The sequence below is a fragment of the Sapajus apella genome, unplaced genomic scaffold, assembly GCF_009761245.1.
Source record: "Sapajus apella isolate SASKATOON/1434 unplaced genomic scaffold, GSC_monkey_1.0 scaffold119, whole genome shotgun sequence".
Lineage (NCBI taxonomy): Eukaryota > Metazoa > Chordata > Mammalia > Primates > Cebidae > Sapajus > Sapajus apella.
The window spans coordinates 2,201,262-2,267,135 of record NW_022437059.1 but is presented as its reverse complement, the minus strand read 5'-3'; the positions used below and the strand labels follow the sequence as shown (position 1 = coordinate 2,267,135).

The following is a 65,874-nucleotide window of genomic DNA, read 5'->3' as shown; positions in this document are numbered from 1 at the left end:
AGACCATCCTGGTCAACATGGTGAAACCCCGTCTCTACTAAAAATACAAAAAAATTAGCTGGGCGTGGTGGCGCGTGCCTGTAATCCCAGCTACTCAGGAGGCTGAGGCAGGAGAATTGCCTGAACCCAGGAGGCGGAGGTTGCGGTGAGCTGAGATCGCGCCATTGCACTCCAGCCTGGGTAACAAGAGCGAAACTCTGTCCCAAAAAAAAAAAAAAACTTAGGTGCTATTATCAAAATTTGATTTTGCCTTAGCAAAAATTAAGTAATCCACATAGGTCATCACAATAAGAAAAATAAAAAGCTTCAAAAAAAAAAAAACAACATTTCATAGACCAATGCTGGTGATGATGAATTGATACTCAGCTGATACCCTGAATTAGATAAAATTAAGTTTGGCTGTGAGCAACAGAAAATTCCAACTGACAATATCTTTTAAAAGATGTAACCAAGTACCATAGGTCACCTGGTAATCCTAGCATTTTGGGAGGCCAAGGTGAGCAGAAGTGATCCTGAGTTCAGGATCAGCTAGATCAGCCTGGAGGCCAACATGCTGAAACTCCACCTCTACTAAAAATACAAAAATTAGGCCGGGCGCGGTGGCTCAAGCCTGTAATCCCAGCACTTTGGGAGGCCGAGGCGGGTGGATCACGAGGTCAAGAGATCGAGATCATCCTGGTCAACATGGTGAAACCCCGTCTCTACTAAAAACTACAAAAAATTAGCTGGGCATGGTGGCGCGTGCCTGTAGTCCCAGCTACTAGGAGGCTGAGGCAGGAGAATTGCTTGAACCCAGGAGGCGGAGGTTGCGGTGAGCCGAGATCGCGCCATTGCACTCCAGCCTGGGTAACAAGAGCGAAACTCCGTCTCCAAAAAAAAAAAAAAAAAAAAAATACAAAAATTAGCCAGGCGTGATGGTGGGTGCCTGTAATTTCGGCCATTCAGGAGGCTGAAGGAGAAGATTTGCTTGAACCTAGGAAGCAGAGGTTGCAGTGAGCCAAGATCGCGCCACTGCACTCCAGCTTGGGCGACAGTGAGACTCCGTCTCAAAAAAAAATGCAACCACATTTATCTCTCTCTCTCATAAAAAGACAGGAGTAGGCAATGCAGGGTTAATGTGGCATTCCATGGTTCTCAGCTTCCTTTTTTGTTTTGGAGCAGTTTTATTTTTTGGTTTTGTTTTGGTCTTTACCACAGTTAGTCCTCATTCCAGTGGTCATCCCACACTCTGAGTTGACTGCCAGAGTTCTTTCCGTCAACTCCACCTTCCAGCCAGCAATAAGAGGAGGGGAACAAGGGAGCACATCCACATCCCAGGATTTCAGAGCTGCTTTCTGCAGGAGTTATACATCACATTTGTCGAATTGTAATCACATAACCACAACCAACTCAAAGGGTGGCCAAGAAACATAGCTTTTATTCTGCCCTACTAATAATGAGCAGGCTTCAGCTATTCTAGAGGAAGTGACAAACATATCCTAGGAGACAACCAGCATTCCCTGCCATGTAACCCATTTGGCAAGCCATTTACCCAGTTAGCTGTGTAGGTCTGTAGTTAGTAAACAGTTTTACTAGAATGGGCAATCTGGAAATAGCTCAAGGACTCGTGGCTGCATTTCTCACTTTATACCCGTATTAAGATTCATATCTGTTTCAAATAGTTTCCTTTCTAAAGCCATATCTGGCATTCTCTAGGAAGTAGAGTTAGCTGTGCATTTGGATGAAGGGGGGTGCAGTTATGTCAACTAGTATCTTTGTATTAGGGAAAAAAAAAACAGAATTATACCTCAAGAAGAATCTTGGTGCTCTCTATGAGTGCTATAAGCCTCCTGAAAGCCAGCCTAAGATTCAAGCAGAAGTCTTTGAGTAGATTTGCAAAAGCCACAAGAAATTTCCAACTGCCAATTCCACTTGTAGGTCAACCTATTGTTAAAATTACTTTTCTGTATTTAACAGATGATAGAAAATAGTTTAACATCAGGTATATGTTAGAATACCTAATCTAAAAGTTGCTGCTGCTTTAAAAATAATTCAAATAAATGCAACATAAATAGTATCTTTGAGAGATGTGAAGCCTATTCATTCTGACAGATAACAAAATCTGCCCTTGGCTTTGCTAGAACATCAGAAAGCTGTATGTCTGAACTAGATCCTGTTATGTTGTATAGAATTACTTTTCCCAGTCTTTGTCATAGACTGACATTATCATCTTACTTTAAGAGGCTTAATCATAAAATGACCTATGCACCTCATAAAGTTTACTGAAAGAACTTTTCTGAAAACATCGTTTACTGCGTTAAACAGTTTCTCCTCTATAGGAGCTGATGGAAGAAATGTCCTTGTGGCCTCAGGACCAGGAATAGCTGTAATTCTCCTAAACAACCTATTGTCTACCTTTTAGACACTGTGAGTATGTAACTGATACTGTCTTAATCATCATGGTCCTCTAACAACGTGTGACCCACATCTAACCAGAGCATAGGGTATCATGGCACTTCTTTAAAACTTACTCCATTCTTGTCTTCATCTTATTTTGTTGGCCATATATTTCCCTGGATCCTATTCCTGTATTGTTATTAATATATTCTTAGAGCCAAAAAGTTATTGTGAATTTAAGCATAGATTTCTGAGCTTCTGCATGATTTGGGGGGAGCCTTAAGACAGAATTTTTAATAACAAGTATGCAGAAACGGCATTTTCATCTCTACTGCCATCTAGTGATAGAATACAAAAATTTATCTCAATCTGTTGGGGTTTTGTTTGTTTTGGGGTTTGTATTTTTCCAACAGTTTTTGGGATACAGGTGGTTTTTAGTTACATGATAAGTTATTTAGTAGTGATATCTGAGATTTTAGTGCACCCATCACCCAGCAGTGTACACTGTATAGAATATGTAGTATTTTATCCCTCACCCCCTCTCAACTTACCCTGCCAAGTACCCGAAGTCCATTACGTGGCTCTTATGCCTTTGTGACCGCATAGCTTAGCTCCCACTTATAAGTGAGACATAAAATATTTGGTTTTTCATTCCTGAGTCACTTCATTTAGAGAAATGGTCTCCAGCTCCATCCAAGTTGCTGCAAAATACATTATTTTGTTCCATTTTATAGCTGAGTAGTATCCCATAGTAAATACATAACACATTTTCTTTATCCACTCATTGGTCAGTGAGCACTTAGGTTCCATATCTTTGCATTTGCGAATTGTGCTGCTATAAACATGCATGTACATGTCTTTTTCATATAATGACTTTTTTTCCTTTGAGTAGGTACCCAATAGCGGGATTGCTGGATCGAATGATAGTTCTTCTTTGAGCTCTTTAAGGAGTCTCTATACCGTTTTCCAGATTGGTTGTACTAATTTATATCCCCACCAGCAGTGTATCAGTATTCCCTTTTCACCACATTGCACCAACATCTGTTGTTTTTTTACTTTTTAATTATGACTACCATTGCAGGAGTAAGGTGGTATCTCGTTGTGGTTTTAATTTTCAATTCTCTGATGATTAGAGACATTCAGCATTTTTCCCACTTTTGTTGACTGTTTGTATATCTTCTTTTGAGAATTGCCTATTCATGTAATTTGCCCACTTTTTGGTGTAATTATTGGTCATTTGCTTGCTGACTTATTTGAGTTACATGAAGATTTTGGATATTAGTCCTTTGTCAGATGCATAGTCTATGAATATTTTCTCCCACTCCTGCCTCTACTAGAAATACAAAAATTAGCTGGGTGTGGTCGCAGGAACCTGTAATTCCAGCTACTCAGGAGGCTGAGGCAGGAGAATAGCTTAAAACCAGGAGATGGAGGCTGGAGTGAGCTGAGACTGTGCCACCGCACTCCAGGTTGGATGACAGAAGTGAGACTCTGTCTCAAAAAAAAAAAAAAAAGTTCAGTTTTACTTTGTAAAATTAAGAATTTCTCTTCAACAAGGTATGCACTGAGAAAGTTAATATGTAGACAATTGAGGAAACTATTTGAAATTTTAACAATAAAATGGGTATATATAACATATATGAGATATACACCCATATATAAATTTGGAGATGTTTGTTGATTATGTATACATACATAGAGAGAACAGACTAGACTGTTGGGAAGGTCTTCAAGAAAGTGCTGAATGCCATGCATCAATACACGAAGCATACAGTACGATATTTATGTTGCAATTAGAATTGTACACATCAAATAATACCACCTTTTTTATATATATAATTGAGATTTTATTAGTTGTGTTGAAGGTTGGTACACAGATATTTCAATTCTTAACATATGTACTAAAAATGTTAAAAAGCCATGTATTGTAATTATTTTTTAAAGTTATTCCAGTGACTTTCCAGCTTAAAATTTGGAGGCAAATTTTCCTTAAGAGGCTGTCAAATACCAGTGTCTTAACATGTTGATAAACTGTTGCAGACATCCCACGAATTCAAAATTGAATAGCATATACACTACATACTCAAATTTTTAATATTTCACAGCACATTAACAAAGTTATTAGAAAAACAAGAGTACCATGACCGAAGATGTTACAGAGTACACACAACTCTGACAGGGAGAGCCATGAGCAAGGAGTGGTTTTCTTTAGGAAACAATTCTATTAAAAAACAACATGGGACTGGAAGTAATTTAAAATGTTCAAGACATTAGAGGCATGACTGTGATTCCATATTGCCATTTAGTAAGTTTTGTATTGTAGAATATTAAAAACTAATCCCCCATCCATGGAATATGAAGCTGACACCCAAGACAGTCAAAGTCTTCCATCATTCGATATCCCATATTATTTTCTGGTTGTACCAAAAAATAAGCAATCAGAAAATTATTTCACCTTTAAAAAAAAAAAAAAAAAAGCACTTGTATTTAAAAAATGGGATGTGATTCACTCCTTCTTAAAAATGTTTCTAGAGCTATCGAAAACCTTACATTTACAGAATATTCCTCTGGGTTGTACAAGAAAGGAGACAGGGACGGCCGATAAGATATGGAATATAATACTAATCAGACTTGGCTTCTTTCTCTGCAGCTTCAGAGGCTGGACTCTCAGTTTTAGTTTCTTTGTTTTAGAAAGTAAATCTTCTTTAGTTTCTTGATTATCTATGCTGGCCCATTTTCCCTTTCCTCCCTTTTTCTTTCTCCCTTTTGTTTGTACCTTTTTGTCTGAAGATTTGTCCTTTTCTGTTGCATTTTTTTTTTTTTTTTGAGATGTTGCTCATCACCAAGGATGGAGCGTAGTGGCAAGATCTTGGCTCACTGCACCTCCACCTCCCAGGTTCAAGTGATTCTCCTGTCTCAGCCTTCCAAGTAATTGGGATTATAGGCACCCACCACCGTGACGGGCTAATTTTTGTATTTTTAGTAGGGACAGGGTTTCACCATGTTGGCCAGGCTGGTCTCGAACTCCTGACCTCAGGTGATCTGCCCACCTCAGCCTCCCAAAGTGCTGGGATTACAGGCCTGAGCCACCACACTGGGACTCCTGCTGCCTTTTCCAGCTTCATTTCTACTTTTGCAGGAGCAAATATATGGCTTTTTAGATTTTCAGTACTTATGTTAAGAATTGAAATATGTGTACTGACCCTCAACACAACCAATAAAATCTCAATTATAAAAGAAAAAAGGTGTTATTAGAGTTGGTGTGTACAACTCTAATTGCAACACAGGTATTTTACTGTATGCTTCATGTATTGATGCATTGCATTCAGCACTTTCTTGAAGACCTTCCCAACAGCTGCTTAGGAGGGCCTTTGAGACTCCCCTAGCCCACAACAGCCAAATCACTATCAACACATTCCTGGCCAAGGAGCCAAAACCTTGTCAAAAAAACCTGAAACCTAAATTATTGCATCTGGACAATGAGATGCCAGAACCTCACCCTGTCACCCACTTGAGCAAGTGCTTGAACAACCGCTTGCTTGCTGTTGACCAACTCCTCTTCCTTCCCTCTGTCTAATTCCTCTTTTGCCACGCAGGGTTCCATTACTTCCCTGCCATATAAATCCCTAATTTTAGTCAATCAAGGAAGTGGATTTGAGATTGATTTCCTATCTCCTCGGCTGTAGCACTCAATTAAAACACTCTGCCCTGGCAATACTTACTGCCTCAGTAACTGATTTTCTATGTGGCAAGCAGCAGGGCATAGACCAAACTCCTAGCGTTTTAATAACACTAGATTGCTTTTGCATTCCTATGAAAATCCTAAGAGTGTATATTTTTGCCTCCATTTAACCAAAGAAGAGAATGAAGATCAAGGAGGTTTTCCAAAGTCATTCACTTAACAGCAGAACCAGCACTTTTATTCTCAGACAGAAGTATAAGAAAAGTTCAGGAGAGGAATTAATCCAGAAGGCATAGTTAAAAACAGGACAATGTAAGAGTTTGAAAAGATAATGACACATATAAAACGACAGGTATTCCTAATGTGAAAATCCGAAATACAAAATCCTCCAGAATTTAAAACATTTTGAGCACTGACATGATGCTGAAAGAAAATACTCATTGGAGCATTTCAAATTTCAGATGTCGCAATTAGAGATGCTCAGCTGGTGGGTATACACAAATATTCCAAAAGTTTTAGAAAATCTGAAATCTGAAACACTTCTGATTCCAAGCACTTCAGATAAAGGATGCTCAAACTATGAAAGAAAAAAAAATCAATTTTCAATTATAGCCAATCCCAAGAAGGCAGGAGGAGTAACAGGAAAATAAAGAGGAATACTTCAACCAAAAGTAAAATCAGCTAAGTGTCCCCAGGGTCCATGTACATCAGAGAGGGTGCTTTCAATCACAAACAAGAGAAAACCCAAATTGATGGGGTGAAACAGTAAAGAAAATGTATCATCTAGCATCACTGAGAAGTCCAGGGTTCATGCAGGCTTTGGATACAGTTTAATCTGGACTCTTCTGAGAGACTGTTGCCTCTACCTTCTGGCCTGTGGGATTTCTCTGGTGCTGAAAAAATATGACTTAAGCAGTTTCAGGCTTCATATCTCACACCACAAAATCTAGGACAAGAGAGAGCATCTCTTTTCCCTATTGTCAAAGACAAGAATAAGCACCATGTCAACAATGTCATTTAAAAACAGATCCGGCCGGGCACGGTGGCTCAAGCCTGTAATCCCAGCACTTTGGGAGGCCGAGGCGGGTGGATCACGAGGTCAAGAGATCGAGACCATCCTGGTCAACATGGTGAAACCCCGTCTCTACTAAAAATACAAAAAAATCAGCTGGGCATGGTGGCGTGTGCCTGTAATCCCAGCTGCTCAGGAGGCTGAGGCAGGAGAATTGCCTGAACCCAGGAGGCGGAGGTTGCGGTGAGCCGAGATCGTGCCATTGCACTCCAGCCTGGGTAACAAGAGCGAAACTCCGTCTCAAAAAAAAAAAAAAAAAAAACAGATCCATAGCCCTGAACCACCACTATGAGCAAGGGTAAGTGGAGCCTATACAATGATTGGCTTAAATCTCAAGTTACCTTCCATCCTTTAGCCTATCACATTGTAAAGGATGAGTTCTCCTGGTTGCCTTAGGCTGATCACTAGAGCTGAAGGCGGTATCGACCAACCAAAAGACAGATGAGTACTATGCAATGTGGCAAGGTGGATTGAAACCCAAATGGATTGGAACCAATCGTGTATAACCCAGATAGAAGACTGCAGCAGTCCCTTCTTTACCCTCCTCTATCCCATATTTTTCTTTTCCTCTTCTCCCATCACAGCTTCATTTTCCAAAAATTTCTGTATATGCAGCTACTTCCCACTGCACCTGGTCTGCGTGGATGTTTCCCTTGCCTTGGGCCCCTCTCCTCAGCTTCCTAAAAAAATTAGAGCTAAGTCCCTTTCTGCAAGTTCATCTCAAATAAATTACTATACTAGGAAACTAAGAAAGAAACAAAAAAATGAAAATGGCAAACAGCAGAATCATAGGAAATATTTGTTCAATTAATTCACGAATCCTAAAGTAATTGAAGTCTAGCGATGGCTATCTTGACAAATACTATCATTTGGGGGTCAATAGACAATCCTCATGATTCAAAAATGTGATATTTGCTAGTTTGCCTGCTTGTTAAAATTTATTTGTAACCGCTAGATTTATATTCGTAGCACTTTCACAATCACTCATGAATATGTGCAGAGAGGTACAACATTTGAGTCCCCCAAAGAACATGTTCTCAACTAAGGGCAAAAAAGGTGGTGCTCTGCCTTCAGGTTCCAGCTCTCACACGGTTAAAAAAGGGCCCTTTCTGTGACCTAGGTAATGCCAACTTTTCCAGTTTTGTGTTTTTTGGTGGTGACTTCACAATCTTAAATAGTTGCCAAGTGTAGTAAGTGCTGCCTCATTTTCCTAAGCATAAGCATGCCGTGACTTGCCTTACAGAGAAAAATGTGTGTGTTAGAAAAGCTCTGTTACAGGGCCGGGTGCGGTGGCTCAAGCCTGTAATCCCAGCACTTTGTGAGGCCGAGGCGGGTGGATCACGAGGTCAAGAGATCGAGACCATACTGGTCAACACGGTGAAACCCCGTCTCTACTAAAATACAAAAAGTTAGCTGGGCATGGTGGCGCGTGCCTGTAATCCCAGCGACTCAGGAGGCTGAGGCAGGAGAATTGCCTGAACCCAGGAGGCGGAGGTTGCGGTGAGCCGGGATCGCGCCATTGCACTCCAGCCTGGGTAACATGAGTGAAACTCCGTCTCAAAAAAAAAAAAAAAAACCAAAAGAAAAGCTCTGTTACAGCTACAGGATTGCTGACTATGAGTTCAATGTTAATAAATCAACAGTCCAGTAAATGCAGGAAATGAGAGGAGGAAATTCACCCACCTGTGGGTGAGGCTGCTTGTGAAAGTAACATCTGTATGCTATGCGGAAGCTATGGGAAAATAGCTACATTTGTAGATTCATGAGATGAAAACCGTTTTTATAAGTGTAGTGGACAGCATTGCTGTGAGGCTGAAAACCAAATAAATTTGTGATCATGTTAACCAAGGTCAGATAGTGTTTTATTATACAGAATTACCGCATATAAGGAATTCATTGTAAATATATACATATATAAAATAAGATGATTTTAAAAAGGAACACACATAAAACAAGCTTATGTATTAATCAATTAACAAAAATGTTGGGAAAAATCTCACAAGAACCGAACTCCTATATTTCCCCTGGGAACAACGGCTCAGTGCTCACGAATTCAGTGTTTGCCTCAACTACACAGAACATAACTGCCATGAATAATGAGAATGTGCAATAAGTACATTACTTCCTTGGATCTCACTTCAATCTTGAGGAGCAACACCCTTGTTCCCTTCTTCACTCATTTTCCTTCAGTGACACACTTGTACAACATCTCAGGCATCTTCCACATCAGTACCTTTCAAATTTTAATGGACTTTTTGAGTATCCTGCTGATTTTCCAAAACGCAAATGATAATTCAGTAAATCTCAGTTGAGGTCCAAATTCGACCTTTCTATCAAGCTCCAATGTGAGAACTCTGCTGCTTGTCCTTGAACCAATGAATAGTAAAGACATGCACCCTGCCTTGCACACTTGGAACAGTAAATGAACTCTAATAGCTCTCTATAGTTGAATGATAGGAGTGATAAGAGGAAAAATTATTTCTCCTCTGGAGCTCAGGAAGAAACTATAGAACTAGGAATGCACAAAATCTCCTCCAAGTGAGAAAACTTTTCATCAGAAGCCTTTCAAATGTCTCAACTACTTCAAAAGCACTAGGAAATAAAAGAATTTTTTTAAAAAAAAGACTACAAATTTGGCATAAATTCAACAGAGTTTTATTGAGAACATGTTTCATGCAGGCAAGATCCTTCACCAGGGATGCATATAATAACACACATATTTTGCATTGAAGGAGCTGAAAAATTAGAAGGAAAAGGAGAACCTAAATAACTGCAACAAAGGAAAAGAAGTAAGGAGTGCAGTTAGCAAATATGGCTGAAATGTGGCGGGAGCTCAGACCAGGGGGAGACCGCTTCCCACGTGTGAGTCAGGGAAGGCCCTCTGGAGGAAGGGAATCTAAAGGGGGCTGTTGATACATTAATGGCTGAGCGTGTGGAGGTGGCTAGGACTCCATTCCATTCAGAGATAAAATTTGAATTTTAAAGCCCGAAAACCCAGGTCAGAACAACAAATTCTGCAAAATTGCATTTTTCAATTATATTGATAAACGATTGTTAAGCAGAAACAAGCAAAAATAACAAAGTTTTACAAGGAGAGTGAAAAGGATGTCATCACCACGACATGTTCAGGTGTGTCCTGAGCCCTTAGGCTGCTGGTTCCTTATCTCAAAAGAATGGTGACGAGAAGGCTCATGGTGTGTCTCAATGGAAGCTGGATGAGAACAGAGATAGAAGTCGCTCTGAATAAGGTAGAGGTGAGAATTGAGAAGTAAGAGGGAAGGGGGCTGGGGAGAGAACTGAGAAGACAAACAAAAACCATGGAAATACAAGTGGCGTAGGGGGTAGGAGTAGGAAAGGCACACGAAAAGAACTCACCGGCGTTTCCTGAACCAAAATGCAAGACATATTATCACAAGAAGTAAAGGCACTATCACCGCCAAGATGATCAAGCCCACGGAATTGTGATGTCCTGTGAATTTGGGGAGACACCAAAGTGTTATTTTAAATCCACCCCATTTTACCTCATCCACTCCCTGTTTCACTGCATTACCCTGGGCTTCGCATTTTTATTTGAGTGTCATTTACTAATCTCTTTTCTTTCTATATTTTCTTCTCATCCCTGCTCAGAGATGGAGTCTTCATCTAACCCTCAGCATCCTCCTGCATCTACAGGGCCCTCATTTTCAACACTTCTATTTCTTAGATTACCTGTTTTTATTCATGATGGGGTTGTCATCCCAAAAATCCTAAAATTTTCAGCTTGCCCTCCCTCTATGCTGAGGACCACCTCCTGGCATTTCCAGCCTGGGCTCCAGCTCCTTCTCACCCCAGTAGAGGACGATGTCCTGGCCTTCTAAACTGCTGTGCTTCACCCGACAGGCCAGGCCGGCCGCCTCCCCAGTGGCCACCTCCAGGGTTGCTCGGAGATACCATGTCTCATCAGCATTGGGCAGGACGTCCCCTCGCTGAGTGCCCGCCTGCTCCTGCTCACCCCGCATCCACATCACCCACACGGACTTTGGGTAGAATCCTGAGACATGGCACACCAGCAGCAAACGGCCAGGGCCAAGACTGGAGCCACTGGACAGCCAGGCCTCAGGCTTCACTGCAAAGGTCAGAAAAGATATTCACATAGAGACTTGGAGTTTCATATCTCCACATGAGTTTAGAAGTTTAGATAGAAACACCTTTCCCATTTCTCTTTTTTTTTTTTTTTTTTTTGAAACAGCTTCTCACTGTGTCACTATGCTGGAGTACAGTGGCATAATTATAAATTGTAGCTCACTGTAGCCTCAAATTCTTGGGCTCAAGTGATCCTCCTGCCTCAGCCTCTTGAGTAGCTAGGACTACAGGTGTGTGCTACCATGACCGGCTAATTTATTTTTATTTTTTAGAGATGGGGGTCTCACTCTGTTGCTCAGGCTGGGCTGGGACTCCTGCCCTTAAGTGGTCCTCCAGCCTCAGCTTCCCAAAGCACTGGGATTACAGTTGTGAGCCCCTGTACCCAGCCATTCCCACTTCTGGGTGGCTTCTCCTTATTCTGAATTTGAAGGGGGTGGTAGCCGGGTATGATTTTCAAATCACTAGTTCTTGGAGTGAGGGTGCAAGACTGACCTTGCTGCTGGAGATGTGCCTTTCCTGAATCAAGAAGACCCAAGAGTAAACGTGGGAGGGTTTCATTGAGACGGTGTACTAGGACCTTGTTGACCTGATCCTGATTGACTGCTCTGCAGAAACGCTCGGCCGCATTTCCAGCCCCTGGAGATGGCAAACATGAATCCTCCTGGAAGCTCATGAAATCTGATCCTTGATAAGCTACCCGAATGAAGCCTCTTGGTACTTTTCCAGAGTGCAGCTCACAGCCTCCTATCACCTGTAACTCAAAAGGATCTGGGGTCATGGATTAGAGGAAAAGGGAGAGAAAACGTAAAATGAAATGAGCAGTAGCAGAAGGGGGAAGTCTTCAGGGTTTGACGGGATGGACTAAAATTTGGTTTGGTCAGGGATTCAGAGAAAGGGGAATTAGTGGAAGCTGTAGGTGGAGGAAAAGACTAGTAACATGAGGAAGAGGGCAAATTGGTCAAAGAAGGTGGTGTGAATGCTGTGCATGAGGAAGGACTTGGTGTAAGAGAACTGGGATTATAACAACTTGGGTTGAATGGCATGCAACGGGTTACAATGAGAATGCATATGGAGACTGCTGAAGAGAATGAATGAGAAAGTGAGAAAGCTGAAGGTATCTGGTTGTAGGGCAGGAAAAAGTGTGGCCATGGGATACCTGTAAGAAAAGTTAATAAAGCACAACCCTGCAATCAATCAGAGAGGAGTTCGTAAGTAGCAGATGTGTTTGAAGAATTAGGGCCTGGATGATAGACCTTGCCCAACTGTATGCAATTGCAGTTTTATGGTGGAAAGAATAGAATAAGATACAGAAGAAAGTCAGGCTGTTTCCTACAGGAGTAAGGAACATGTGACATCCCCTTCTCCCACCTCCCTACTTCCCATGGAGGAAACTGAACTCACATTTAAACTGCAATACACTGGCGTAGCTATGAATTCCCTCGTTAAACCGAATGAAGTGTATATGGATTAGCGTTTCCAGTTCCATCCACTCCTCATTGCTGAAGTTTCCCCTGGACCAGGGCCACAGGAAAATGATGGTGCCGGAATTGCTGTCCCAGGTGTGAGTCTGCAAATCATCCAGCCAACCTGAGCCCAGATTTCGTACCCAGGAATGGTTATAAAAGGATGAGATCTGGATGGCATGAAAGGAGACCGGCTCCTTGAGCCCTGTGGCAAAAGAACAGATAGAATGGGGAGAAAGACATTAGAAAGAGAATGGAGAGAGAACGTTGCCAGAGTAGGGAAACTCAGAATCTGGAGAAAAGGGGATCTATCATGATGTTAGCAGACCTTTGCTTACCACAGAGTCCCATGCCTTAGCAACCACCTTCTTAAGAGCTCGGGAACCTGGAGTCATGGACAGTCAGAATGGAACCAGCCTGGCACTCTCACTCTCCAGATACATGCTAGGGAAAACACACACACACACACACACACACACACACACAGAGAGAGAGAGAGAGAGAGAGAGAGAGAGAGAGAGAAAGAGAGAGAAAGAGAACTTCATGCAGCCAACTGGGCAGTTCTCAGAGTTCTTACCATCTGCACTTTCACCACCCGGGAGAACAGCTATCAATGGAAGTAGCAGAAACAGCATGTCATTTGCAGATGTGATTTCCTTCTCTCACAAAAACTGATCTTTGATTTCTGTTCCAAACACAGCTACCCCACGATATCTCTAGTCTGACTTCTTTCTGCAACCAACAGACACACCTCCCCTGACTGCAACAAAGAAAATCTATGCTCTCACAAACCCTGAAACGCCTACTCAGTCTCTCATTTCCCTCTGGTTCTGACTCTCCTCTCTAGTTTCCAGCTTCTCTCCTTGTCGCCAACTTCCAACGTGTTCACCTTCCCCTAATTCATCTTCTCTGGAACAAGTCTTAAGTGGCTTTGAGAAGCCACTTAACCACTAAGGACATTTTTTTCCCCATTCATACAATAAGAGCACAAAACTAAATGGCTCCCAGTGCACTGCCCAATGCTCCCATGTCCCTGCACTTTTGATCACTCTGTCCTTTTCAATACTTTCCCATGTATTTGCTTCCCTTGTCTCATCCCCAACCCCACTACATTCATTTCTGGTTTAACATTGGTTCTTTTGCTTTTTCAGAATCCCCTGTGACTGCCCTGTGTGACAGTATAAACTAACATTTTCTCCATTATTCTTAGAGAAGAGCCAGTAACCATCACAAAAAACCACAGGAACACTAAAACATATAAAGACAATGTCCTCTGTTTGATTTTCATTGATATACATTCACTCACCCATCAGCCTCTCTCAGCGCCTGCCTGGAGCCAAGCATCTTGCTACACTGAAGAATATGCTATGGTTGACAACACAATCGCTTTATTCGAGGAGCTTACTGAGGGAGAAAAGCATGCCAAGAACTATAAAACTTGGTGTACTGAGTTTTATTACATTGTAAACACTCTCTGGATAAAAAACAAGCCTCTTGAAATATTATTTTCTAAAATGGGGACTCTTAACCAACGTTTGCCAGCCCAGAATTTTGACTTCAGTAGTTGACTTGGAGTGTTAGTTCCATGCTGTTAGCATACTGTATCCCCCCACCTAACAGAGTACCTGGCAAGTGATAGGTGTTAGTGAATATTTGTCAAATGAATGAATGAATTCAGTCTATGCATTCATTTTTTAATTATGGAGGAGATACCAACATAAAATTTTTTAGTATACTTTATGTTCTGGGTACATGTGCAGATCGTGCAGGATTGTTACGTAGGTATACATGTACCCTGGTGGTGGTTTGCTGCATCCATCGCCCCATTGTCTACATTAGCCATTGCTCCTAATGCTATCCCTCCCCAATTCCCCCACCCGCTGCTATTCCTCCCCTAACCCCCCAGACCCCGGTGTGTGGTGTTCCCTTCCCTGTGTCCATGTGTTCTCATTGGTCAACAACCACTTATGAGTGAGAACATGTGGTGTTTGGTTTTCTGTTCTTGTGTCAGTTTGCTGAGAATGATGGTTTCCAGTTTCATCCATGTCCCTGCAAAGAACATGAACTCATCCTTTTTATGGCTGCTTAGTATTCCGTGGTGTATAGGTGCCACATTTTCTTTATTCAGTCTATCATTGATGGGCATTTGGGTTGGTTCCAAGTCTTTGCTATTGTGAACAGTGCCACAATAAACATACATGTGCATGTGTCTTTATAATAGAATTATTTATAAAATATCATAAAGGCTACTTATAATCATATGTAGTAAGATGAGAGTCTTATGTAGTTTTATTTAGGATAAAAGTACAAGTTACTAACATGAAATTTACATACAGGATCCTGCTATAAATTTCCTATAACTTATAAGAAACTAGTCAGAACTTGGGAGCAGTAAAGTTAATGGAGTATTCCAAAGACTTTATCCCAGGATCCCTTCTTATTAGTCCTACTTGGATGTTTCAGGGTAGTTTTGTCATAAACAAGTGTCTGCTGGACAGATTTACATTCCTCTTTTATGCTGCTTATAACTGTTCAAGGGCTTCTAAATATGTGCTTGTGCTTTGTAGGTACCATCCATGTAAATGTGTTTGGGATATTTACTTTTTCGAATTTCAAAACAAAAATTATCTGAAGCTAATTTGGGGGAAACATTTTTTTTCTTGCGACAGGGCTTCACTCTGTTACTCAGGCTTGAGGGCAGTGAAATGATCATAGCTCACTGTAATCGCAGGCTCCTGGCCTCAAGCAGCTGTCCTGTGTGTCACCCTCCCAAAGTGCTAGATTTATTTGCATGAGCCACCATGCCTGGCCTGCAAATAACTTTTTTTTTTTTTAGTTAGAGTCTCGATCTGTCATCCAGGCTGGAGTGCAGTGGTGTGATCTCGGCTTACTGCAACCTCTGTCTCCCAGCTTCAAGAAATTATCCTCCCTCGGCCTCCCAGGTAGCTAGAATTATAGACATGCACCATCATGCCCAGCTAACTTTTGTATTATTAATAGATACTGGGTTTCATCACGTTGGTCTCGAACTCCTGACCTCAGGTGATCCACCCACCTCGGCCTCCCAAAGTACTGGAATTACAGATAATTTTTTTTGTGGGGGGAAGTGACATCACTTTTCTGAGCCCTAGGTTTCCAACTTTTTTATTTTTTATTTCGTATTTTTATTTTACTTTAGGTGCATACTATATCTGGCATTTTTCCCCATGTTATCCCTCCCCACCCTCCCCACCCCCTACTGTCTCTCCCCTGCCCGCCCCCAACTGCCCCCAGTGTGTGATGCTGCTCTCCCTGAATCCACATGTTCTCATTGTTCAACATCCACCTATGAGTGAGAATATGCGGTGTTTGATTTTCTGTTCTTGTGTCAGTTTGCTGAGAAGGATGGTTTCCAGATTCATCCAAGTCCCTACAAAGGACACAAACTCATCGTTTTTTATGGCTGCATAGTATTCCATGGTGTATATGTACCACATTTTCTTTGTCCAGTCTATCATAATTTTTTAAAATTAGGATTAGCATACAAAAAAGCTGGAAAGAGCTTCACTTTCATACTTATAATTTTTTGACAATGGACTATCAAAATCACAACTTGAATTTATATAGAAGACCTGGGAGTCACAGAAACAGGGAAATTCACATCAGTCTCTAAGCCCTTTTTCATAAACCTAACCAAGGTCTTCTGAAAGATTAGGGTCAGAGATGTAGATCAGATAAATTCCCTCTCATGATGTGGGCCTGAGGTACAAGAATAGCTACTGCAAGGTAGTAGGTCCCAACCGGACCCATATCCTCTATTGCCACGTAGAAAAAAAAGCCCTAACCTGCTGGGGAAAGGGCAGAAAGCCCTGCTGCCATCAGGGCATATGTGAAAACCCACTGCAGCTGAGAAGGAAAAAAAAATGGGAAAGAACAAGAAAACATCCTGATTCCAGATTATTAGAAGTCCCAAACTGGTGGAAGAAAGGCAGAAACATTTATATGACAAAACTTCAAAAAATTCAAAAACAAGTCACCCGCCTGAGAATGAGATTGCACCAGAACAAAAGACAGTGATCCTATTCCCTCTCCCAAGCGGTATCATAAATATCAATTGCAAGAGGAGACTGCAGCTAGAAGAGCAGAAATCATGATGTTGGGTCTTCTAGAGATATTTCACAAAGGAAACATCAAAACCTGAGAGTGGAGACATTAAAAAATCCTCTGGCAAACCAGCCCCACCCTAGGAACAGAGTAATGTAGAGGAACTTGAAGACTATTGCAGCAACAGCAAAACACTAACCCTGTCAGCCCCAGACTAGATTGACTCAAACCCTCACACTACAGTTCACCGTTGAATAACATGGGTTTCAACTGTGTGGATTTACTTATACGTGGGTTTTCTTCTGATTCTGCCACCGCTAAGACAACTCTTTCTCCTCCTTTTCTGCCTGCTTAAGGTGAATCAAGATGAACACGTGATGATCCACTTAATATATAGCAGACGTATTTTCTCTTCCTTCTGATTTTCTTAAAAATATTTTCTTTTGCTTACTTTAAGAATACCATATATAATACATATGACATACAAAATATGTGTTCATTAACTGTTTATGCTATCAGTAAGGTTTCCAGTCAATAGTAGGCTTTTAATAGTTAAGATGTGGAAAAGTCAAAAGTTATACACGGATTTTTGACTGCACGGGGCCACCATCGCTCCTAACCCCCACCAAGGGTCAATTACACAAGTTTAGCAAGCTAAGCCCAATTTCTCACATGGAATGATTCCTGGGAAAACTTTTAGAGATATAGGAACTGTAATCCTCAAAAAGCTCTTTAAAAACTTCATGAGGCTTTTCCCTTAATTGAATGAAACAGAACTGCAGGGGAGGCCTGTTTAGGGAGAGATCAGTATTCAGCAGGAGAGTGTGTGCTTGGGGTGGGAAACAGATAAATCTGCTGTAGTAAGTCAGAGGAAGGAAGAAGGAAGGGAGAGAAATAGGAAATTTGGGAGGGGAGTGTAGACTTCACGCCAAGGTAGCAAAACAAGGGCACTAAAGCTAGCATACACGTACAAATGTTTCCTAAGTTAATGCAAAGAGTAGGGAATGAAACAGTGAGGGAGGTGGGAAGAGAGGAACAACACTGGGCTGATCAGGCACGAGGCATCCGCATGACTCAGACTGAGGTGGAAGACGACAGAAATATTTGGGAAAGGCTGAGCTACCCAGGGTTGTAGAATGGAAAGAGGCAGAGTCAGGATTACCCCCAAATAGTGAGTGAGTCTGTACATTGTATATCCAGGGCTTGCTTCATGGCACATGCAACCAATGCAGCATCATAGCTGATGCCCTATGATCATTGTCTTTAAATTCTTTGTAATTTTATCTTAATACGTGTTTTGTTTTTTTTTTTGAGACGGAGTTTCACTCATGTTGCCCAGGCTGGAGTGCAATGGCGCGATCTCGGCTCACCGCAACCTCCACCTCCTGGGTTCAGGCAATTCTCCTGCCTCAGCCTCCTGAGTAGCTGGGATTACAGGCACACACCACCATGCCCAGCTAATTTTTTGTATTTTTAGTAGAGACGGGGTTTCACCATGTTGACCAGGATGGTCTCGATCTCTTGACCTCGTGATCCACCCACCTCGGCCTCCCAAAGTGCTGGGATTACAGGCTTGAGCCACCGCGCCCAGCCCTTAATACGTGTTTTATAAATGAAGTCCAATGAGCCAATAAAACTTGTGTGAGGTCTTCTCGGCTGACATGTGGACGTGGCTCCCATCACTTCACCTCCCCAGCACTGATTCTCTGCCATCTGCTCCTCCCCACTGTCTGGGGCCACAGGCAATTCCTGCCCTCCTGCTCACCTCCACCCTGCTGCCCTCTGCCCATATAGACACCTGATCTCATTAGCAGAGGAGTCCCCTTCTGCCATAACCTTTCACAATTACCTTGCTTCTGCCAGGGACACAGAGAGAATAAGATTTGGGGGCATGCACCCTACAGTGTCTGCACAGAGCTTGGAGTTAGTCATTCCCACCCAGGCTGCACCACAGAGTGCTTTGAGACAGATCAGGACGACCTGCTTCCCCACCTTGGTCCAAGAATCAAGTGCATCTCCATGCAGTGGTTGCAATTTCTTGGTGCTCACCTAACTGTGGAGGGGTAGAGTGGCCACAGTGGGAAGGGGAGACTGACTTCCTCTTCCCAGCAGAGGAACTCAGCAGCCAGTGGGCAGCTTGCATGTGCTCAGAGTCATACAGTGGAACCCACAGGTGAGCCTCTGTGCTCACCCTGTGAGTATCCCTGTACCCAAGGGGCACAGCACTAGCAATTTACACAGATAAACAAAAATAGCAAAACACCATAACAGGTTGAGACAGAAAGAAAGAGAAACTTCAGAAAGAATGAAAAAGTTTTATATTTTAATACCTTTAAAAGCACTCTTTTCCTGCCTATTTGAATGCAGACCTGCTATGTTCTGAATTGCTGTGTCTTCCCAAAATTCATATGTTGAAATTCTAACCCCCAATGTGATATTATTAGGAAATGGGGCCTTTGGAAGGTGATTAGATTATGAGTTTGGAGCCCTCATGAATGTGACTAGTCCCCTTATAAGAGACCCAAGAGAGATCCCTCACCCCTTCCACCAAGTGAGGACAGATCCAGAAAGTGTACTCTGTGTACCAGAAAACAAGCCTCCACAAGACATTGACTCTTTCTTGATCTTGGACTTCCCAGCCTCCAGAACTGTGAGAAATTTCTGTCATTTATAAGCCACCCAGTCTGTGGCATTCTGTTGTAGCAGCCCAAATGGAGAAAGACAGGGCCCCCCACATTTTTATTCTGCACAACGCCACAAATAATGTGGCCTACACCCTTGAGTAGGGGGTCAGAAAAGCAAAGAGGAGTCAGCTTGGGTTTGGTAAGGAAAAGAAAGAGAATTAACTAATTGAGAAATGGAGTTCTGGGACAAAAGTGTTGGGAGCTGCTCAGAGACACCAGGGGCATAAAAGATGCTAAAGAAGGAGGAAGCAGGGGAAGAGGAAGTTGGGTGCAGATTGGAAAGAGAAGTGAAGTCAAGCCACAAGTCTCTCCACCCCAACTTTTTGTGGGCAGAGCTGATCTTGATCAGAGATGCAGGGAGCAGCTGGTGAGAGTCATAGTCCTACTGTGGGTCTGCAACTTTCCCAGCCAACTCCACTCCTGAGTGTGTGCTCAGCTATGGTGGGTACAGGGCAGGACCTGAAGGAGGGAACAGAAAGGAACTGGGCTCCTGGGAGCTGGCTGGGGGATACTGAGAAGCTGGGGGTGGAGGCTGAGAAAGAGCAGAATGTTATGCAAAAATTAAGAAATAAAATATGTAGGGAAGGGACCAGGACAAGAGAAAATGAAAATAATTAAGAGAGAAAGAGATGGCTATTACTGATCACTGATAATTTTGTACTCCCTGGACACAGGAAACCCCAGAGAAGAAAACTAGGGTGAATCACATATACCCTGATTAGAACTCAATCAGGCGGGTGTCCCAGCTGTCCTAGGCAAGTCCAGTGTTCTTCCCTTTGCCACCAAACCTTTCCCGAGGATCCACTTTCTTGAATCATTGGTGTTCAGGCCAAAAGCATGTTCCTGTTCACTGTAACGGCTCTTGCCTGTTGTTCCTCCAAATGTTAACATGACTCCTGAATTCCTCCTTCCCCAGTGAAGCTTTCCTCAGAACCCAGGTAAGAGAGTTCCCCTCCCCACATAGTCTCATCTGACTTCCCCTCTTCACCAACAGAAACCTCAATTTCCTATCCAGAGAAACCCACTGCCTGGGCTTCTCATTTTTCCTTCCACTCTGCTTCAAGTTTTTTCCTTGCCATTGTGGCTTCCAGCAGGTCTCCCTTTATCTGCCTGTGTGTTGCTGGCCTCTTACAGCCCATCTCTTGCAGTCTAAAATAAGCTTTAGACTGAGTCAACATGAACCCCCACATGGGACACCTGTTGGATGTGTTGAATTGGAGAGATCATTAACACTTTGGCCTCAATTTCCTTATCTGTAAAATAACTAGATTAAAAGAACTGAATATTCTCTAATATCACAATGGCTTATTCTGTGTGTTTACCGTGCTCCTGTTCCTTCCCATACATGTGTTCTTCTTCCTCCATCTTTCTTACTCTGCTGTGTCTTCACTGTCATTCTCCCTTAGCCTTTATCTCAGCTCCCAGAGCCTCCGCTTCATTTTCTCCTACTTCCTAAGCATTCAATCTAACCTCAGTCCCTCCTCCTGGACTCACTTTTCTAACCTAAAGCATTGCCTTGTCACATGACCCTTGGATTTCTGCGTGTAATGCATAAAACAACCAGGGTTTCTGCTTCTGGAAAGATAGCACACTATATGACTTGAAGAGACATACTAATAGAAAACACCCAGGAATGCAAGGTTTTTTAAATTCTTTTTAAACACATAGCTGCATTTACAATGAAATAAAGGAAGCCCACTAGCAGGCAAAATGAAGAAATAGAAACCCGGAAAGGGAAACAGCATCCACACCTGGACCTACTAAGCATTTTCTTGTATAGATCCCTAGGAGTTTGGCTACTCCTAGGAAAAATCCCTAGGAGTTTTCCTGATCACTTGGATCAGGAAAAAAGGCCTTCGGTTAATTAAAAAAAAAAAAAAAAAAGGTAATAAGAGCTGCAGCTGAAGCTTCTATATCCTCACTTCAATGATAGAATGGACTAGAAAAAAATGCATCCAATTTTATGAATTGGATTTTTGTTTTTGTTTGTTTCCTGCTGAGAATTGCTAATTGCAGGTCTGAGTTTGAAGTTCAAAAGCATCTACTTGCATGAGCCCGAAATACGTAAACTAATAAATTAATTTTAAAAGTAATTTCAAGCTGAGCATGGTAGCTCACGCCTACCCAGCACTTTGGGAGGCCGAGGCAGGTGGATCACGTGAGTTCGGGAGTTTCAGACCAGCCTGGCAAACATGGCAACACTTTGTCACTACTAAAAAGACAAAAATTAGCCAGGCATGTTTGCGCACAGCTGTAATCCCAGCTACTCAGGAGGCTGAGGCACAAGAAACTCTTGAGCCCAGGAGGCGGAGGTTGCTGTGAGCCGAGATCCTGCCACTGCACTCCAGCCTGGGTGACAGAGCAAGGCTCTGCATTTAAAAAAAAAAAAAAAAAAAAAAAGTAACTCCAAGTTTATAATGCCTCTGTGCCACCTGGTGGAATTTAAAGTAAAGTTGGTCTCGAGAGAACTACTCTCAATACAAGCTGTTAAGGACATTTCACAAAAAGCCTTTCCTAAGATGAGGTCACCATCCAAAATTAGCACAAGGAGAAAGATTCCATCGTGAAGGAAAGTTGGCAGACAGAATAATTTCATTTCCCTAAGATGTCACATGTAGAGGAATTTATATTTTAAAACCGTAAAGTCAAAAGATTTGAAAAGAAACGAAAGACATTATCAAAAAATACCAAACGTATTTTAAAGCGAATTAAACTTCTAGAAATATAAACTCTAATTTTACTATAATTAAAAACTCAGTGAGTGGATTAAACAACAAAGACAGAAAGCAATTTAAAAATCCTTCTAAATTGGGAGAACTGAAGAATTTTTTCTAATGCAGTATAGAGATAAGTGTTGAATATGAAAGAAGTTAACAGATATGAAAACTAGTGTGAAATCAAATATGAGCCCAATATGAATTTCATTAAAAGACAAAACACTTAATTGGAAGAGGAAAAATTTAAAGAAAGCATGACTGAAAATTTTCCAGAAGTAATGAAAGACATGAATGTTTAGATTCAGAAAAGACAAAAGCACCAAAGCAGAATTAATAAGTTTTTAAAATAATCTTTATTTTTCTTAGTAAAGAAAAACTGAAAGATATAGGTGACTCAGAATATAAGACAATAGAAAGCAAAGTTCCTTTTCATGATATGTCAGTTATTTCTTAATCGTCCACAAATATCAAGTGTTATGCTAAATACTTAGAACGAATAGAAAGATGAAAGCTCAAACTCTAGAGAAAAAAACCTGTAAATCAATCGTAAATATAGAGTGTGATAATTCTCTCATGAGAGAAAGTACAGGGAAATGAACGAACCTCATTAAATCTATCTTCTCCATATTTTCACTGTTTGCATGGCTTTGCTCACTCCGAGCACCAGACTTTTGGCTGCAATGATCAGGCAGGACCTAGAGAGTGAGACCGTATATTTATGAGACTATGTCAAGTGATTTTTAATTCAAGAGTGTATGAAGATATCATCAAGGATTAAAACTGCACATACACAACGAGCACCACATATGACACCTCCTTCAGGTATGAACTTCTCCTAACGCCTCAATGAGAAGCTGATGAGAATTCTTGGGCAATCGGACAACATCTTTTTAGCCAGGCTTAATAGTTCTCACCAGTTCTAGCAATCAGTTAATACACCTGGGAGATGCCAGGGGTGCTCTTGTATCAGTTGTAATTAATATCCTTTTTTCCTTGTGTATTTTGTCAGGGCCCTGGTTATCAGATAGAAAGTAGGTGAAGACACTCTTTGCTACGTGATGGCTCACAGTTCTCCTTAAGAGGATTCTTTGCAAATACTAGCTGAGAAGACTTTGATTTTCCCCATATGTTCTGAAAATGCTTCATATATGTTGAATTATCCTACAATGTCTCCCATATGCTTGTTAAGGACTAAGCCTCTCCTAGAAGAAAAATTTGCCAACAGTGGATGCATTCCTTTCCAGGATCATCATAAAAAAGTATCAGAGTGGCTATGTTAACAGAAATTGGTTTCTTGTGAGGCCTCCCTCCTTTGCTTGCAGGTGGCCTCCTCCTTGCTCCACCCTCGCCTGGTCTTCCCTCTGTCTGTGAGACCATAGCTTGTCTTTATCTCTTTAAAGGTTCTGTCTCCAAATATAGTCACATTTGAAGGTACTGGGAGTTAGGGCTCCAACATTGGAATTGCGATGGGATACAATTCAGCCTATAACATGGGACATGCTTGTTTCCAAATTCTTCTCCATTTTTGGAAGCTACTCTTGCAAAACAAAATTTTTAAACAGAAGTGTCTTACAGACAACTAGACTTCAAAGACTCTTGCTAAGGCCCATGAAGGTAACATTTAACTTCCAAGATGTTTGTGATTCATTGTATAGTGATAAAGGGGTCAATTCACCTTAAGGACATAACAGTTGTAAATATATATGCACCCAACATTGGAGCAACTAAATATATAAAGCAAACATTAATACATCTAAAAGGAGACACACACTGCAACACAATAGTAGTGGAAGAGTTCCATAACCCACTTTCAACAATAGCCATATCTTCCAGACAAAAAATCAATAATAAGGAAACACTGGACTTGAACTACACTTTAGACCAAATAGATCTAGCAGAAATATACAGAACATTCCCCCCAACAGCAACAGAACACATACTATTTTCAAATACATGTAGAAAATTCTCCAGAATAGATTATATGACAGACCACAAGTCAAGTCTTAATAAATTTAAGAAGATTGAAATACAACAATGATCTTTTTGACTACAACAGAATGAAACTAGAAAGCAATAACAGGAGAAATTATGGAAAATTAACAAATATGTGGAAATTAAACAATATGCTCCTGAATAACTCTTGAGTCAAAGAAATTAAGAAGAAAATTTAAAAACATCTTGAAACAAATGAAAATAGCAACATAACATACCAAAATGTATAAGATGCAGCAAATCGGAGTTCTAAGAAGGAGGTATAAAGGAATAAATTCCTGCATCCAAAAAGAAGAAACATCTGAAATAAACAACCTGACGTTACACCTCAAAGAACTAGAAAAAGAAGAACAAACTAAGCCCAAAGTTAGAGAAGGAAAGAAATGACAAAAATCAGGGTAACACCTAGAAAAACAATAGATAAGTTCAATTAAACTGAGTTGGTTTTTGCAAACCTAAACAAAATTGACAAATCCTTAGTTACACTAAGAGAAAAAAAAGATGGTGGGGGGAGGGAGAGGCAGGAAGACTCAAATAAAATAAAAAATTAAACAGGAGGCCAGGTGTGGTAGCTCACACCTGCAATCTCAACACTTTGTGAGGTAGAGTCAGGTGGATCACTTGATGTCAAGAGTTTGAGACCAGCCTGGACAACATGGAAAAACCCTGTCTCTACTAATAACACAAAAATTAGCCGGGCATGGTGGCAGGTGTCTGTAATCCTAGCTAGAAGGCTGAGGCAGGAGAATCACTTGAACCTGGGAGGCAGAGGGAGGTTGCAGTGAGCTGAGACTGTGTCACTACACTCCAGCCTGGGCAGCACAGCAAGACTTCATCTAAAAAAAAAAGAAAAAGAAAAAAGGCAAGTGTAGAACCACTGGGATTTTGGTAGATTGAAGAGGAAAAACAACTAGTATTCAAGTTTAGGCAAATGGGATGATTAAGCATGTCTAATTCAGGTCTCTGGGGTCCATCAATAACACTGAAGCATTCTCAGGGCAGGGAAACACCTGCATGTCTTTTTAATCTGTAAAAAACTGGGGGTCTTGGGCCGGGCGAAGTGGCTCACATCTGTAATCCCAGCACTTTGAGAGGCCGAGGCAGGTGGATTACAAGATCAAGAGTGTAAGACCATCCTGGCCAACATGGTGAAACTCCATCTCTACTAAAAATACAAAAAATTAGCTGGGTGTAGTGGTGCAAACCTGTAATCCCAACTACTGGGGAGGCTGAGACAGGGGAATTGCTTGAACCCAGGAGGCGGAGTTTGCAGTGAGCCGAAACTGCTGTGCCACTGCACTCCAGCCTGGGCGACAGAGCGAGACTCCATCTCAAAAAGAAAAAGAAAAAAAGAAAAAACAGAGGAGGGATTACAAGACAGAAATACAAAAGATTATATGAGACTACTATGAACAACTATATGACAACAACTTAGATGACCTGGAAGAAATAAATTCCTAGAAACATATAACCCATGAAGACTTGAATTATGAAGAAACTGGAAATCTGAATAGACCAGTAACAAGTAACAAGTATTAAGTGTCTTTTCGAAACAAACAAACAAAAAAACCCAGGACCAGATGGCCTCACAGTAGAATTCTATACCAAACATTAAGGAAGATCTAATACCAATCCTCCATCCCATCATCTGGAGAATCTTAAGAAATGTAAATTCCTGGATTTATCCCTGACCCAAAGAATTAGAAACTCCGGGGGTAGGGCCCAATGACCTGTGCTTTAAAAAGCCTTCCAAGTGGTTCTGATGCCCACTCAAGTTTGAGAATCCCTGATAAAGGAAAATATTTCATAACTTTTGAGTAAGAGTAAATAATTTTCTCGTATTAATAACAATTACCATAAACAAAAGTGTCAATAAACTATATCCCATTAAGAAGAAACTCTTTTATCAAAATACAGCTTTAAGAGAGTAAAAGAAAGAGATTGGTAAAGAAAAAAATACCTACATCAATATACATTCACAATACATATATCCAACAAAGAACTAGTACCCACAAAATATAAAGAACTTCAAATAAATAAAGAAAACATGGACACCTCCCCACCCCAAAATAAAAGCCAAAATTTTAAACAGTCATTTCACAAAATAATAGATCTAAATGGCTAAACAGCATATGAAAAGATGTTAAGTACCATTCATCAACAGGGAAATAGGAACTAAAATAAAAATTAGATACACTACCTTCCCATCACAGTGGCTAAAAGAGTTAGTAACACCAAATATTGGTGAGGATGCAGAAAAGGGGGAAGGTGAAACTGGTATAATCATTATGAAAACTGTTTTCCAGTATCTATTAAATTTAAAAAAAAAATTCTATGAGATTTCATATCTATGTCTATTCACAAAAGAAATGAATGTTTATGTTCACAAAAAGACATGTGAACAAAAGTATTTAAAGTGATATTATTAAAAATGGCTAAAATTTGAAAACAATTCAAATGACTACCCGCAGTATAATGGATAAATTGTGGTATATTTTACACAATGGAACACTACATCACAATGGAAAACAGTGAACTACTGCTACATGCCACAACATGGGTAAATCTCACAGAAATGATGTTGAATGGAAGACAGCAAGCCAGGGCAACATGGTGAAATCCCATCTGTAGAGATGAGGTAGAAAAATACAAAAATTAGCCAGGTATGGTGGCACCCACCTGTTGTCCCAGCTACTTGGGAGGGTGAGGATGCAGTGAGCCAAAATCATGCCACTGCACACAACAGGACCTTGTCTCAAAAAAAAAAAAGAAAAGAAAAAAGAAATAACGAAAGCAAACACAAAATAGTACTGGCTAGGATTCCAGTAGGAAGATCAAAAATAGAACAAATAGATTAGTTCTCTTTTAAAGAATGTTGAATGAGAAGAAGAGCCATGAAGGAGAGCTCTGAGCACTGAAAATGTTCTTTATCAGGGTAGTAGGTTATGCTTGGGTTCCTTACAGGAAGCAGACCCTAAAACAGGAAAGGAGAGAAAGCCAAAGCAAACTATATTGATGTGGGGAGCTTTACAAACGACTTTACTATGGGACATGTTACCAGATACTAAGGTTAATATATTGGGAAGAGTAAAACAAGGAAGGAGAGAAAGTCAATACAGTGGTGTTAGCAGGCTGGTCGCCACCATGGAAAACTGGATCTGACCTCACTGGAATCCCCTGATGAACCATGAAGATCTTGCCTCAGAATGGTCCACCTGAGGGACCTGAGAGGAACACAAAGCCATGACTCCCGCCCCCTAATAGTCACGGATTGCCCGGTGGATCTTAATTCCCTCACTCTTGCAGTTTTGATCATTCCTAAATGCTAAGTCAGTTCTCACAGGTGTCCCAACCACATTGTGAATAAAGACTTAGGGCAAATAAGCAGGGGATATGCAGTGAGCTGAGCTGAGGTTCTGTAACCAATGGCCTCAGCAGGGGCTGGAGAAAAACAAATGGGCTGAGGTGTAAGCCAGGGTACAAGAGATGTCTGCTGCTATCATGTTTTAAGGTCAAACAAAAAATATATAGACACAAAATAAATCAATTTTGTCCATAGGAAAATTTCAATACGCCACAGCCTGTTCAGTAACTGTTTAACTTTCAGTGCCACCTAGTGGTGACATTCACAAGCATCGTGTTACCGCTCTTTAATGGTTTCAAGGGAAAATCCTCCAAATACTGTATGTCGTTCAACTTCACTCCGTTATGAGTTGAAAATCCCATGCCTGATGTGGAACACTCACCTGCAGTAACAGCTGTTCATCTGTTGGGACCCTTATCTTAACTCACCACTTTCAGAAGAGCAGACAAGCTCAATTTGGTATTTGTAAGTAAACTATATTGATGTGGGGAGCTTTGTAGATAAGACCTAGCTGTAAACAGAGGATTTTAGCTGCCTCTGGGCTCCTTTCCCCATATTTTATCTCAAAGTTACAGTTGTTATTAAATGAGATCTCCATCTTGCATTTGTAATCTAAAAGTCCTAATTTCTCTAGCCTCGTGGAGTCACTGTTTACTTAAATCTCCAAATTAGAGTATACCAAATGAATTTCAATAAGCCAAGCTAATTCTATTATTCTAAAGCCACAACTAAATAATTTCTGTTTTCCTCATTTTATCTTTGTTGTATTAAAAGTATATTCATTAGCATCAGCTCTATTTCAGATGACAAAAATTATTCATGGTGGGAAAAAACACTAATTGGTGAATCAAATGTTGAATTCATCTATACAAAGGTTTTGCATTTGTGAGTTTTCTTTTGTACTCATTTCTAAAAAAAAAAATCAATTTTTCCAGATTTCCAAATTGATTAAAATGTTTCTATATGTCATTTTATCCACCATAAATTATATTCTGTGTTGGTTTTGCTGCTATGCATATTTATTTAAAGTTTTAGATAAAGCAAAAGTAGTTTGTTAATTCATTAATGCATTTCTAATCAAATTTCTATGGTTGCCCTTTGTCCTGAATTGGATTACCATATTGCTAATTTGGTTCTCTTACCGGCTTTGCAAATTCTATACTAACTATGCAGGCTAGGGACTGAGTAAAAAGCATAGAATGAAATTAAATGTTCTTTGTTGTATAGACAATAATTATGTCGCCTACAAAAAAATGTAGCAGACTTATTATTTTCCAGTTTATGCCTTTCACATCTTGCTTTTGCCTAATTAATTTTTAATTAATAAGATTGGGACATCCAGAGAAAGGCCCACCTTCCTAGGACAGAGCACCTGGGAAAAGAGGTAGTTAAGAGTTCTGCTACAGCAGGCTTAACTGTACCTGCCCAGAAGCTCTGAACAAAACAAGGAAGCTCACAGCACAGCACTTGAGCTCTGATAAGGGACAGACTGTCTTCTCAAGTGGCTCCCTGACCCCCATATATCCAAAGAGGCACATCATAAAGGCGAGCTCTGGCTGACATCTGGCGGGTACCCTTGTGGGATGAAGATAACAGAAGAAGAAACCGGCAGCAGCCCTTACTGTTCTGCAGCCCCAGCAGATAATTCCCAGGCAGGCAGGGCCTGGAGTGGACCTCCAGCAATTCTGCAGCAGAGGAGCCTGACTGTTAGAAGGAAAACTAAAAACAGAAAGAAATAGCTTCAACATCAACAGAAAGGATGTCCACTTAGAGACCCCATCCCAAAGTCACCAACTTCAAAAACCAGAGGTAGATAAATCCATGAAGATGGGAAGAAACCAGCGCAAAAAGCATGAAAACACCAAAAACCAGAACATCTCTCCTCCTCCAAGGGATCACAACTCTTCACCAGCGATATACAGATTCAATGCAACTGCTATCAAAATACCGACGACAGTCTTCACAGAAATAGAAAAAACAATCCTAAAATTTGTATGGAACCACAAAAGACCCCAAATAGCCAAAACAATACTGAGCAGAAAGAACAAAGTTGAAGGCCCATCACTCCACCTGACTTCAAAATATACTACAAAGCCATAGTAAGCAAACATCGTAGTATTGGTATAGAAACAAGACACATGGACCAGAAGAGAACCTAGAAATGAATCCACATTTACAGCCAACCAATTTTTGGCAAAGGCACAAAAACATATATTAGGGACAGGACAGGCTGTTCAATAAATGGAGCTGGCTCTTACTACTATTTGGAAGGTCCTTGGGCTCCACTTTGTCCTTGCATTGAAAACAGTGTGGGATCATTGTGTGTATGTGATTTGGTTGTTGGGTTGACTTTGCTTTTCCTTTTTTTATTTTTCTTCTTTTAAAAGTACATCTTTCCTTCTCACATTTTACTAAATTAATTTCTGTTTTTGAAAAGTTGAGCCTCAAAGTATAAAAACTAAGCCTCCATTTGTAAGGTGGGTGTTGTAAGCTGGATGGTGGATGGGAAAGTGATATAACTTTATTCATGCCTCGCCTTGCAACTTTACTATCAAATCAGTTAGGAAAACCCAGCGGAAGCAATGGGGGAGGGAAGAAGGTAATTCTTTCTGAATGAATAGATTTTTTGTTGTTTTACATCTTTAGTATACAAGTTCCTTGAGAGATCATGGCCTTTGAATATGCACACGGCCCTTGAATTGTGTCTACTAATTTATAGCAGGATGCTTTGGTGTCCAAAAAATTCTGACTTTCTGGGATTATAATAGTAATTCCCAGCCATACTCTCAACTTAATTATGCAAACCATAATTGAATACTGTAAATTACTGATATATTAATGTTTTATAACACTTGGGCAGTCTAATTCTGACTTCAATTATGTTTGCCAATTATCTGTTTGAAACCAATTTGTGCCGAAACAGCTATTGAAACTGTTAAGTTGTAGAGATATTATTCATGACAGTTTATACTGTGGAAGGGGCTTAATAAAAAACAAAGATTTGACCTTTGTCCAATAAATCACTAAGTAATGTCAATAAATCAAGTATAAGTGTGATGCAGTAAAATAAAATACGGTGTTGTGAAAACTTGATATCCACATGCAGAAGAATAAGACTAGATTCCTATCTCTCACCATATAGAAAAATCAAATCAAAACAGAATAAAGACTTAAATGTAAGACCTAAAACTATAAAATGACCAGAAGAAAACATAGGGGAAATGCTTCAGGACATTGGTTAGATTTTATGGCTCAGATCCCAAAAGCACAGTCAACAAAAACAAAAATAGACAAATGGGACTATCTTAAACTAAAAAGCTTTTTTTGCTCAGCAAAGGAAACAACAGAGTGAAGTGACAACCCACAGAATGGGAGAAAATATTTGCAAATTACTCATTTGGGAAGGGCCTAGTATCCACAATGTACAGGAAATTCAAATCGGAAAAAAAAAGCTCATTAAAAAGTGGGCAAAGGACATGGATAGAAATTTCTTAAAAGAAGACATACAAATGACCAATAGGTATATCAAGAAATGTTCAACATCACTAATCATCAAGGAAATGCAAACCAAAACCACTGTGAGTTATCACCTTACTCCATTTAAAATGACTACTGTCAAAAAGACAACAAATAACAAATGCTGGCTGAGTTGTGTAGAAAATGGAACTCTTGCCGGGCGCGGTGGCTCAAGCCTGTAATCCCAGCACTTTGGGAGGCCGAGGCGGGTGGATCACGAGGTCGAGAGATCGAGACCATCCTGGTCAACATGGTGAAACCCCGTCTCTACTAAAAATACAAAAAATTAGCTGGGCATGGTGGTGCGTGCCTGTAATCCCAGCTACTCAGGAGGCTGGGGCAGGAGAATTGCCTGAACCCAGGAGGCGGAGGTTGCGGTGAGCCGAGATCGCGCCATTGCACTCCAGCCTGGGTAACAAGAGCGAAACTCTGTCTCAAAAAAAAAAAAAAAAAAAAGGAAAATGGAACTCTTACACAATGTTGATGGGAATTTAAATTAGTACAGCTGTTTTGGAAAACAGCAGCACTAGTCACAATAGCCAAGGTGTAGAATCAATGTAAGTGTCCACCGATGGGTAAATGAATAAAGAAAATGTGGTGTGGCCACATTAATGGGTACAAGCACACAGTTAGATAGAAGGAATAAGTTTGGTGTTCAATAGCCTAGTAGGGTAACTATAGTTTGTTGTAACTGAGCAAGTCAGAAGGAAAGCGCCACACTCTGAGTTCCAAATTAAGAGTGACCAAGAATCAGCTTTATTAGCTGGCTACCAAGAATCAGCTCATGTTCAAAATCTCTCGGCCCTGAGGAAGGTGCTTGATTTTCCTTTATACCTTGATTTAGGTAGGAGAGGGGGAGCCTAGCTGAATCGGAATTTTATAGAAGCAGAAGAAGCAAGTTAGATAAGGAAACTGGTAGCCAGGGGCAGGAGGTTCCCAGGATTGTTGGTTGCTAAGGGCATTTCCATACAATCATCAAGGGGATTAGTAGGGGGAACTTTCCATACAATCAATCACCAAGGAAGGTATTCACAATAGCAGGTAGACTTGCCAAGCAGGATGTGGTTACAATGGTTACAGGTACTGTGAACAGTGTGAACCACTCTTAATGATTCAAAGCTTTGAGTGCAGCGTGACCCAGTAATGCACCTGTGGGGGTCGAGGCAGGGAGGAAGAAGCTAAGCTGGAGCTTACTGCTGAGATGGAGTCAGTTAGGCTAACACAAACTAGGTTATTACAGTTAACATATTGTATATTTCAAAATAGCTAGAAGAAAAGATTTGAAATGTTACCGAGCACAAAGAAGTGGAAAATGTTTGAGGTGATGGATATGGTAAACATTCTGATTTGATCATTACACATTGTATGCATGTATCAAAATATCCCATGTACCCCATAAATACATACAATTATTGTGTATCAACTTAAGAATTTATTATACGTTAAGTTCTGGGGTACATGTACAGATCATGCAGGATTGTTAGATAGGTATACACATGCCATGGTGGTGGTTTGGTGCATCCATTGCCCCATCACCTATATCAGGCATTTCTCCTAATGCTTTCCCTCCCCAATCCTCCCACACCCGCTATTACTCCCTTAGCCCCCTACTCTCAAGACCCCAGTGTGTGATGTTCCCCTCCCTGTGTCCATGTGTTCTCATTGTTCAACACCCACTTATGAGTGAAAACATGTGGTATTTGGTTTTCTGTTCTTGTGTAAGTTTGCTGAGAATGATGATTTTCAGTTTCATCCATGTCCCTGCAAAGGACATGAACTCATCCTTTTTTATGGCTGCATAGTGTTCCATGGTGTATATGTGCCACATTTTCTTTATCCAGTCTATCATTGATGGGCATTTTGTTTGGTTCCAAGTCTTTGCTGTTGTAAACAGTGCCATGATAAACATGGGTATGCATGTGTCTTTATAATAGAATGATTTATAATCCTTTGGGTATATACCCAGTAATGGGATTGCTGGGTCAAATGGCATTTCTATTTCTAGATCCTTGAGGAATTGCCACACTCTCTTCCACAATGTTGAATTAATTTACACTCCCACCAACAGTGTAAAAGTGTTCCTTTTTCTCCACATCCTCCCCAGCATCCGTTGTCTCCTGATTTTTTAATGATCACCGTTCTAACTGGCGTGAGGTGGTATCTCAATGTGGTTTTGATTTACATTTCTTTAATGGCCAGTGATGATGAGCTTTAAAAAAAAAAGAAAATAGGAGAGGTTATCCTTTATGAGAGGGGCAATGAAAAGCAGAGAGGAAGGGATGCTAATTTTCTTTTCTGTAGGCATTTGTTTTAATTTTTAATCATCTGTATATTACATGATTTTTGTCATCAGGACTTATCTGCTGAAGAGGCACGATTTATTTATTTGTGTCACTAATTAAATTAGCTATTAATTACTTTTTTAAAGAAATGAATAAAGATGTCAAATCAATAGCTTCAGCTTTTATCTTTAAAAACTAGGGAAAAAATAAACTAAACCCAAATTAAACAGAAGAAGAAAATCAATGAAGAGATTAATAAAATTAATAAACCTCTAGACTGACTAATCTGTAGAGAAAAAAGAGGAACAATACAAATTATCAATATCAGAAAAAGTTATTCAGGTTATCTATTTCTTTTTGTGTGAACTTTGGTAGTCTGTGTTTTTCAAGGTGTTTATTCATTTAATCAGTTGTTCAATAATTCTATACCTGTTAAAGTGCATTTGTAGTGAAAAATGTTCCAAGGGTGCATCTAAATGTTAAACCAAATATACATCCAAACTCAAGCTGAAAAGAAGTCTGAGAAATGTGGTTTTATCTTTCTAGTTTCAGCAAATCAATTCATAGCATCCATGACCCTGTGTTTTAGATGAAGTATTTTTTCACCTAGATTCCAATAATTTAGAAAAGAAAAGAGAAAATGGCATCTCTACCAAAACAAAATTATATCTTTCCTCCATTTTGAAAAGCCCTTGAATGATCTGCAATTGATCAATAGATTTTGGAATAAAAGAGCCAGCACACGGATCAGGGGAGCCAGTACACTGATTAATAGATTCCAGGAAGATGAGGAGTAGAGCCCCAAAAATGGACTCCAAGGAGTTAGATACCAAGATTTAGGAAGATGTGCTGTGGTAGTATGAAGCCATGCATTAAGATTTTACCTGTTGGCCAGGCATGGTGACTCACACCTGTAATCCTAGCACTTTGGGAAGCCAAGGTGAGCGGATCGCTTGAGGTCAGGAGTTCAAGACCAGCCTGGCCAACATAGGCAAACCCCATCTCTACTGAAAAAAAATAATAATAGTAACCTATCGAGTAGCAAGTGCCTGTAATCCCAGCTACTAGGGAGGCTGAGGCAGGAGAATTGTTGAACCCAGGAGATAGAAGTTGCAGTGAGCTGAGACTGAGCCACTGCACTTCAGCCTGGGATACAGAGTGAGGCGCCATCTCAAAAAATAAAAAAAAGGACTTTACTTATTCTTTTGAGGTGAGTAAGAGTAAAAATTTTGTAAAATTTTAGGAAAGTAAATGAAGGTATTATCAGAGTCATATGGCATCTACTGTCTTAATGTTATACTTTCATATTAATTTAAATTATGGTATCCTATTGTGTTATGCTAAGATGTCACCAACTGTAATTATGCAAATATTTTATGTATCACTAAGAAAAGAAAAAAACTGCCAAATAAGCCAACACAATATTTTTATCTCTTTATGTTTTTTTTTTTTTTGGAGACGGAGTTTCGCTCTTGTTGCCCAGGCTGGAGTGCAATGGCACAATCTCGGCTCACCGCAACCTCTGCCTCCTGGGTTCAGGCAATTCTCCTGCCTCAGCCTCCTGAGTAGCTGGGACTACAGGCGCGCACCACCACGCCCAGCTAATTTTTTGTATTTTTAGTAGAGACGGGGTTTCACCATGTTGACCAGGATGGTCTCGATCTCTTGACTTCGTGATCCACCCGCCTCAGCCTCCCAAAGTGCTGGGATTACAGGCTTGAGCCACCGAGCCTGGCATATCTCTTTATGTTTTAACTTTTCTTTTTAAATGGTCTTTTAAATGTTTGTAGACAAACATAGTAATTATATATAATTTTGTGAATAAACAAAAAATGTGAGAGAAATACATTGGTTACAGATTCTTGAAACTTAGTAAAGTTGTTCTAGTTCTTTCAAGTCAAAGTTAATATATCTAACTCATTTCTTTCGAGGCCCGCCCATTATTCCATGGTTTGCCTATAACAGAAACTGCAAGTTGCTTCATCAAATTCATTAGCAACAAAATCTGATTTTTAGTTAGCCATATTCTCACCAGATTAAATGTGAGATAGCCCAGCCTCACTGGCATGTAGGTATGGTCGCATGAATGCTCCCTACCAAGACAGTAGCAGAAGGCTTGTGTTTGTGTATCCTATTTCTGCTCATTCACTTTAAAAGTGGGGATAAGGAAGTTGTCCGTTTTCCTTCCTCCATCCTGCTACCCAGAAAACTCTTGTGATGGATCAAACTTTAGCTTTTGGCATAAAGGGTAACAATGAGTAACAGAGCGATGAGCTCAACAACCCAGGCCCCTATTAACCTCAGGAAGCTAGCCTTCGAGTGCTTACGTCTGGACTTCCATCCTGCAAGAGAGAAAGATAAACTTTTACTTGTTTAAGCCTCTGTTATTTGGGCTGTTTTTGCTTTAAGCAACTGCACCTAGTCCTAATCAATATCTATTTTCAGTTTTTGGCTACTACAAAATATGTACTTACAAACATAAAGGGCTGCAACAATCATCTTGTACATACATCCTCAATCTCTGGTACTTTCATTTTAATAAAATATATTCCCAGGCCGGGTGCAGTGGCTCAAGCCTGTAATCCCAGCACTTTGGGAGGCCGAGGCAGGTGGATCACAAGGTCAAGAGATCAAGACCATCCTGGTCAACATGGTGAAACCCCGTCTCTACTAAAAATATAAAAAATTAGCTGGGCATGGTGGCACGTGCCTGTAATCCCAGCTACTCAGGAGGCTGAGGCAGGAGAATTGCCTGAACCCAGGAGACGGAGGTTGCGGTGAGCCGAGTTCGCGCCATTGCACTCCAACCTGGGTAACAAGAGCAAAACTCAGTCTCAAAAAAAAAAATAAATAAAAATAAAAATAAAAAAATAATAATAATAGAATAAAATAAAATATGTTCCCAAGAGTAGAATTTTTGAGTGCAAGGGCCCATTAATTTTTCATGTAAAGAGATTTTTGCCAATAGCTTTCAAAAAGCTGTTAAAAAATAATATCCTCCTTCATTGCTACCAATTTGATACATTAGAATAGATATCTCATTATTCTTCGGTGACTACTGAGGATGGTTATCTTTCTTATGTTAGCAATTTTGAATTTTTCTTCATGAGTTATCTTTTCATAGTCTTAGGCATTTATTATCTGAGTGTTGAACTTTTTCTTATAAATTTGTGAGTGACTATGCTCATTATTAATATTAACTGACATTATCTGTCATTTGTAATGTAGATATTTTCCCAATCTATAGTAGGTTTATGCTGTCTATTGCCATAAAAACTTTTTATTTGTTAATATATGTATATTTTATTTTATAGTTTGTGAATTTCTGTTTTGGTTTAAAAAACTTCTAGGCTGGGTGTGGTGGCTCACACCTGTAATCTCAGCACTTTGTGAGGCCAACCCAGGAGGATCACCTGAGGTCGGGAGTTCAAGACCAGACTGACCAATATAGAGAAACCCCGTCTCTATTAAAAATACAAAATTAGCCAGGTGTGTTGATGCATGCCTATACTCCCAGCTACTTGGCAGGCTGAGGCAGGAGAATTGCTTGAACTGGGAGACAGAGTTTGCAATGACCTGAGATCGTGCCATTGCACTCCAATCTGGACAACAAGAGTGAAACTCTGTCTCAAAAAAAGAAAAGAAAAAAGAAAGAATTGGGGCCGGGCACGGTGGCTCACGCCTGTAATCCCAGCATTTTGGGAGGCCGAGGTGGGCAGATCACGAGGTCAAGAGATCGAGACCATCCTGGTCAACATGGTGAAACCCCGTCTCTACTAAAAATACAAAACATTAGCTGGGCATGGTGGCGCGTGCCTGTAATCCCAGCTACTCAGGAGGCTGAGGCAAGAGAATTGCCTGAACCCAGGAGGCGGAGGTTGCGGTGAGCCGAGATCGCGCCATTGCACTCCAGCCTGGGTAACAAGAGTGAAACTCCATCTCGAAGAAAAAAAAAAAGAAAAAAGAAAGAAAGAAAGAAAAAATTCTAAACTTCCATGTCTTTAATACATCTGGAGTTTATTTATCCTATGAGAGAGAGTTCCAATTACTTTTTTTCTACATGAATAGTAGGTCCACCCATTAGTTATTCTTTGCAGTAATATGAAATAACATCCCATACATAGACTAATTTTCATATATGCTGAGATCTATTTCTTAGCTTTCTATTATGTTCCTCTATTCTTCTGTTTGTCAACTTCTATTTTATTACCGTGATGTTTTGATGACCCTGGTTATGGGTTTTAAGATCTATTATGGCAGATTCCCCATTTCTACTCTTTTTTCATATGTTGGGGTCATTTTAAGGGGACTTAGAATTTTATTTAATTTACAAATTTGAAGGTATAATTAATATTTAACTATACAAAATGTTCTAAACTAAGACTATAGCATGGCTTTTTATAAATTCAGGACATGTTTATTGTCCTTCAGCGGACTCTATACTTTTCTTCATAGGGGTCCACAAGATTCTTGTAAAATGTATTTCTAAGTGTTTAAAGTTTTTGTCTTTGTTAAATGGACTAATTAGTTCCCATTTACATTTCTACTTGGTTATCGTTAACAGGAAAAATAGCTTTGATTTTCATATATTCATCTTTTTTTACCTGTTGAAATCCCTTTATAAATTCTAGCATTTGTTTTTCCAAATAAGGTTGCTTGGGTTTTCCAGGTATATGGTGACATCATCAGTGCAAAGAGCTAAATATATCTATTCTTTTTCTATGTGTGGGTGACATGATGGTCCCTTTGCCTTAGCAGTCAGCTCTCAGGCCCAATAGAAGGCTGCTTTTGCTTGGCTCCCCAAAGGCTGCAAAGTCAGTAGGCTATTTCAACTGTCACATTTTTGAACTAGCTCCCCGGGTCTAGGATTATACCACCAACATCACATTAACTGTGTCAGGTTTCTTTTGATCATGGTGGTGAGAAACCAGCTTCACTTCTGTTTTTCTTTCATAAGCTTCAGTTCTTTGAAAGTCTGTAATGCAAATACGATTTTACACCTACCCAGAACTGTACCCTATGAGCCAGAGTCACATTTCTTAGTGGAAATTTCTCCAGGCCAGTGCCCATCTCTTACCAAGAAGCTGATGTTGCTGTGATAGCTGTGTTACTATTATTACTACTGTTGAAATGTAGAGTCTGAGATACGGGCCATTTAGGCAACTTTCCACTTTCCTCCATTTCTAGTTATTTTTCTGAAGCTAACGGAATTTAATCTTCCCAGAAAGTTCTAACAAGACGGGTTTTACCCTGGTTTGTTTTTTAGTTTTTTATCTCCCAACCACTGTATGTCCACCATGGGATCATTCTACAGTCATCTTGCAAGCTGTGTTTGCTATAGTCCACGGACGTTTCTGGAATCGGTATTAAATTCTAAGTCCATCTCCAGACTTCAAATAAATGTTTTCATACAGTCACAGCAACTGTCTCAAAATGCATTGGCTCCAGTGCTAGAGGTTATGATCTATCCACGCAATAGACATGTTCTGTAAAATAATGCTTGGTAATCCCACCCAAATCCCATAGGTAATATTTGTGACTCTTAGGCAATATGTTAAATATAAATTGCTCTCTTTATTTTCCATTAGTTAGCGCAATTTCTAACTCTGAGCATCATTCCTCCGATGGTACAAAACATGCAACTTTAGTTTTTCCTGATTTCTGCCCCCAATCCCCAGAATCCTAGCTCTTACCTTCACGTCACACTCATTGTTAAACCGTATGTATTAACCCCGAAACAAACATATCACTTTCTGCACAGCCCTTTAAGATTCAGAACCGTTTCTGATATTTCTGTGTCACAATTATAAGTAGGAGAGTTTTGCTAAGGGCTACACATGACCTGTTGTCCAGGAGAACCTCATAGTGATTCTCTCTGGGCTTTTTGTCCCCTCCCTGGTAGTGCTGCTGGAAATAACACAGAATGACTGGGAAACTATTTCTGTTTTCTGTCTTGCCACATTCTTCTTCTGAGGCAAAGAGAAATGTGTAAATATCTTGCATGGGCAAAGAGGAGAAAAGAGAAAAATATAAGAAAAGAAATAAATGCATATGTTAAAATGTCAAAATATTATCCAGTTACATAACTTTAGGATTTTTCTAAAGGAGGTGTATTAAAAACTAAATAAAAATGCCCCAAGAAAGCCAAACCAGGCCTGGCATGGCAGCTCATGCATGTACTTCCAGCTCTTTGGGAAGCTGAGGCAGGAGGACTGCTCACAGACAGAAAATCAAGACCAGCCTGGGCAATATAGTGAAGCCCCTGTCTCTAAATCATAAAAATAACTTAGACAGGAATGGTGGCATGCTCCTGTAATCCCAGCAATTTAGGAGGCTGAAGCAGAAGGATCCCTTGAGCCCAGAAGTTCGAGGCTGCAGTGAGCTATGATTGAGCCACTATACCCTAGCCTGAGTGTCAGAACAAGACCCTATCTCCAAAAAAAAAAAAAAAAAAAGAGAGAAAGAGAAAGAAAATCTAAACAAATAAAATGAGAATCATAAATTCCTAAGGCCCATTTGGTTAATGGGCTGCCCCCAAAATTCACTTATCTAAAAATCACATATTTATTGAGAAATACGAATATTGAGCACAGAAGCCCTCACTTGCCACCTTCCCCACTGGGGGAAGTCAAAGTATATTTACTTTTTTCTCAGAAAAAGAAAGAAGGGTAAAAGGGCACTTAAGGGCTTCCAGTAGCCCAATCTAGAGTCAATGAATTCATCGCATCATTAAAGTATCAAGCGATTCAGATAAACTACAGAGAGAAAATTGAATTTTTTTCAAAGTATATTGAATTAAATACTTTTAAAAATACTTATTTTTATGGGATTCCAAGAGCAGCTTCTTTGTTCTAAAGTATCCTTTGCTTTTTCTTATTTGCCTTTTGATTTCCTGCCTCTTGCAAACTGGATTATTTTTAGCTCTGTAGAACAGGTGTTGGGTAGAAGTTTTCTGACTTTCTGTTTTCACTGAACAGCCCTTTACATATTACTCCATATAGAATGTGTATCAGCAACACCAAGTTGTTTAATTGCCCTTCTTCATGTCCTTTTGCTTTTACCACTGCCCTCAGCTCTCTAACCACCAAAATGTGTCTTTCACAAATGATGTCTCCAGTTTTGTTTTCATTTCTGCCAAGCAAACCAAGAACATTATAAATGTTTACCCAATGTTCTAAGAGTAAACATTAGGGTAAGAAATATTAGCACCACCAAATCTGGTTGGATATAGGAAATCTTATTATTCTGAGTAACAAGTAAAGCTAGAAAAAGAAACACACAGAAGCACCCTTACTGTCATCATCATTCACCAAGCATTTTAGGAATCAGTCAATTCCCTCATCTCCTTGGGGACTGCCGGATTTCACAGTGCTTGACATCGAATTCACAAATAAAGTTTCCACAGTAGGTTTACAACGCAAGCTGAGATTTTTAAAATACATGTAAATGAATAACTGAGATACACAATTTTAAAGTAATGAATGGGACTTTTTTCTTAGTCATTAAAGACTAACTGGCATGTAAATTTTCAACAAAAAAACCTGTGGAAAATCATCAAACTATATTAAACAAGTGTTTCAGACATTGAGAAAAGCAGAAAGTGGCTGTTGTGATACTGAATATGGGAAAAAATCTGGGTGAGCCTTTAGTTGTTCCCTGACTTTCCACCTAGAGGCACTTTTCAAGTCACATCACAGGGAGTGGGAACTGTGAAGACATATGTGGCCTGAGAATAGGGTCCAGGCCAAAAAGGAACAAGAGCCAGTTTAAGCAACTGCACAGCATGAATGGAAAATAATAAATGAGAGACGTTTGTCTGAACCAGTCCCAGTTTACACCTGTCATCTTGGCTTAATTATTAAGCACAGCCTCTCAGTTACAGTCGCCCTAAGCAACAGAGACTCCAGGCCAGGAGAGGAGAGGATACACTAAGAGTAGGGCAGCATCAACACCAGATTGGATAAAGAAAATGTGGTACATATACACCATGGAATACTATGCAACCATTAAAAGGACTGAAATTGTGTCCTTTGCAGCAACATGGATGCAGCTGGACGCCATTATCCTAAGCGAACTAAGGCAGTAACAAAAAATTAAATACCACACGTTCTCACTTATAAGTGTGAGCTAAACGTTGAGTACACATGGACATAAAGATGAGAACAATAGACACTGTGGACTACAAGAGTGGGAGAGAGGAAGGGGGACAAGGGCTGAAAAACTACCTACTGGATACTATGCTCACTATCTGAGAGACAGATTCATTTGTGCTCCAAACCTCAGCATCACACAATAGACCTCTGTAACAAACCTAAATGTGTACAGTAAAAAATGTTGAGGCCGGGCGCAGTGGCTCACACCTGTAATCCCAGCACTATGGGAAGCCGAGGTAGGCGGATCACAAGGTCAGGAGTTCGAGACCAGCCTGGCCAATATTGTGAAACCCCGTCTCTACTGAAAATACAAAAATTAGCTGGGCGTGGTGGCATGCACCCATCATCCCAGCTACTCGGGGCCGAAACAGGAGAACCATTTGAACCCGGGAGGCGGAGGTTGCAATGAACCGAGACTATGCCACTGCACTCCAGCCTGGGTGACAGAGCGAGACTGTCTCAAAAAAAAAAAAAAAAAAGGTTGAAAAACAAAAAAGAGTGGAGCAGGCACTTCTGAGGATGGTTTTGGCGAAGAAGAACATCCATTCTAAGCTTGCAAAGAAAGAGCTACACCACAAAGCTGAGTGGACCAACTCCATGCCATAGACTCACAAGCCAAAGCAAATTTACATAGTAGCTTTGGAACGTTCACAGACTTCTGTGTACGGCTGAGAAGACACATGACTCCTCCTGAGTCAATCAGAAAACAGAAACTCCACCATGAGTTAAACAGAGAAAGTTTAACTGAATTATTAAACATTATTTTAAAAAAAAACAATTATAATATCTAAGAAAACTCAACAAAAAGCCCTGGGGAAGAAGGAGAATATCCAAAGAAGAACAGCTCAGAAGGGTGACTTCTCCCCAAGGCTGGGACGCAGAGCTTATTGGAGAAGATATGGTTCGGTCCCGTACCTTGGGTAGCAGAGACATTCACGGGTTTACTCAGGCCAAAGATGGCCTGAAGTAGCTAGGCAAGCTGGAAGAAACCGTCCTGGCTTGAGGCAGGGGCTTGCAGAGGAAGTACTGCTCAGCGGACACTTCCAGGCAGTGGGTGGATGAAGCACAGGTGATGTGACGGTCTGCAGATAGGATGGGGTGCTGGGAGGGGCAGGGACCATAGGCAGCACCACACATGATGTCTTCACACCTCCTTTGCTGACCCACCCTGCAGTAGCTGGAAGCTGCAGGAGAGCCCCTTCCTCCTGCTGTGTCCCTCCAGGGCCCTTTACTGAAAAGGCTTCACAATGTGCTGACTAGAAAGGAGAAAGTCATTGTGATGACTTCAAAGGAACTCTGGTCATTATCACTGAGCCTGTTCTGAAGGATGAAGTTGGAGCAGACTGGTAATAAATTGACACAGCACAACACTCAATAAGAAACATGATATTTATAAAGAGTATTAGCAGGTTCTAAAATGAATTCTCGGGATTTTCTGAGATATTTGGAACTGAGTATTTGCAGGAAGAAAAAATTTCCTGAGAGAGAAGCCTTTATTTCCTAAATAAATTAAAATTGTTTAAAGATGAGTGAGAGCTACCACAAGTTCATGCAGAGGCATTTCCAAAAAGACATCAGTAGAGGTTTTAACATGCATGCTCTCAGAATGAGGAAGGCCAGTGGGGTTGGTTCACAAATTTAACACTGCTCGAGGAAGCTAAGCTGAAGAGCATCACCCAAGGGCAATGTGGTACCAAACACAGCAACAGGCTCCACGTCGTTTAAGGCATTGCAGCTTGCCACACATATTACACACTTGACTCCACAAGTCTAGGAGATAAGACAGACATTATTATCCTCCTTTGGCACAGGAGGAAACTGGTTCAGAGGCTAGAACACCAGTCCCCTTGCCCAGTGCACTTGCTGGTTTACCTCACTGCCTTTGTTTTTCAAAGTCCTGCTTCAAATTCCCCTCCCTCCAGGACGCCCTCCCTGACTAAGGCCAGACAGATCTCCTTTTTCACTTAGCATTTTAAGGAAGTTGCTGCATAACACTGCGTGATGTCTAAGAACCGTGGCTCTCTAACTTTAGCTAAGCATCAGAATCACCAGGGGGCTTGACTATTGAGCCCACTCCCAGACCCAGAGTTTCTCATTCAGTGGGTATAGGATGAGGCCCCATAACAATTTGCATTTTTAACAAGTTCCCAGATCCTGCTGAGGCTGCTGGTCGGGTCAGGTTACTACAATTTGGGAACCATAGATTTAGAAGCTAGCAGAAATTTTTGTTTTTTTTTTTCTGAGACGGGGATGGGGGTCTCCCTCTGTCACACCTACAGTGCAGTCACAATCATGGAATTCGTGGGCTCAAGGGATCCTCCCACCTCAGCTTCCAGACAGAGTAATTAGCCACTTCCAGGCTAATTTTTTAATTTTTTGTAGGACAGGATCTCACTATGTTGCCCAGGCTGATTTCAAACACCTGGCCTTAAGCAATGCCCCTACCTCAGCCTCCCAAAGCACTTGGATTATAGGCATGAGTGACATGCCCAGCTGAAGCCAGCAGAATCTTCACCCACATCCTAAATTCATATGTGCAAGTCTAGTAGAGAGAGTGTGAAATGTTACTTTTCTCTAGCTAACACTCTCCAACAGTTAAGTCTCATTTTTTTTTCTGGATGTTCAGAGGCCCTTTCTGCTAGGAGGTTACCTCCCAGCTAGGCAAACATGATTTTGGCCTTCTTATTTCTTTGGCATCAGAAAGATCTGCTGTTCCTGTAGGTTTCCTTCTCTGTCCTTTCTAAGATAAGAACAGAGCATAGCTGGGCTATCACCATCATCGCTGCAGCTCATGCTTGCCCAGGTGGTCTTGGCCCTTTCCCTCCATTGTCTCTTTGAATAGCTATAAGTACCTGGCCAGGCACGGTGGCTCACGCCTGTAATCCCAGCGCTTTGGGAGGCCAAGTGGGGCGAATCACAAGGTCAGGAGTTCAAGACCAGCCTGACCAACAGGGTGAAACCTCATCTCTACTAAAAATACAAAAAAACTAGCTGGGCATGGTGGCGGGCTCCTGTAGTCCCAGCTACTCAGGAGGCTGAGGTAGGAGAATTGCTTAAACCTGGGAGGTGGAGGTTGTGGTGAGCCAAGATCGCGCCACTGCACTCCAGCATGGATGACAGAGCGAGACTCTGTCTCAAAAATAAATAAATAAATAAATAAATAAAAGAATAGCTGTAAGTAAAGGAGATTGCTGTTGTTGCCATTGTTTTGGGAAGGAAGGGATACCTTCATAATAGTCTTCTTCCAAGGAAAAAAGTGATGACCATTTGAGAGAAATATCCCTACTTAAAGTAGCTTTTTACAACATAATACACATACACAACGATTTCTCTTCATTTATTAATTACACCAAGTAAAAATGTGAGACGCCTCTATTTCTCACAACCTAATTTTCTTTTAAAGAGGAAATATCCTTCTTCAGTCATAAATCCAAATTTACAATAGAAACTGTGTCCTCAAACTGCCAATATGACATCCAGGGCAAACTTTTTTTTTTTTTTAATAAGCAAATTGTACCACCATCTTATTCTGAGATGCTCCTTCAGGGCAAACTTTTTATAAAAAAGACACAAACTCCTGGGTTTGTCATCAGTCAGCAGGTACGTATATGCGGTGTCCCACATAGTGTTTTGAAAAAATTTGAGTCAACCTTTTAAAATCAGTCATATTCACATGAAAATCCAGATTTCCAGTCTTCCTGAAAAACGGTTAAAGCCAAGCCAGGTCCTGACTTTATACTTAACAACAAGGAGCTGCAGCTGATTCCTTTGGATAGGACATGTGCGGTCCAGTTCATCACAGATCCCATCACACACACTCACACCCCAGCCCTTACCTGCTTGTCCCTGGTAGGTCCTCAGACACAAGTTTGCATGTGTTTACACTTCTGATTTTATAGAGCCACTTGGCTTATAAACTTGTAGTATAATATTTTTTAAAAGAATTTAAATTCTTTTAGATAAATGTCAAAAGGGTGTGATGAGAGCTGCCTTATGACTGTTCTCTGCTTTTTCAAGGTATCTCTCCTTTCATCTTCAATTCCTGAGCAAACTGAGACAGAAGTCCTGGGAACCTGAGGTCCAGAGGTCCTGGGTTTCAGAGACACAGATGTGGTAAGGCGAGTCACAGGATGCCCTGATAGGAACAGTGAGAGAATAGAAAGGGAAAGACCATTAAGAAAAAGGGGGCCCACGAATGAAGGGGAGAGAGGTCGAGGAAAGGGGAAAGGTAGACTTACAGCTGCCTCTTAAACCGGAAGGTAACGCCTATGATGAGTGCAAAGAGGAACATCAGGCACGCCAGGACCACAAAGAAAATCAAGCTCACGAAGGCATGGCTCCCATCTGCTTTGGAGGAAAAAAGGCTGTCTCTTAGCACAGGACCCCTCCCTCTCTATATCCAGTCCCCTGGTCTAGGCACGTGTGAGCACACCAAGCACTTATTTCCTCCTCCACTTAAAACACCTATTTCTATTTCTCATAAATGTAGATTCCCCATCTTGTTTTCAGAATCTGGGCATCCCAAATTCAGCCCACTCCAGCGTTTGCTAGTGTAGCATAGACGGGAAGGGCAACAGCTTTGTAGCAAGGCAGACCTGAGTCTAAATCCAGCCCGTCCACTTTCTATGTGGCTTTGGCAGTTAACCTCTCTCAGCCTCCATTTCCTCATCTATTTTTAAATGAGAAGAGCAGTACTTGCTCCGAAGAGAATTGTGCATGATGAGATGAGATACTATATGCAGATTCACTGGCCCCTACACAGGGGGCACTCAACCAACCAAGCTATCTTTGCTCTCCTGCCTTCCCAAAGGCCTGGCTCCCCTTTTGCCAAGGAATGAATCTTCCTGGAATTCTTTATTTGCTGCCTACCTCTAGATCCTTGAGTTTTGTAGTCTTGTTTCTTCTTGTGTCTTTGAGACAGAGGAGAGACAGAACACCTTGTCTCGATCCTTTTTGACTTTTGGGGTCTTTATTTCCCTCCTTCCTGTATCTGAAACCCCTCTATCCCTTCTACTGGAGGCCTCGTCTCTGAAATTCCTCTATCCTGGGCGTATCAAGCCACCGCCTTCCCCAGTGCCTCCCTCTATGCTGAGGACCACCTCCTGGCATCTCCAGCCTGGGCCCCAGCTCCTTCTCACCCCAGTAGAGGATGATGTCCTGGCCCTCTAGACTGCTGTGCTTCACCTGACAGGCCAGGCCGGCCGCCTCCCCAGCGGCCACCTCCAGGGTTGCTTGGAGATACCATGTCTCATCAGCATTGGGCAGGACGTCCCCTCGCTGAGTGCCCAGCTGCTCCTGCTCACCCCGCATCCACATCACCCACACGGGCTTTGGGTAGAATCCTGAGACGTGGCACACCAGCAGCAGACGGCCAGGGCCAGGACTGGGGCCACGGGACAGCCAGGCCTTGGGCTTCACTGTATCCAACAAGGGAATGAGGGGATCTTAAAGTGAAAACTCTGCACTAGAGGCCCCAGGCCTCATACCAGGCTCATGCCCCCCACATGTTCACGTTGGAAATGAAGCCTCTCACAACTTTCAACCCATTTGTGCCACCTTCTTCAGGGAACCTGCCCTGATAGATACTCTTTCTCCTTCTCTGGTCCCAGCCCCCCATAAATGCCCCTTGTCTGTTCTCCTATAACACCCTTTGTCCTGCAGCAACATATGTAGCTTATTTCAAACACTGCATTAATTAACATCCCCCCACTAAGTAGGGATCCTACCTGTCTGACATTTTTCAACCCCAGTTGTTTATTAATTCAATTCATGGAACCCAAGAGGTGCTCAGTTGATGTCTGTGAAATGAATAAATACCCTCTCCCATCCAGCCCCTCCTGGGCCTTCCTCTCCTTTGAATGCTCAAAAGGATGAGAACCCTGGAATGGAGAAGCCCCCTTTGGAGCCCCGTAAGTGGAGTGCAGGGGGTGAGGAAGGCAGGCTGACCTTGCTTCTCCAGTTCTGCCTTCCCTGACTCAAGGAGGCCACTGACAAATTGGGGGCAGATGTCATTAAGGAGCCAGTGCACCGTTTCCTTCGTCCCTTGCTTCTGGTTGAGCACTCGGATGACGGAGTTTGCCATATCTGGGGCCTCTTGGGCTGGCTCCCAAGAAGATCCTTGGAAACTCAGGATATGTCTTCCTTGAAATGCTACATGGAAGAAGTTATTCGAGGCGTTCCCAGGGTCCACCTCACAGCCAGCAGACACCTGGACCTCTATGGGATCTGTGGAGAGGAATGGAGAGAGATCAAAGTAGGATTTAAAAGACTGGGAGAGATGAAAGAGAAGAAATTGATGTGCGGGTTATAATGGGGACCCAGACTTCACGGGAAGGAAAATAAGTGACCTGGAGTAGGCAGGAACGAGGGATACTTTGAAGGGTCAGAGGCTGGGACATCTCCCGGTAGAAGGGAAATCAGAAGAGGGTGGAGAGAGCAGAGAGTCTCATCAGGTGGAGCCACAGCCTCCCAGCTGAGCTTCTGTGGCCATTCTCTCCCCTTGGGCACCGGCCCAGGATCCTATCCCACAGCTCACAGGCTAAGTGCAGCATTTTGGCGAATTCCTTCACGTCCCAGGTGAACCTGTCTCGATAGACCCGAAATAACTGTTGCAGCGTCTTCAACTCCCGGTCGCTGAACGTGCCCCAGGACCAGGGCTTCAGGGGGCTGATGGTGTCCGAGCCGTCCCTCCAGCGGAGCGTCTGAAGCTCTCCCAGCCACGCCAACCCGTCGGTGCGCGTCCAGCTGCTGTTGGCGAACGAGGAGATCTGGAGGCAGCGGAGGGGGAAAAGCCTTTGCGGGACTGGGAGAGAATGAAGACACGAGGCGCGTAGCAAGTGGCCAGGACAGCAGCCAGCATAAAGAGAAGGAAGGAAGAAAGAAACAACGGGGAGACGAGCATCAGGAGGGGCTGATGCCCGCGAGCTCTGAGCCGCGCTGCCTCTCCCGGAGCCAGGGAGCAGCGAGTGTTCTGGCCGGATCGCGCCACTGCGTCCCTGGTCTCACCCGCCCCACCGGGCGTCGCCCTTCTTCCCTGCCCGGCTCCCTCTCTCCACGCTCCCGCGAGCGAGCGCACCTGTCCCCTCAGCATGTGGCAGGCACCCCCTTTCCACTCACCTTCAGCGCCTCCCCAAGCCTGGAGGAGGGCCCAGAGCAGCAGAAACAGCAGGCACCCCATGTCGCCGGGCGTGGGGACCTCGCGGAACCGCGCCGCGCTGACCTGCGCACTCTTCTGCGCTCCCGCTCAGCCCACGTGCTTTTCGGCCTGGGTGCCGACCAGTTCCCGAGCCCGGACTGCGGCAGCCTTCCTCCCTCGGCGTGTCTGCGGTTGGCTGCTTCTGTCGAAGGGCGCCGTCGCGGTTACCCATGCGAGCTGTAGATGTCGGGGTCCCAGGAGTCCTGGCGCAGCCGCTCACTTCAGTAGGTTTCACAACCCGCGGGTCTCAATCCGTTTCAACGGAGACTTTGGGTCAGCGTGTGGGACGCTTTCCAACCGTTATTTAAGTTTTAGAGGCAGGACATAAGATGGTATCTGTGTGACAATTCGGACCATGGTAAAATTGCAAAGGGAAAAAGGGAGCAAAGTCCTTGCATTAGCAGTAGGTGTCTCTAGGTGGAATGATGATGACTGATCTTAATTTGCCTTACACCTTTATGTTTTCCAAAATTTCTCAAGTGTAAATATCGCATTTACAATAAAGTAAAAGTATAAAAATTAATTTCCTCAGTTGCACATTGAAAGGATTGGACTAGGTTGGCTACGATTCTTTACCACTGTCATATCTCAGGATTCCTCCACCCCAGTGTGCCCCAGCCTCTCTTCCTCCCTGTCACGGTCCTTGCTTTCCTCTCCCCGGCCTCTGCTGTGTCTTCCCTGACTCCTTTCTCTGGGCGTGTCCCCAGACTCCCTTCGTCCTCTTCTCCCTGGCCTCTGCCCGCTCACCTTCTCCTCTGGCTCCTTACTCATTCACTCCCCAGATATGCGCCTCCTTTTTAATGAACAAGTATAAGATGACAGTGAGTACCTGGACAGCCAACTCCCCATTTCTCACATAGAAAATAAAAAATGATCAAAAATCGTGGTTCCAAACCTTAGACCACCTTGAAGAAAAGACCCCCTCTTTGGCAACTCAGAGCCTGGGCAGCAGCCTGACACCTCCCTCTCCCTCATTCTTTCTCTCCGATCTATCACCAACTAATCTTTATTTCACTTCCTTTTAAATATCTCTCAAATAAGTTCCTTTCTCTACATTTCCACCTTCACCACCATCTAACCTCTTGCCTGATCTCCTGGAGTAGCATTCTTGGGGTAGAAAATCATTAGCACAGCCTGCAAGGTTGTGCAGCCTCTGGCCCTGGTGTCTACCTTTTGACATCACCTCACACCCCAGCATCCTTTGCTCTGTACTTCAGCCTGGTTGTGATTTCAGTTCCTCCATTATGCAAAACCTCTTCCTGCCTAAGGTCTCCACACAAGTTCCCTCTACAGGAAAGCTCTTGGCCCTCTCCTGACCTCACACTCTCCCAATGCCTAGTTATTTCCACTCAGATATCAGTTCCAAGGTCACTTTCTCAGGGAAGTCTTTCCAGATCTGCCAGGCTATGTGACGCTAGGCAGAAGCAGGGCAGTTACCACCTCCACTGGTTGTACACGAACTGGCTTTGATAACCTGTCCTCTCAGCATGCCAGCAGAGCTTACCATTCTAGAAATGGCTGTATGTCTGTCTCCCTCTGCGTCCTCTTCTAAATCAACTGGAGAGGTGCTGGAATGCAAGGATCGTGTCTCCATAACCTGGGTCCTCCCAATCTGCTAACATTACTGCTTCCCTTCTCCCACATCCTGTTGCAGCAAGAGTCCTGGAGAAAACAGGCTTCTGCACATACTCTAGGCTGGGATCTTGTAGACAGCCCTAACCTAGCCCATCTAATTATGTGTAATTTGCCCAAAACAGCTTAAAATAACATAGTAACATGTTCTTGTAACCAATAAGGTGTTAAGTGATTAAATTTGGTTACACAATTGCCGAAGTAATGCATAGAAGAGAAGCTATGAGGATGGAGGTAAAAAGAAAAATAATTAGGCCGGGCGCGGTGGCTCAAGCCTGTAATCCCAGCACTTTGGGAGGCCGAGGCGGGTGGATCACGAGGTCAAGAGATCGAGACCATCCTGGTCAACATGGTGAAACCCCGTCTCTACTAAAAATACAAAAAATTAGCTGGGCATGGTGGCGTGTGCCTGTAATCCCAGCGACTCAGGAGGCTGGGGCAGGAGAATTGCCTGAACCCGGGAGGCGGAGATTGCGGTGAGCCGAGATCGCGCCATTGCACTCCAGCCTGGGTAACAAGAGCGAAACTCCATCTCAAAAAAAAAAAAAAAGAAAAATAATTATATGAATCATGGGGCAATATTTTTAACTTTGCATTCTTCAAATTTCCAAGCTCCCTTTAAAAACTTGAACTGTTCTGTTTAGTTTGTGTATATCTTAAAAATTTTAAGTGCTAACATTCTTGCACACTTAAAAACAAGAAGCTGGTTTGTGTGTGTGTGGTTTTGTGTTTTTATTTGTTTATCAACAGAGGCCAGGCAGTATTACCTTCAGAAGTTAGGGCTATCTGGAGTTACACTGATTTTTTTTTCCAAAGGTCAGTTGAGTCAGACACTTTTTGACTATTGTATATTTCCTGTTTTTTTTTCCCCCGGGGAAAGAACCATTGAATTATGAAATGTTTTGCAATATGTTACTGAAAAAAAAATCATCTTTTATAATGAGACTAACTCAGCATACTCTAGCACAGAGCGATGGTGATTTATTCAAGGCCTCAAAATAAATGCATGGTGGGTACTGCATGATCTCACTTATATGTGGACTCTAAAATAGTAAAATTTTATGGAAACAGAGTGGGATAGTGGTTTCCAAGAGCTGGAAGGAAGGGGCAAATGTGTTAATTTTGGTCAAAGGGTTTCCGCTATACAGGACAAATGAGTTCTAGAGATCAAATGCATAGTATGGTGAAGATAGTTAATAACACTGTATTGTATACTTATAATTTGCTAAGAAGACATCTTAAATCTCCTCACCATACACAAACACATGCATGCACACATGTGCACAAAATAGTAACCATGTAAATGTAGTGGGTATGTTAACTAGCTTAATTGTGATCATTTCACAATTGTTAAAAAAATACTTAGACAAATTAAATTTGGCAAAGTTTATTTGAGCAAAGAAATAATTCATGAATTGGGCAGCACTCTGAACCAGTAAAGTTTCAGAGAGTTCCGCCAGCAATGTGGGCAGGCAGTATTTATAAACAGAAAAAGAATGTGACATTCAGAAATGGGCTGATCTTGAACTCCCGTCCTCAAGTAATCTTCCTGCTTCTGCCTCCCAAAGCGCTGGGATTACGGGTATGAGCCACCACACCCAGCCTCTCATAACTTCTTAACTATCATCATAGCATCAGCTTTTCTACATGGCAAACCTTTTATACAATCAGAAAACATGGAAAGTATTACAAGAGCATTCTGATACCTTGTTGAGGGTAGAAATTGAAATTCACAAGTCTATGTGTGAATGGTCAAGTGATCCCTCAAATGGTGGAAATACACCACCAAAAGTTTTGATTGTCTTACCAGAATTATGGATTTGACAAGCCAAACAGTGGGTGTAAATCATTTTAGCACTTTTAGAAGAGTCATTCCACCAATATTTCTTCACAATTTGGATGCTTATATCTCTTCCACGATAAGTTGTGGAATGCAGAGCTTTTGATAATGGAAACTTTAAGGACTCAGGAAGAAGCAGGTAGCCATCCAGGCTCTCCATGAATCTATGCTTACCATTGGATTTACATCCTCTTAAACATATATTTTGTTTCTCTAATTCAGGTGTGTAACACTGTTTGTTAAATAAGTTAACACAGGTAATTTGACTTAATTCAATTTTATGGGAGTTCATTCAAATTGCATATCTTAATAATTTCAGTACTGGATAACTTAGCAGGAAAATCTGCCAGGTCATTTCCTTGGTATTAATTCTTGTTCTGCTTGTTGTTGGGTTAGGAGTTTTGTGAACCAGTCACTTTCTCTTAGTTCTGGGAATTGTTGCACAGTCCAATGGTGTGATCTTAAAGTTATCAGAAATCTGTACCTGTTAGAGTCTTTTTCATGAATCTCCATGAAGATGAAGAACTTTAGGCTTACAGTTACTCAGGAAAGTATCAGAGTAATTAATTAAGCACCCTGTGAATGACAAGACTTGAAATGTCCATGGTTAAATATATGATGACAGTTCATTACAGTAATGATGCAATTGACTAAGTGTTTTGGTTATTTATCTTGCATAAAACATTTTAAGATAATAACTAGAATTATGATTGTTAGAGTTATACTGTAATAACTGAGCGAGTTAGAAGGAAACACCACTCTCTGAGTTTTAAATTATGAGTCCTTTATTCAGCCGGAGAGCGAGAGTCAGCTAACGCTCAAAATCTCTCGGCTTCGAGGAAGAGGCTTGATTTTCCTTTACACTTTGATTTAGGTAGGGGAGGGGGCAGTCTAGCTGAAGGGGAATTTTACAGAAGCAGAAGTAGCAAGTTAGTAGGAGGATGCTGGTAACCAGGGGGCGGGAGGTTCCCAAGACTGTTGGTTGCTAAGGGTATTTCCATACAATCCCTAAAGCGGGTAGCAGGGAGAACTTTCCATACAATCAATCATGAGGAAGGTATTCACAACAGCAGGTAGACTTGCCAAGCAGGATGGGGTTACAGTGGTTATAGGTACTACGAACAGTGGAAACCACTCTTAAGGGTTCAAAGCTTTGAGTGCAGGTGACCCAGCAATGCACCTGAGGGGCTGCAGCAGGGAGGGAGAGGCTCTAGAGAGCTTGTCAGGTTTGCAGCTAAGATGGAGTCAGTTAGGCTAACCTAGGTTAGGTTATTACACTACCAGGATTGTTAGATTTCTGTAAACTTTATACAGTTTCTGAAATACATTAATAACATATTGATGCAAATAGAACTCAAAGAAAATGTATTACTTTTACTATTTGACAGTGCTTCCCATACAATTTAATATGTCAAATAAGCCCAGTTATTTTAATATCTCTCTTTTTATCAGTAGAGGTATTTCTTTGAAAAGTTCCAAAAGTCCATCTTGAAAATACCAAAGTTAATTTGAGATCCAGAAAAAGACTTAATTTAGAGTTTGATTTTAGAAGTTTATCAAAAATATCCAAGAGTTAAAATATTTGCTTAAAATAAGATCACAGGTCACTGTGAACAATTCATTTCTTTAACCAAGGTAATAATTAAAAGACTTCAAAGACAAATATAGAAAGTTACATAGTTATAGAAAAACCTAAGCTCTTTTAGTAGAGAAGGCTCAGTGTTCTTAAGTAATCAAAAACCTAAAAAACACAACATAAAGCAAAGGAAATTATCTTGGTGAAACACAGAATCTTTGTTTTTTGGGCCAATTACCTAAAAGGTAAAGAAAGACCTTTCACAATTTCCTATTTAGAGCACATAAATACTACCAAAAAAATGTGTTCTTTTAACAGGAGGACCAAATTCTAGTTTTGCATCAATGTATTTTTACATTAATGCTCAATTTTTAGAAAAACATATAAATATTTCCATTCACATACATAAACATATAGACAGAAAAAGAACTTAGAGCTTTTATTCCAAAATTTTAGCCATGTACGAGGTACAATAATCCAAGCCCACTAATTTATTAAAGAGTACCTGAGCTCAAATTGTTTTTTTAGTCCATAGGACAAGATTTCCAACCCAGATGGCTAAAGCTTTTGACTAATAATTATTAAAAAGACTTTTAAGATTTTTTTCGTTTGCCTTTTGTACAGAACCTTTAAAGAGACAGACTTTGATTTAAATGTTTAGATCCTTCTACGTGCCAATTAAAGAATGTATCACCTTTCTTTTTTAGCATTTTAGATCCTTTCTTTCCTAATGCACCTCATAAGTGAATATTTTTAACTAGGTTAAAGCTTTCACGTTGTGGTGACTATAATTCTAAGTTGTTCTTACTAAGGTTAACCAGTTTTTCCAAAAATGCACAGGTTCTAGGCTCACAATTTTTGTACAAAACATTAGCTATTGTCCCAGAAAATGTAGCGTTAGGCTTCTTATGTTTGGAGGAACTCATTTTCAAAAAGCATTTACCCAAGATCCCAAGCTGGAACCAATCCAGTTCGTTATCAGATACAATCCAATCCTGGGTCCAGGTCAGTAAAGTATCCTCAAATAAAGTCAAATAGCTCACAACACAATTCCATGGAGCTTGAATCTGGAAACAAACTTACCCAGATCCCAGTTGTTATGAGCCATCAATGGGCACATTGAAAGCTAGCAAGTACCTTTACTTGGTTATCTCAGTGATCCTATGGGTTACTAGAGGTCTACTTCAGATTTCACTTCTTACATCAATCTATTAAAAGAAAAACTTTAAACAAATTAAATTTAGTAGAATTTGAGCAAGGAAATGATTCATGAATTGGGCAGCATCCTGAACCATTCAGAGAGCTCCATCCAGCAACATGGACAGGCAGTATTTATAGAAAGAAAAAGGAAATTACATACATAAATAGCCTGATTGATTACAGCTCTGAATTTGCCTTATTTCAACATGTTTGAGCAGTTTGCAGACTATAATTGGCTGCCATGATTGGCTGAGGCTCAGTTACTTGTTTGGTTGGTTGTTTTTTTTTTTCTTTTTAGACAGAGCCTCTGTCACCTAGGCTGGAGTGCAGTGGCACAATTTCAGCTTACTGCAACCTCCACCTCCCCGGTTCAAGCAATTCTTCTGCTTCAGACTCCCAAGCAGCTGGGACTATAGGGGTGTACTACCATGCCCAATTTTTTTTTTTTGTATTCTTTTAGTAGAGATGATGTTTCACCATGTTGGCTAAGATGGTCTAGAACTCCTGACCTCAAGTAATCCACCCACCTCAGCCTCCCAAAGTGCTGGAAGAACAGACATGAGCCACCATGCCCTGCTGGTTACTTGTTATAAGAATATATTCTCAAGTTATGTTGCAGTTTGTTTACATATTGTTCACACATTAAGTTAGGTTATAGTTCACTACATACAGAGGCAGCTTTAGGTCAAATTTAATTTAACACAATGCGTACAAATATCAAAATACCAAATTCTATGCCTTAAATATATACAATTTCTATATGTTAATGATATCTCAATCAAGCTGTTTAAAACAAACAAAAAAAAAAGCCCATGGTGGGAGCAAAGTCAATCCATAGTACTTTCTGCTTTTCCCAGGGACTGGCTGTGATCTATGCCCTTAGATTAATCATTTCTTTCACTTGTAAAGTATTTTTAGTTTCCAAAGACCTTTCTCATATACTACTTTGTTAATCCCCACAGCAACTATGAGAGATAGAGATTACTGTTCTTAATTTGTAAATGTGGAAACTAAATCAAAGAGAAACTAAATCTAACTAAATCCAAAGTAACACACAGTTAATGATTCAGGGATGCAATTAGAATTTTGATCTTCTAACTCCTGGTTCAGCATTTTTTATTTCTTATAGCTGCATTCTGAGGTTGCAACTTCCCCTCTGAGGAAGCGTTTAAGTGATACGACTAGCATAGTTTCTTTTTTTTTTTTTTTTTTTTTGGTATTCTGTAATCCTAGGCCATCACAGCTGGAGAAGAGCATAAGAGTTACTTGGATGGATGGAGCACCTAACTAGAATCAAAGAATTACAAATGATTTGAGTAAAAATAGCTACAGAAATTATTTAAGGTATAAGAAGCCCAACTAATATGAGGGCAGTGTATTTTTTTTTTCCTTTTATTAGTGAGAGGAATAATGGGTGCCTCCTGCTTACTACTGATTAGCTGTCTGGCATCAAAATCTCCTGTCTCTCTAGATTGTATTCTGATTGGTTCTGATTGCCATATGTTGATTGGCTTAGTTCTCTTTTAACAACCAGCATTACGTTTTGATTCTTTTTTTACTCCTAGCCGTACTGTTCAGTTGGCTGGCTTGATTTAAGTTTCTAAAATAAAACTTTCCCATTGATCTCCAAACTTCTTTTTGTTTGCTCTCACTGATGTATGTGAATCATACACCCATATCACTACCTGAAATTAAGTGGCTCGTTTACATCACGTGTTTATTTACTGATACTGATCTCTTGCCTCTGGCCTTACTTAATACTCTGTCTCCAGTGCCTTCTACACTGATTAGAACATTATAAATACTCGGCCAGGCATGCTGCCTCATGCCTATATTCACAGCACTTTGGGAGGCCGAGGTGGGTAGATCACCTGAGGTCAGGAGATTGAGATCAGCCTGGTCAACAGGGTGAAACCCCATCTCTACTAAAAATACAAAAATTAGCCAGGCATGGTGGCGCATAATTCCAGCCACTCAGGAGGCTGAGGCAGGAGAATTGCTTGAGCCTGGGAGGCAGAGGTAGCAGTAAGAAGAGATCACACCACTGCCTGGACTACAGAGAAAGACCGTCTCAAAAAAAAAAACAAACTCAATAAAAATTTGTTTTTTTGTTTTTTTTTTTTTCGAGACGGAGTTTCACTCACGTTACCCAGGCTGGAGTGCAATGGCGCGATCTCGGCTCACCGCAACCTCCGCCTCCCGGGTTCAGGCAATTCTCCTGCCTCAGCCTCCTGAGTAGCTGGGATTACAGGCACGCACCACCATGCCCAGCTAATTTTTTGTAGTTTTAGTAGAGACGGGGTTTCACCATGTTGACCAGGATGGTCTCGATCTCTTGACCTCGTAATCCACCCGCCTCGGCCTCCCAAAGTGCTGGGATTACAGGCTTGAGCCACCGCGCCCGGCCCAAAAATTTGTTAAACAAACAAATTTCCAAGCACATATCCTACGTCTGCAACTACTGTAAGTGTTTTATGGTCATTTTCTTATTTAATCCTGGTAAAGACTCTACAAGAAACTTTCTTGGTTTTGTTCACTGCTGTCTTCAGCACCTAGAATAGTTCTTGGGAGGATTTAGGCACTCAGTACATATTTTTGAGATGAAGGAAGTAGGATAGAGTAAAGAAAAGCGGAGTTTCAGACCTGAAGAAACTATATAGATAGTGAGAGCAGGCATGTTTGTGGGTGGAGGATGTGTGGAGAGTGTTTCTGTATGCAGACACAGTATGCAGCGTAACATGACAACATCAAAAGCACAGCAGGCGTTGCTGGATAAAATAGAAGCCTAGGAGCTTGAACACTGTAGATACACTCTTTATATGTTCTACCAGTAAACAAAGAAGAAATGTACCCAGTAGGCTAAGGTCATATACCAGAGTCAGAGAATCTAAAGTTGGATCCAAAGACTTTCATACCACTTCTGCAGACCCACAGTGGCTAGAGACCTACCATGCACCATAAATTGAAACTATGTATATCATATAAGCAATCCAGTATAGGTTTGACCTAGTAATTCCACACCTCTGATTTTATTTATTTGGGTATTCTTTTTTTTTTTCATAGTGTAGCTAAAGGTTTGCCAATTTTGTTTAACTTTCTAAAAGAAATGGCTTTTCATTTCATTGATTTTTTTGTACTGTTTTTGGTCTGAATTTCATTTATTTCTGCTCTGATTGTTAGTATTCCTTTTCTTCTACTAATTTTGACTTTGGTTTGTTCTTGATTTCTAGTTCTCTAAGGTGCATCGTTAGATGATTTGTTTGAAGTCTGACCTAGCAATTCCACTCCTGAATACTTACATAAATGCATGTCTATGTGTGTCAGGAGGTATGTACAAGAGTGTTCACAGCTACGTTGTTTCTAGTGACCCCAAACAGAAATGTTTTCATATATTAACCCAAGAGTAGTTGTACTTTTTATAATTAAAACCCCAATATTTTTCATTAGTTTTGTGATTGTCTCATCATTTTAATGATTGCTTCTCCATCTTATCTTCTATATCTCTTTAGCTTCACTGTATAATTTCTTTCTGTTTGTCTCTGCTATGGGTTGAATGTGGCTTGTCCCCACCAAAACTCATGTTGAGGCTTGGTCCCTAATGTGACAGTGTTTTGAGGTACCACCTTTAAGACATGATTTTAGAATTAAAAAGTCATTAAGATGAATTCGTGTCTTTCTGATGAGACTAGATTAGTTCCGGTGGAAATGGATTAGTTCCTGCAAGAGGAGGTTCATATAAGGCAGGATTGCCTGTCCTGTTTTGTCCATTTTTGTACATACCCAGTTCCCCTTCCATTTCTCCACCATATTTTGACACAGCACAAAACACTCACCAGAAGTTCAGATGCAGCCAGCCAATCTTGAACTAAACTTTTTTTCTGTATAAATTAGCCAGTCTCGAGCATTCTGTTATAGCAACACAAAATGGACTAGGATAATCACTCAATGCATTTCTGAGCACTTTCTTCTGAGCTATCTTCTACTTTCCTAAATTTACCACCAACTATCCCTGATCTGCTATTTATTTTTAACTTGTCCTTTGATTTGTTAATATTTTTCACTTCTTGAAAATACGATTTTTTACCTCTTTTTGTTCTTTTTGTCATACTGTCTTCTTTCACATTATGGTTTCTATTCCTTCCTTTCGGTCATTAAACATTTTAAGCCTACTTACGTCTTTCTTATTGCCTTATTACCCTTAATTATTTGGATGTAAATTTTCTTTTTTTTTTTTTTTTTTTTTTTTTTTTTTTTTGAGAGGGAGTTTCTCTCTTTTTACCCAGGCTGGAGTGCAATGGCGCGATCTCGGCTCACCGCAACCTCCGCCTCCCGGGTTCAGGCAATTCTCCTGCCTCAGCCTCCTGAGTCGCTGGGATTACAGGCACACGCCACCATGCCCAGCTAATTTTTTGTATTTTTAGTAGAGACGGGGTTTCACCATGTTGACCAGGATGGTCTCGATCTCTTGACCTCGTGATCCACCCGCCTCGGCCTCCCACAGTGCTGGGATTACAGGCTTGAGCCACCGCGCCCGGCCTGGATGTAAATTTTCTTATTGTATCTGTTGACTCTTTTCCCAATGTCATGTGTGCTTTCTCTTGTGCCCTCATCTTCATAGACATTTTTGTTAATGTTTTATTATTGTCTTGCTTTGTGGAAGTACCATCCTTTAGGTTATGAAAAAGTCCATGTAGAACTATTTTTCAATCTTTTGCCAAAGCCCTAGGAATGACAATGGCTCTGGACCAGTTCTTGTATTTCTCAGCTTTTGGTTCACACTCTGTGAAAACAACAAAATACTGAAGCTCTAAACAAGTGAATGTCACGTGCCTGGGGTTTTCATTTCTCCAATATCCTCTTTTTTTTTTTTTCTTCATTAACCCAGAGCCCTAGCAATTTTTCTCATCACTTCCCAGGACCGGTGGGCAAGGTTTTTTTGTTCTTTTGTTATAAACTTTACACTTATTAGAGGACCTAGTTTTATGCGGGGGACCTCTTTTGCAGAGTGTCCCACTATCCCAAGGTAAAGTCTTCTGTCTCTGCATGGACATTAGTCCCCATCACCTAAGCAAAGCCAGTACCAAAACACAGTGAGCTGCTGCTCTGTCAGCTCACTGTTTAATACTTCTCTTTGTTATAGGAAGGCTCCCCTGAGCTCAGCTGTGTTGTTTTAAATCTTGAGATTGCATTTCTCTCAGCATTTACAAGTCTTTGGAGTATGCGTTGGGATGGGTTAGGCTGTCTCTATTATCTTACTCTGCCTTGTTTCCAGGAATTGTCCAGCTGTAATGTTTCATGTCATATTGTTTTGAGCACTTTGACTGAAGAAGAACATTTACAATTACAGCCTGTCTAGAAGAGGTCCTACAGAATCAGGAAAGGCCTTAAATTATCAAAAGGAAGAACAATTTAAAGGACTAGCCACTATTTAAAAGTCTTTCCAGAAGAAACGGAAACTCACTTTTCAGTTCCTTGGGCTGGTGACATTAATGTGTGAAAGCTACCAAAAGGCAAACTTTAGTGCAACTGAAAATTATCTAGCTGTTAGAGTTACCCAGTAAAGATGGTCTGATTTTTGTGAACTCTCCAGTAGTGACATCCATACCGGACCTGGATGACCGTCAGCCAAGTATGCCATTGAAGAGATTACTGCATGAAGGGAGGTCTTCCAATTCTGAAATTCTTCTGCTTTGTAACAAAAGCTTAATTTCATGGCCTCACTTTCATGATCTATGGTTCAAGTAAGATGGAAATCTAAGGCATATCAGGAGGACAATAAACAACAGTGAAATGGAACAAAGTTCATAGAGAAGCCAAAAGATGGAGAAAAACTCATTTTAATGGCTGCTTTCTCAGAATCTCTGATTTTTATTTCAAGGAAAGAAAGGAAGCACTTATCATTTTGTCAACTTCCATTTTCTACTCCATGACCCACAAATTCACAAAGCAAATGCCTTTGAAGAGTAAACATCGTATAACAGACACCTAGTGACACCTGCAGAGATTTTTAAAAAACCATATGTTGCCTTGTCTCTTGGATCTTTCATTCCTCTGGATTCCTTCTCCCATCATACCCTCCTCCTCTTCTTCCTCCTCTTCCTCTTCCTCCTCCTCCTCCTCTTCCTCTTCTTCCTCCTCCTCCTTCTTCTTTCCCTCTTCTCCCTCTCCCCATGCCTCTCCCACTCTGTCTCACCTATCTCATTCTCTCTTTCTATCTGCCCTTCATCTGCATCTATATCCAGCCAGGTCATCCCATTTCTCCTTCCCTCTCCCACATTCTTTTCCCCTTCGCCTCCTTACTTCATGGTCTCATCCCTCTCTTTGTCTCAGCTCTTGACTAGGTACTCACCCACATCTCAAATGAAAATGTGCCTATAGTATTCCATAGTAGCATCAAAATTGAGTTTCTACCTACCTGGCTTCTCTGGCAGAGCTCTGGCCTTGACTCCTGTGGTCAGTTTCTGTTTCATCCACAGCCTACAACCACAGTGTAGGCCTCAGAGAAGTTTAGAGGTCAGCCAAGGTTCAAATCAATGGGTGAAACTTGAGTTTAGGGAAGTGAACCTCTTAGTATAATGCTTTAATTGCCAATATTTCTTGAGTAGTTTCTATGTGCCAGCAATACATTAAGCACTTTACATTTAGTTTTCTCTTTGGATTCTCACAACAGCCTGACAAGTTAGGCATCACTATTAATCACACTTTAGGAAACCACACCTTAGAAGTGCAAAGTAACTTCCCCCAAGGTTATACAGTTAGAGAATGGCAGCCATGGGATTGCAGCCTGAGGCAAGTTCTTAACTCTGAAACAATAAGCTTCCCACTAGGAAAGAGAAATCTGGGGAAGACATTCTTACAGCTCCTCCATTCTATCCAGGGGGACACTTGAAGCAGAAAAGGCCTGCGTTATCCAAAATGAGTCCAGACATCCCTGCAAACAATGACAGCATTTTATTTTACGTAGTGACACTAAGAGAAATTGGGCTGGAAGATCTGATTAGCTTTAACTACATCCCTTTTAAAAGTGGAGACACTGTGGACTACAAGAGCCTAAAAAGAGGACTTTACAACATTTTTTTTTCCACTTTATGAGCAAGCCACTTAATCACTTTGAGCATCAGCTTCCCTATTTATGAAATCAGAATCTCACATGAGGCTCATGTAAGAGATTAGATAATGTATATAAATCACTTGGAACATAGTAGATACTTGATATTTTTTAGCTGAACCTTAATCCAATTTCTCTTAGTAAACATACTCCAGATTCCTCAATCTACTCATTTCCATCTTCAGGCTAATTCCAAGTCACTCATCAGTCTCATGCCATTTAATCCAGGAACATCTCTCACCAACCCCACTCCTCACCCAGTCTGAGCTGAGTGATAGTTCTGTTTTTCCATGGAACCATGTGCACGCCTGTATTACAGCTCTCATCACACTGCCACCATCTACCAGCCTGTCTCCCTAACCAGTCTGTGAGTTCCTGGAGCACGGCGACTTCTCCATTTATCTCAATATCTCCAGTGCTAAGCACAGGGCACAGGGTCAGACACATCTCAGGTACTCAGTAAATGTTTTTAATTAAGTCCTACTTTTAAAATATGTTATACTGTGGACCTAACACATTTTGGTTTCAATAGAAGTATGAAAGGAGTTGCCCAGATGAGTCAGTAGCTATTGTGAGCTAAAGACTTCGCCACATGGTTCCCACTTAGGTGAGAAATCCTTAGAATGCAAATACTGCCTTAAAAATATTCCAGGCTTGGTCCATAGTCTTCTTGGTTTTATACACTAGTCATTTGACCTCATTTTTCTTAGTATTCATCTTTGGAGAGTAATAGTTCAAAAAATTTTAAGCCTGTGCTCAGCAGGTCACTTCCTTTAATCTAGCTTCCCAAATAAATATACAAAAATTCCCTCCCCTTCTTTTAGGGCTACTCAGTCATCTACACAGATCCCTCCTCCCTTCTCTTTCTAGCTTTGGTGTCCTTGCTTTGTTTAAGCGTGGATTTGCCCAATAATCAAACTATGTTTATTGTTTGACTTCCAAGACATGTAATTCCTAATGGTGTCTGGCCTTGTTTCAGTTGCAGCAGCATAAAATTGTCACCAGAAAATCAGCTCTAATGAATCTGAGATTCATTCCTGTCCTTGTATGTGGCTGGTAACTTTGTTGTTGTTGTTGTTGTTGTTTAATTTATTTATTAAAGTTCTGGGATACATGTGCAGATTGTACAGGTTTGTTACATAGGAATACATGTGCCATGCTGGTGGTTTGCTGCATCCATCACCCCATCATCTACCTTAGGTAATTCTCCTAATGCTATCCCTCCCCAATCCCCACACCCCATTATTCCTCCCCTAGCCCTCCACCCTCCAGGCCCTGGTGTGTGATGTTCCCCTTCCTGTGTCCATGTGTTCTCATTGTTCAACACCCACTTATAAGTGAGAACGTGCAGTGTTTGGTTTTCTGTTCTTGTGTCAGTTTGCTGAGAATGATGGTTTCCAGTTTCATCTATGTCCCTGCAAAGGACATGAACTCATCGTTTTTTATGGCTGCATAGTATTCCATGGTGTATATGTGCCACATTTTCTTTATCCAGTCTATCATCGATGGGTATTTGGGTTGGTTCCAAGTCTTTGCTATTGTGAACAGTGCCACAATAAATATGCATGTGCATGTGTCTTTATAATAGAATGATTTATAATCCTTTGGGTATATACAGTAATGAGATTGCTGGGTAAACTGGTATCTCTATTTGTAGATCCTTGAGGAATTGCCACACTGTCTTCCACAATGGTTGAATTAATTTACACTCCCACCAACAGTGTAAAAGTGTTCCTTTTTCTCCACATCCTCCCCAGCATCTGTTGTCTCCTGGTTTTTTAAAGATCGCCATTCTAACTGGTGTGAAGTGGTATCTCAATGTGGCTTTGATTTGCATTTCTCTAATGACAAGTGATGATGAGCTTTTTTTCATATGTTTGTTGGCTGTGTAAATGTTTTCTTTTTTTGATGGGGTTGCTTGTGTTTTTCTTGTAAATTTGTTTAAGTTCTCTGTAGATTCTGGATATTAGCCCTTTGTCAGATGGGTAGATTGCAAAAGTTTTTCCCATTCTGTTGGTTGCCGGTTCACTCTATTGACAGTTTCTTTTGCTGTGCAGGAGCTCTTAAGTTTAATTAGATCCCATTTGTCTATTTTGGCTTTTGTTGCCTTTGCTTTTGGTGTTTTAATCATGAAGTCCTTGCCCATGCCTATGTCCTGAATGGTATTGCCTAGGTTTTCTTCTAGGGTTCTCATGGTGTTAGGCCTCATGTTTAATTCTTTAATCCATCTAGAGTTAATTTTTGTATAAAGTGTAAGGAAGTAGAGAACCAGAGGAGCAAGATCAAATAAATTCAAAAGCTAGCAGAAGGCAATAAATAACTAAGATCAAAGCAGAACTGAAGGAGATAGAGATACGAAAAACCCTTCCAAAAATCAATAAGTTCAGGAGCTGGTTTTTTGAAAAGATCAACAAAATAGGCCACTAGCCAGACTAATAAAAAAGAAAAGAGAGAAGATTCAAAAAGATGCAATAAAAAATGATAAAGGGGATATCACCACCGATCCCACAGAAATACAACTACCATCAGAGATTACTACAAACACCTCTATGCAAATAAAGCAGAGAATCTAGAAGAAAGGGATAAATTCCTCAACACTTGAACCCTCCCAAGACTACACCAGGAGGAAGTTGAATCCCTGAATAGACCAATAACAAGGCCTGAAGTTGAAGTGGCAATTAATAACCTACCAACCAAAAAAAGTCCAGGACCAGATGGTTTCACAGCCGAATTCTACCAGAGGTACAAAGAGGAGCTGGTACCATTCCTTCTGAAACTATTCCAAACAATACAAAAAGAGGGAATCCTCCCTAACTCATTTTATGAGACCAACATCATCCTAATACCAAAACCTAGTAGAGACTCAACTGAAAAAGACAATTTCAGGCCAATATCCATGACGAACGTTAATGCAAAAATCTTCAGTAAAATACTAGCAAACCAAATCCAACAGCACATCAAAAAGCTTATTCATCACGATCAAGTCAGCTTCATCCCAGGGATGCAAGGCTGGCTTAACATGCACAAATCGATAAATGTAATCCATCACATAAACAGAACCAAAGACAAAAACCACATGATTATCTCAATAGATGTAAAGAAAACCTCTGACAAAATTCAACATCCCTTTATGCTAAAAACTCTCAATAAACTAGTTATTCATGGATTATATCTCAAAATGATAAGACAAACGCACTGCCAATATCATACTGAATGGGCAAAAACTGGAAGCATTCCCTTTGAAAACTGGCATAAGACAAGGATGCCCTCTCTCACCACTCCTATTCAACATAGTATTGGAAGTTCTGGCGAGGGCCATCAAGCAAGAGAAAGAAATAAAGCATATTGGAATAGGAAGTGAGAACATCAAATTGTCCCTGTTTGCAGATGACATGATTGTATATTTAGAAAACCCCATTGTCTCAGTCCAAAATCTCCTTAAGCTGATAAGCAACTTCAGCAAAGTCTCAGAATATAAAATCATTGTGCAAAAATCAGAAGCATTCCTATATACCAATAACAGACAAACAGAGAGCCAAATCATGAGTGAATTACCATTCACAATTGCTACAAAGAGAATAAAATACCTAGGAATACAACTAACAAGGGATGTGAAAGACCTCTTCAAGGAGAACCACCAACCACTGCTCAAGGAAATAAAAGACTACATAAACAGATGGAAAAACATTCCATGCTCATTGTTAGGAAGAATCAATATCATGAAAATTGCCATAATGCCCAAAGTAATTTATAGATTCAATGCTATTCCCATCAAGCTACCAATGACTTTCTTCATAGAATTGGAAAAAACCACCTT

General features: G+C 41.0%; 1 protein-coding gene across 4 annotated transcripts; it reads right to left on the bottom strand.

Annotated features, from left to right (window-relative positions):
- Positions 1 to 9,749: 9,749 nt before the first annotated feature.
- On the bottom strand, positions 9,750 to 49,216 carry CD1D (CD1d molecule). Of its 4 annotated transcripts, none has more exons than XM_032260748.1 (6): positions 48,623 to 49,206; positions 48,042 to 48,308; positions 47,453 to 47,731; positions 46,645 to 46,923; positions 10,506 to 10,599; positions 9,750 to 10,341 (listed from the first exon to the last, which is right to left on the bottom strand). In XM_032260748.1, exons 1-6 carry the CDS (start codon positions 48,681 to 48,683, stop codon positions 10,332 to 10,334), a joined length of 990 nt encoding a protein of 329 aa, XP_032116639.1. In that variant the 5' UTR covers positions 48,684 to 49,206; the 3' UTR covers positions 9,750 to 10,331. The 4 variants fall into 4 exon arrangements, with proteins under 4 accessions (XP_032116639.1, XP_032116640.1, XP_032116641.1 ...); XM_032260749.1 differs by lacking the exons at positions 46,645 to 46,923; positions 47,453 to 47,731; positions 48,042 to 48,308; positions 48,623 to 49,206 and adding exons at positions 10,957 to 11,235; positions 11,745 to 12,020; positions 12,654 to 12,920; positions 13,293 to 14,197; XM_032260750.1 differs by lacking the exons at positions 46,645 to 46,923; positions 47,453 to 47,731; positions 48,042 to 48,308; positions 48,623 to 49,206 and adding exons at positions 10,957 to 11,235; positions 11,745 to 12,020; positions 12,654 to 12,920; positions 13,054 to 13,174.
- Positions 49,217 to 65,874: the final 16,658 nt, after the last annotated feature.

Excerpts from the sequence above, each read along its gene's own strand:
- CD1D (XM_032260751.1), bottom strand. The coding sequence starts at position 48,683 with ATGGGGTGCCTGCTGTTTCTGCTGCTCTGGGCCCTCCTCCAGGCTTGG. Across the intron at positions 48,309-48,622 it reads GGCTTGGGGAGGCGCTGAAG|TCCCGCAAAGGCTTTTCCCC; the intron begins GTGAGTGGAAAG and ends ATTCTCTCCCAG. Across the intron at positions 45,851-46,644 it reads GGACATCATCCTCTACTGGG|ATGGGAGCCATGCCTTCGTG; the intron begins GTGAGAAGGAGC and ends CCTCCAAAGCAG.